This window comes from Cryptomeria japonica, chromosome 5 (genome assembly GCF_030272615.1).
Source record: "Cryptomeria japonica chromosome 5, Sugi_1.0, whole genome shotgun sequence".
Lineage (NCBI taxonomy): Eukaryota > Viridiplantae > Streptophyta > Pinopsida > Cupressales > Cupressaceae > Cryptomeria > Cryptomeria japonica.
Genome location: NC_081409.1, coordinates 554,836,749 through 554,908,837, shown reverse-complemented (window position 1 = coordinate 554,908,837; position 72,089 = coordinate 554,836,749). Strand labels below are relative to the sequence as shown.

General features: G+C 36.5%; 1 protein-coding gene across 1 annotated transcript; it reads right to left on the bottom strand.

Moving 5' to 3' along the window:
- Positions 1-18,284: 18,284 nt before the first annotated feature.
- On the bottom strand, positions 18,285-61,942 carry LOC131063570 (NADH dehydrogenase [ubiquinone] iron-sulfur protein 1, mitochondrial). The gene is made up of 5 exons (XM_057997427.1): positions 61,250-61,942; positions 40,874-41,120; positions 22,945-23,239; positions 20,586-20,960; positions 18,285-19,659 (listed from the first exon to the last, which is right to left on the bottom strand). The coding sequence occupies exons 1-5, from the start codon at positions 61,656-61,658 to the stop codon at positions 18,748-18,750; spliced, it is 2,238 nt and encodes a 745-aa protein (XP_057853410.1). The 5' UTR covers positions 61,659-61,942; the 3' UTR covers positions 18,285-18,747.
- Between the last annotated feature and the right edge of the window lie 10,147 nt (positions 61,943-72,089).

The following is a 72,089-nucleotide window of genomic DNA, read 5'->3' as shown; positions in this document are numbered from 1 at the left end:
ATAAGATGCTTCAAATTTAAAGAATTCACACTTGTTGAGTTTGGCATATACTGTATGTTTTGGTAATGTTGCTAGTACTGTCCTGGGATGTTGTTCATGTTCTTCCTCATTCTTTAAGTATACTAAAATATCATCTAAAAAATGATCACAATACATCTAGAAGTGGTCAAAAGACATCATGCATCAAGATCATAAAGGTTGCATGTGTTTTGGTTAAACCAAATGGCATTACTACAAATTCATGATGGTTATACCATGTTCGAAAAGTGGTTTTGGCAATGTCAAATTCTTTAATGTGGATTTGATAATATCTTGATCATAGATCTATTTTGGAAAAACATTTGGCATAATGTAACTAATCAAAGGGTTCATCAATTTGAAGCAAGAGGTGCTTATTTTTTATGGTTAATTTATTAAGTTGTCGGTAATCTATGCATAACTTCATGGTTCCATCTTTCTTTTTAACAAATGGTAGCAGTGCACCACAAGTAGAGACATTTGGCCTTATTTTGCACCGGGAACTAGATCAATTGTATGTTTTATAGATCATTTAGGGGGTAAACTATCTAATTCTTCAAGAAAAAAATATTTTAATTATTGCACCATAGGTTTAATAATAATGATTATTTTAAATTTATCACTAATTTAGAAAAGCATAGCATAAAATATTTTACATTTTTTCCTTGCACTACACTTGACTTGCACGGATGAAATAGTTTTAATGTGGAAAGGTCTAAATTCTTCCCCTATAAAATGTAACATGTCCCCATGTTAGAGTTTAGGATAACTTGTTTGTTTTCACAACCAAGGAAAGCATTATTTTTCTATAGCCAATTCATAGCTATAATAGCATGCATATGTACCAAGATTCAATATGTGAAAATGATCATGTGTTACAAAGTTATTTAATTCAAATTCTAGGTTTTCAATACTTGCACCAATTTGTCTAACTACCCTACCATCTACCATTTCAACAACTAAAGGTTCTATTGATTTAGATGAAATTTAGTTGTGCTACAACCCTAGAAGAAATAAAGTTATGACTACTTCTGGAATCAACAACAAACATAATGAAGTGACCATTTATTGAACCCTTAATTTCAATTAGAGAAGGGTGGTAATGTGTGATGCATATATCTATGACTGCAGAAATCTTCATGCTAGGAGTAGAAGCATTGCTATCTCTGTTTTGATGTTGTTGGAGTCTACACGAATGATCATGTTTACAATGGTTCTTGCCACGTCCCAAAGTAACAATGCTTTGGAGGACAATATTGTTTAATGTGACTCTTGCCAAAAGTATAACATTGAATTCTTGATGGTTTAGGATTGTCTTTGTTGGAATGAAACATAATGGTAGATCAACATTAAATTCTATTCTAATTAGAATAGTGTATACCTTGTTCAAAAGTTTTCTTGTATGATCCCTTTCTATTTCTTTTGTGATTTTTTTTGCAATTTAATGATAAAATTGGAATTTTTATTGTAGATTTGCGTGGCTTCATCTACTAAAACTAGCTTACCACACCATACTTAAGCTTGGTATCCATTGATAAATCTAACATGATGGCCATGTCTTTCAATGAATTGTAAACCTATTAAGTCTTTCAAAGTTTTTGTTTTAATTCAAAGAATTCATTCTTCTTTTCTTGTAAAAGGTAATCAAAAAGGTATTTCTATTGGAATAATTGTTTAAATTGCAACCATTTTGTTTTGTCAACTCATAGTTTAGATTAGGCGCCCACCCGCTCCACGGCCAAGATCGGTTGGAAGCAAGCTGCATACTCTCGTGGGCAAAGACAGTATCTTGCCATCAGGTTTAATGCACTACTTTTCAACTGATAGGTGGCGATCCTTGTTCTAGCATAGCTACGGGTGTTCTGTGGGTCGAAATATCTTTCTAGGTTGGTCAGCCATTGCTCTACGTCCTCTCCTGTACTATTATCGCCGCTGTATTCAGGTAACTTGATTTTGCAAGAAAATTTGTCTAGTTCTCATTGTGTTTGTTTGCATAACATGTTCCCTGGGGATTCTGATTCAAAAGCATCAGAATTGCTTGATTTGGAAGTCGTTCTCTCTTCAGATGATTCTTGTCATCATTTACTTTTCAATTTATGCATCTCTTCTCCTATTCTAATGTCGAGTTAACTGAAAACTTTTCTTAATTTCTGAAATTTCTCCCTTTTGGCTTATTCCGTTCTATAGATTCATGCTTAAGTTGTTGGACTTGAATTGTTAGTTCAACGACTTCATTTAACAGTGCTTGATTGGTTTTCTCTACGGCCTCGTACACTTTTTGCTTTTCTCCTGAAGTCATTGTGATGGTTCAATCTATGTTCAACCAAGGAATTTTAATCAGAATATGATTGGGTCAATTTGTCCCCTATGCACTCTTATTAAACAAATGAGCAGAATATAATAGATCCCAACAATATAAGCAAAATGAATGACAATATTGAATATAAAATTTAGCCACTTTAACGGGGCAATTTCACAGCCTGACAACAGAAAGCCTAAACACATATTCCTTAACTATGGATTTTAATTATGCGTAGCTTGGGTCAAGCCCCAAGATGTTTATATGATTGCCCAAAAGGTAAAGGATTCAAAAGACTACCAACACAGTGCTCAATTATCTCGGTCTTGGTTTAATTCAATGCAATAAAAAAATCTGTTGAGAAGGTATGAAGTCCTTATCAATGGCGATTCTCAAATATTGTAATCAGTTTAGCATTCTGTTACTTCGTAATATACACCAAATATATTATAGCCATTTCAAAACTTTGATTGGCAAAATCAAGCTCTTTATCCAAGTAAATAGCTGTAGATATTCCCAACTATTAGCACAATATTATCTACCCAGTTTTTATTACACATCTAGATACAACAAAAATCTCTTCCTTATGCAAAAGTAAGAGTATCAAATTAGTTTATCTTTAGTATTTCTTTGCAATATTAATTTTACTTACAGGTCAAACCTCATATGATTTTATTCCAACTCTCCGCCGGGAGCAGGTTGGTTTAGGCTTTAGTCAGTATTGTTGGAGACTCTCCCCAAGCACAGAGATCTTATACTTAGTTATGGGGGTATGAAGAATTTGCTTGCTCGGTTCAATCAGCATGATAAAATATCAACGTTGAGGAATGTCACATGGTCATTGTCAACTTCTGTCTTGCAAGCCGCCTCCTACTTCTGAGCAGGTAAATTATGCATACAATGTAGTTGGTCTGATAAAAATTATTTGGGTGTTTCTCAGTATTAGCATACAATCATACCGAATAGATGTACAGATGTGAAAGATGACCTTATGTATGGTGGGTAAGGCACCAAAAAGCACTAGCAACAATGTTGCACTTAAAGATAAAAGGATGACCTTATGTATGGTGGATAAGGAAACTGATGTTCTTTCGGCACTACTAATTAACGTGAATGCTTGTATAACAGCAATGATGGCGTAACAGTTTTGGAGCACTTGAATGTAAAGAATCGAATTGGTAAACTGATGGTAGAATTTAGAGGATGGGTGCCAGTTTATGCACAATGTTTAAAGAAAATATTGGGGTGGGATGCCTGAGCATTGGTTGAGAGTTGAAATTTGTTTTCAAGTGCGACGCAAGGAATGTTTCAACTGTTTGGAAGCTGCTACAAAAATATAGCCTATCGGCTAAACAGAACATTCTCTCTAATTTGCAGACGCGCTCGCTAAAGTGGCTCAAAATTCAGAACATATAATGTGCAGATTCATTTCCTATAGCTTGTATGCCTACAGTTTGAATGTCTTAATAATTTCAAAATGTGATAAATTTTACACTCCAAGCTCTCGAAAAGTAAAACAAGGGCTACAGGGCAGCTAAGTTCCTGCCAAAACTGCAAGAACAAATTCTATTTTGTCTATTTTGTGTAATTTGTTTACGGACAAAGTAGTGTATCTCAATAAATAGAGCTGTTGGAGTGAAAGGTTTATTGTAGAATTGTGAAACTATATATGCTTAGTTTTCTAACTTTTGGTTGAGTGGTAGGTCCATATTGAGATGGTTCTCATCGACTTTGGCATTGGCATTAGATTGGCCAAATAAATGAGGATATACTGGTATTGGAACAAGAATGAGTAGGGAAAACTCGAACAATAACTTATCTTGATGTTGGATAACTAAGAAAGGAAAACAGTAATTGTAAGTGATTGTAAAGGGAAAAGTTTAAGTAATCAAATTCAAAAATATTTTGATAGCTGCCTTGTGGTCTTCGATCAAATATAGAAGCAAATATTGTGGATTGTAGAATTCCAATGGACTTCTCATCTTTATTCTTTACTTGTAATTAACGAAAGTATTTGCAGTGGATATCCTCCAAAGGATGACTTTCTTCGAGTAAAGACGATGCATCTATATAGATTTCAATTAAATGAATAATTTATAGTTGGTAATTTTTTAATAGATTAATTATATTTCTGGCCAGTTATTTTAAATTTTTAAATGCATAAGTTTCAATTATATGAATAATTTACATTTTCCTAATTTTAAATTTAAATTATATACAGTTTCTCTGATATTCACTTTTTAATTCATAAAATATATGTTACTTCTTTTTAATTTGTCTAGATAAACTGTTCTTCATTGTCTCTTATAGTTAAACCTCTGATTATTTGTTCAGTTACATGTTTTCTTGGATAAGTGAAGTTGATCCCATCATTTGATATCCAGGAACTATCATATGGCCTCTGATAATGATACAAAGAGTGCTAAATAGATATCCATCTAAGTGGTGAGGGTAAAATAAATTCTTGTAAAGATAAAATAAATTGTACAGTCCGAGATGAAGAGGGGAAACCCCTGTTAATGTGCAACATTGAACCTGAAATATGGATTGATCAAGTTAAAGATGCATATAATGATCAAAACTCACAGTACAGAGAGCTAAAAATGTCTGCTTGTGTGTCCATATATTGGGTGCCTGAACCCATAAAGAAAACAAAACGAGGAGCATATGACCCTCTGGTTGTATTTCTTGGACCTTTATGACCCTCTAGTTGTATTTCTTGGACCTTATCATCACAAGAAACACCGGTAGCTGACTACAACGGACAAATATAACCTCCAAGTAGTAAACAAAATCTTGGAAAGGATCCCTCACATGACCATAGACAGTTTAGTCGCAAAAGTCAAAGAGCTAGATACGAAAATCAGAGTTTTCTATGAAGATTCAGCCATTGAACGGGATGAAGATATGCTTGCGTGAATGATGGTCATGGATGCATGCTTTATTCTTGAGTTGAATGGACTTACCCGATTCCAGCCTTATTTTCCAGCTTCAGAGACCTAAAATCAAAAGACGAGAGATTATACTGGACATTTTGAAGTTGGAAAATGAGATTCCTTTCTGTATTTTGAAAATGATCCTACAATTGGAATGGAAAGACTCTTTATTAGTACAAAATCGCTTATCCAAACCTTTGTGTGACTGGATATATTTTAAACGTTATCCGTTCTCAAGCAAATCAGGAGAAATAGACTTTGTGAAACATATTGAAAGTGGTCCATTGCATCTATTAGATTTGTCAAGACGAATGATTGTAGATTCCTTATCAAATCATGGTTCAGGTTGTGAGTCTACTATCCATGTTAAATGTTGTGCTTGCAATGTTCATTGCTACACTTCTACTTGCATTGTTGCTCCAAATAGCATTGCTTGTTTTAGAGGGGCAAGCTTTTTCTTCTTAGTCTATTTCACATCCAAGGCAAACCACCTTTCAGCTTCCTTCTGAAATGGAGAAACTGTAAATGTTTGTTTTCTTAATCTGACAACTGAAATGGAGGCACTATTTCATATCTATTTAACATGAAACAAGAATACTAACAATCTAAATAGTAGGGTAGAATAGAAGAATTGAACCTTAAGCATAACATGGTGAATAGGCCTATGCAGGAGCGGGTGATCACTGTTTCGTCCTCCAGCTATATTACTCTCAACATCACAAAGCTCTACAACACTTTCAGTTACACTGACATGTTGATTATTTTGGCCCTCTTCTTTGGCCAGATCAAAATTGCGAACATGACTGCTTTCTATAGCATGTCTGTTAATAGTGGTCCTGGCAGAATTAGAAGTCGTTCTGGTGACTGGCTTATCTCCATTATCACTTGAATCTATGCACTCTAATTAACCAGCATCCTCCACCTTTCAGCAGCATTCAAATGAATTAAATCCCTAAGAGCCAACTATTTGCCCCACTCATTTGTCACCTATAACCTGCGGTGATCTTTAGGAGTTTTGGAGAGCTGATGTTTTGCAGACCCAATCCTGTCCTCGGAAGTTGCGCCTTCTCTCATATTGATAACCACAACTGCCTCTGTATCATCCAATCTAAGCATGCCGAGATTGGTTTTTGACAGCCATTTGTTAAATGTCGATCAATTTGCCATAAGAACATTGCAAAAGGAAGAAATAATGAAATAATATTGAATGTTGATTGGCCAGGAAACATTAGTTTAACAATTGTTTAGGAGGAGCCCCTCCGCTATAGTTCCATGTTGGGGCAGGAACTAATAATGTTTGGTGTCCAATATGTATACAAAACAATTTGGAGTTCGGTGTTTTATGTTAATTGATCCACAATTAATCAGGACAATTTGTGTGAAGGTACTATAGTGCAAGTGACAGGCGCTTTAAAAATCTTATAGAGATAGGTATAACTTCCAATCTAAAGGATGGCATAGAGCTACACATATGGACTATAGGAGATTTGAAAGTTTTGGGTGATCTTTTGTGAACTTTTTTAATTATTTTCCAAATGCTTATGAAGAACCGACATTGTAATTATCGGATTTAGGGTAATAACCCTGATACTCCGTGGTATGCATCACATATTTCAGAAAGTATGATATTGTTCAAGTATAGTAACAATGCCTACACCAAATGGATTGATCATTCTCACTGTTTTGGAGAGTGTGAAAATTGCTTCTTATTTTCTTACCACAAGTTGAATTTTAATTTTTGCAAAGAAAGCACATTTATGACTCTGGTGAATCTGGTTGGATCTCTCCTAAGAAAACAAAAACTAATTGCAAAGAAATTGCAATCAGAAGATCAATTTTTGAGGATATTTAACTTGTTGATGGTTATAGGTTAAAAATTTATTTCCAAGATATTAGGTGATGTAAAATGTTTTTCACCCCAAGTATAATATTTTTTAATGAAAAATAATTGTTAGAGTTATCTTGTATTAGCTAATAATTATTTATTTAATTATTAGTCTATTATACTCTACGCTTAAGTAGGTATTTAAATACACTTTATCTCTTTAGAGTTTATTTAGGGTTGCAAATATCCTTTGATAAGGATTGTATTGTACTTTTTGATTCATTCCCTCTCTGAATGATGATCTTCTTCTTCAGAGCCATTATTGTGTTTTTGTCTCCAATCTTCTCTTGTGATAGGTATTTTTCTTACAGGTGCTCTTGGGATCTCTGAAGTTGTATTTTCTCAACTTTTTCATGCTATCAAAGTCTAAATTTGTTGCTACTTGTTCTTGAATTTTTCAGAAGATTTTTGGAGGTTAGGGTTTAAGTTTTTCCAGAGCTTTTTTATTGGATCTAGGGTAGCTATTTTGTTTCTCATCATTTTGGGCTCAGAACGTCCAAAAACCCCCCATTTCTATATAAAATTTGTCAAATTTCGACAAATTTGAGTTTTGGACTTTTTTTTTGGTTTTGCCTTTTTTTTGCACAAATTTCGAGAAATTCGTCAAAAAAATCAGTAAAAAAATTTAGAACAGTTGGGCCAAAAAAAGACCTCACCATTGGCTTCCAAAGGGCGTTTCCAGTCATTTTGATATATAATTCAACCTATTTCGGTGACAAGGGCATCTGGGCCATGATTTTTTCATTGGCACACTTTATGAGGCACAAAAATCCATACAATTGTACCTACAAATGCGTCAAAAAATTTACCCTCTTTATGCCCTAAAAGAAGAGTTTTTTTCTATTTGGCCGTAACTTGGTCATATCGAAGCGTTTTTTCAAAAAAATTCCAGTCATTTTGATATATAATTCAACCTATTTCGGTGACAAGGGCATCTGGGCCATGATTTTTTCATTGGCACACTTTATGAGGCACAAAAATCCATACAATTGTACCTGCAAATGCGTCAAAAAATTTACCCTCTTTATGCCCTAAAAGAAGAGTTTTTTTCCGTTTGGCCGTAACTTGGTCATATCGAAGCGTTTTTTCAAAAAACTATATATTGTCAGAAAGCTCTTTACAAGTTCTCTTCAGATCTAGAGGTTTGATCTTCTGATTTTTCTTTTTTGATGGTGTTTTTTGCTATCAAAGCCAGAAGTTCCTTTTTGCACTCCGGGAGACATAGCTTGTTGTATGTACTTTCCAATCATATGAATTTTCTTTTCAGATTCTGCTCTAGGTACATTTTATTCAGTTTTTTGTTTTTCAGCACTCTGGTGAATATCTTGGATGTTTTAGGTCCTGGGATCTCTTTTTTTGAGTAGGATGTCTCGTCTTTGGCTATTCTTTTTGTATTTTCAGCTTTATGTCTCTTCTGATCTTTGTATACATCATTTTTGTAAGCATTTTCTTTTTGTATTTCCAGCCTTATGTCTCTTATGATCTTTGTATACATCATTTTTGTAAACATTTTCTTTATGCAAACGCACTGAGATAAAGTGCCACTATGCATTGTATACTTGGGATCTTGCACATCTTGTGTCTTATTGTACATGCACTACATTATAAAGTGTCATGGGGGATTTGATGTTTGCCGTGTTTGCCATCTACCTTTGTCAAGTGAGTGTTCCTTCCACGACACTAACCTTTATATGTGTTTGTACTTTTTGTTGCACTTTGGATGTTCTTGGTTCTTCGTCATGCAGTTTTTCTTAGCATTCAGTTTCAGTGTACCTATCACCTCTCCCTTGTCAGCATTATGGGGGGGGCGGGGGAGGGAGGGTTTGTTGTTCTAATGCTTCCTTGGTTTGTTGGATCGGCTCTTCAGGCTTTGGTGTTTTATGTCATCTATATCTTTGAGTTCAGTTGTTTATCTTTGTTTGACATCTTATTTGAGTAGTGTTATTTGAGAGCACTCATGCAGATTACAGTCTTCTCTACCTAATCATCTTCTATTTCAGTGGAGGTTCTTCAGATCGACAGTTATTCTTCGACAATGTTTGCAGGTTCTTCATGCTTCAATGATTCTTCTGCTCTTCTTTTGTTCCTATCTTTTGGAACATTCTTGTTTGGAGGCTTCTTCAGTCCTTCTCTTTCTTTTTCCATCTCTTTTTGGAGTAGAGTTTTTTCTCGTGTGGTTTTCTCTAATTCTTTGATTCATAGAGATTTGGTTGCGATTGGGTACCTCATCAAGCCTTGTTGTCGGGAACCAAATTTGTCTTCATCATGTAGTTGTTTTTTGCTTTCATGCATTTAGTTTTTTAGCTACCCCTTAAGTTCATCTTAAGGGGGGGTGTTAGAGTTATCTTGTATTAGCTAATAATTATTTATTTAATTATTAGTCTATTATACTCTATGCTTAAGATAAACTTAGGCATTTAATAATATGGTAGGTATTTAATTATTAAATACACTTTATCCCTTTAGGGTTTATTTAGGGTTGTACACCTTTGGGTTTGCAAATATCCTTTTATAAGGATTGTATTATACTTTTTTATTAATTCCCTCTCTGAATGATAATCTTCTTCTCCAGAGCCATTATTGTTTTTTGCCTCCATTCTTCTTTTGTGACAGGTATTTTACTTGTAGGTGTTCTTGGAATAACTGGAGTTGTATTTCTCAACTTCTTCAATAATTGATTATTTATTATAAAGTCTTTATGTAATATTTAATGCACTTCTAAATTAAATTATTTAATACAAATCATAAATAAATGTTTAAAACGACAAATAATATTTATGGAGCAAAAAATATATTTGCGCAGCAAATTAATTAATTAATAAACTTTTATAAACATTAACTGCAAATAAATTTTAGCACATATATGTGAAATAATGAAGATGTTGCTATATGACACTCACTTAGGAATAATTATAAGGAAGCACTTCAGGAGGAACTAGTTCTTACGTTGGACCACACGTCTCACGACATAAATACAAAGTCTTGGTCAGGACACTCTCCGATGTATGTTGTGTGCCCCTTCTCCAATGCTAAATGCCCAACAAATAACCCCAATATTCCTCTTTTGTACCCTTTGTATCTTGTTTTCTCTCTTGGTTCTCTTCTCCCTTTTTTTATTTCATAACTAGTTCTTTCACGACTTTTATACAATATCAAAGGTCACACCCCACTTAACAATAATTTTTACATTACATCATAATCATCCCATAAAAGTATTTTTATTAACTATATAAAAATTATATCATTTTCCTTTGAAATCTTTACAATGAAAAAGTCCCCTAACACTGTAGCAAATCCCAAAACCCTTCTAGCATTAATCCTAAAATGATTAATGCAAATAAATCTCATTAGGTTTTTGGAAAGAGATTCACAAACATAATCAAGCATTTGTAGGTACTAAGTTTTCATCTGCCACACATCAACTACAAATGATTGGATCCCCCGTATTAAAACATGTACTTATTGAAACCTGCAACATCTAGCATCCAATCTTTCATTGTTGTCTCTCCTATATCCTATGTATCTTCCTCTCGTTGCATTTGTATTTACCTTCACTCCATCCCTAATTCATTCTAAGTCACTCCTAGGATCCATATTCTCTCCCTGATACACACCCTTTGATCCTTCCAAATTAGTCTTGCACTCTAGGGCATTACACAACAAATTTCTATATTTCTAAATTGATATTGCAATATACTACCTAAGGACTTACCAAGGCAAAATCTCATATAGCCACTCATTTCCCTTTTGTCCCACACTCGGGAGTGAGATTCACATTGTCAAAAATCCAAAATAATTAGAGGTATTTCACAAAAATTAAAAATTAATTACAAAGATCATTTTCCTCAAACATTGCATAATCCTACCACTTACACAAACCTAAACACCCAAACTCTAGAGATTGCATACATTGATTTTTTGCAGCTTTGTCTTAGTCTACAAGAGAACCCATCACTAGCATCAATGTCCTATTTGTGCACCTAAGAAGGATTGAAGCTCCCTTCACTAATGCCTATGTCCATAATGAGTGTACAAGAAGGGTAAAAGCGGCCAATTTAAATGCTCAAGTCTTGATTTGGTGTCCAAACCTACACAAGCAAACTCTACTAGTACTTGTGTCTTGCTAGCTCACTTCCAAATTCCATAGTCTACAACAACCTTTACTACACTCCCAACAATGCTTGTTTCTATCATCTCTACTTTATTTACAATTATCCAATTCATTGTTAAACAAAATTAAATTTGAGAAGAAAAAAATATAAACCAAGTTTCGAAAATGATTTGAACTAGACTAACACCTTAAAATGTTTGAATCGTAGGTTTTTAAGTAAAACGTAAACAAACCCAAATAATAACCTAAGGGTTCCCAAATCCAATATTTCACCAAGGTCATGAGGGATGTGACACAAATAATAAGTGGTGTGCTAGGAAAGTTGTGATTTTACACTACACAAAACTACCAAGTGGTGTGCTAGGACAGTTGTGATTTTACACTAAACAAAACTACCAAGTGGTGTATAGGGTCATATCCCAAATGAAAAACAAAAGAAACCTATATCACAAAAGTCATATGTGATGGTAGGATATTCATAGGAGACTAAACCATAAAGATAATCCATATAAGAAAATAGTTGTCATTCATCTAGATGTTTTTTTTTAAATTAAAAAAAGTCATTTGAATAATTGAAGTGCCGTCATTTTTATACTCTTAAATTGTTCTAAAAATTTCTAATATATCTAATGATAAATAGGTTCCTTGATTGGATAAGCAAGCTCCTTTATTTATGATTCATGTTATATGAGGAGGTTTAATGGAAGAGGACTCAAAATCAATAATAAATGATGATCCTATCTCAATAAAGAGAACATTTTTCCCAAGTGAGCCCATGCAATCCTTGAGGAGCCAAGGGATGAGACTATTACTCAATGGACATTGTGAAAATTGTATCAATTATATACTCATGACTAAGGTTATGATAAATTATTTGCAATACCTTAAAGAAACTAGAGGTAAAGATGAGTGGAAGAGAGTTATGGAATGTGAATTCAAGTACCTGTTTAAGATTGATACTTGGACGCTTTAACCTTCTCCAAAGGAAGTAAACATTATAAAATGCAAGTGGATTCATGAGACTTTCGTATTTATATTGAGAGGCATAACGCAAGATTTGTAGCTAAGTGTCACTTTTAGAAAGAGAGCATCAATTATTGGAGGCATGCACTTAAATCTCTATGTGAAGTGCGATAAAAGTATGGTAACTATGCACCTTCTAAGTAGATCTAGAGAATATTTAGAGGAAATGGCTACTAACTTTTGACTAGCATGGAGAAGTCGTATTTTAGGGAGAAATAGACCCTCTAGAAAAGGTATCAAACAATAGATAATTTCTATCTTATGGCTTCAAAATTTGTGGCTATGTCTTCTTGTAGATGGGAAGCACATTAATGCCCATATATTGAGTTCTATGTAGATTTTTTTTATCTACACTTGGATCAACTAAAACTAATAATGTACACTAGTTTGGTCAGTTAGTGTTATAACTAAAGCTAACACCCTATGCTCAAAAAAACTTAAAATCTCATTCTTGACAAAAGGACACAAAAACTAAGTTGTAGAATATTTATGTAATCAAAGGAAGATAAACTAAGGACCTAATCGTACAAAGTAACTAGACATGACAACAAAAAGGCAATATAGATAGATAGATTCAATCACAATCCTGCATGTCTCACTAGTTCAACTACTTGAATCTATCACTATTAAAAATTTGTGTTGAGTGGGTTTGGTTCGATCAAATTAAAACATGTGTAAGACAATAGAAATAGGATCTACAAGGTCTAAGAGCTCCAAAACATGTCACAATGATTCCTTTTAGTTACAATGATGCTCGAACTTCCTCCAATCCTAGTTGTAACTCATCCTTGTTAAAAACATCCAAGAGAGGTCATTGTAACTACCATTATTTCCCTTAATGGTTGTATAAGGCTTAATTGTAAATGATTCCTGCTAAAAGCATGAGTTTAGTGAGTTGTACAAGAGATTTGGTGTGTTTTAGCATAGAAAACTTGTATGATGTGGGGTATTATTGTAGTAGGCAAGAAGGCCTTTAAAGTCTTGTCTTAGGCAAGAATTAGTTGTAATAGCTTAAGATACAGTGGCTTTAGAGGAACAACACAACATCTTCAAGGGGTTTCCCCATTTTTGGTTTCACTAGGTCATATTGTTGTTATCTTTCATTATAGTGTTCTTTGTGCTCTTTGTTTGTGGCTACTTGCTTCATTACTTTCTTATGTGCTTCCCACAACACTAGAATGCATTTATCAAGGTTGTTTTCCCACATTTTCACACATAGAACAATGAATACAATACTTTTTACAATGAGTATATGATCTATTTGGTTGACATGCTAGTCATAATTTACAAGAATGTCAACTTATTTCAGTTACACTCTAGCTAGGTTCCATGACAAAGTATATCAAGTTTCATCAGCATCATGTTCAGCATTACATACAAAAGGGGCCAATAGACCTTCAATTTACCGTATATTCATACAGCCACTTATTCACAATGCTCATTAGGGGCTTAATAAGTGTCTCCTCATGACACACTTTCGTGATCAAGTGATACCTTCCTCTAGGCCCTCAAAGCAATGAGGATGCCAAAAAGAGCTAATAAAACTCATCATATCATACTCATTTGTAATGTACCTTAGTAATGTGAATGTTAGTATACCCTACAATGTGCTACAATTACTAATATAAAATAATGGGCTTAGCTATCCATCTTACATTTTTTCTTTTCCGATTTTATTATTACAGTGTATCTGATTTACTCTAATGATTGGGATTGTGGCAATGCTTATTCAAAACCCCAAAATCGCCACCATTTTTATGGAAGATGTGTGATAAGAAAGAATACCTGATTCGTATGAAAGGGAATGGGTCCATTTATTTAATGACCTATATGCATGTCGACAGACCATGACATTTCCCCATAATTTGGGGAGTGAAGTGTTTTGCCAAATGGCTAATTTCATAATGCATAAATCGAAATAACTAGACTCCCATAGCAAGAAAACAAAGCCTACCATGTGATTCAAAACTAAACACAGCATGTTGTTCCCTTCATTACAATGTAACAAAAGTTTCCTGAAACCTGAATTCAGAATTACGGGCATTGCAAGCTGCTACTCACAGTATCAGATCATTCTAGGTCATGACAGTGTGTATAAAATAAATCTAGGTTATCGAGTTCGCCCTTGCGCCCCCCTTGTACGGGTCCTGGTTCGAACAGGTGCGTGGTTCGGGTCCGGTTTGAACTAGGTTCGACCAGGGTTCGAAAAACCCAGAGGTAGTTAGTCCCTGGTTGAACCCAGTCAAACCCAAGTCGAACCCAATCGAACCCAGGTGGCTGGGCGGCTCAAAAAGGCAAAAAATATGCAAAGTTTTTTTTTTTTTTAATTCCGCCTTCTGAAAAGTCAAACTTATACCCTAAAAGTGACTTCTAAAACATTATATTCACTCATTTCACCTCATTTGTGTTGCAAACAAAATTTTTATGAGAGTAAGTTGAAGAAAGGGTGAACAAAATTTGGCTTCCAAGATCAAAGAGGAGGAGTTGAAGACTGATTTTTGAAGCTTCAACAAGTGTTGCAGCATCATTTCCATACATTTTCAAGCTTCCATTGGCTGCAAGAGGTAGGTTTTTTTACATTTTTTCCAACTATTTTTGTTTCACAAATTGTCAAACATGAAACTTGAATTTTTTTTCATTATTTAGTTTTTGTTTTTGGATATGTTTATATTATTTCTTGCCATATGTACTAGAATGGCATCTACATCTTCCTCCATTGGCAATGAACAAATAATTGCAAAACAAAGAAATGATCCAAATTCTCCCTTATGGAAATATGTTGACATTATAAAACAACTTCCAAGATGTGGGGGATTCTGTTGGAGATGCCAAGGATGTGGTATTGAACGTAATAGTTCATATTATCGGGTGGTAGGCCATTTGTGTGAAATAAAAGGAAGAGGCATCAAAAAATGCCCTGAGAAAAATGGTAAACCTATACCAGATGAGACAATGATGAAATATATTAGGGAGCATGAGGCGACAGAAGAGAGAAAAGCTCGTAGATTGAACCAAACCGCATCAAAGAAAACAAAGGGAATGCAAGGCCCTTCTAATCCCAGTATTGTAGTAGAAGACCACCCCTTCTTTGCCACAAATGAACCAAAGTGAACCACCCTTGACACGTAAAAGAACAAAGGGGCCTTTAAAAACTGCATTCCAAAATGAGAGTAGAGACAATGATGACGAAGATATTATAAGGTGCATTTATGCAAATGGGTTGTCTTTCAATGTTGTTCGCTCCTCATATTGGAAGCAAATGATAAAAAGTGTTAATAAGGCTGTCAAGAGGGTATAAGGCCCCGGTTATGAGAAGGTACGTGGGACATTATTGGGGAAAGAGGTGAAGAGGGTTGAAGATGCATTGAAACCCATAAGGGATTCATGGGTTGAGACAGGTGTAACAATTGTTTCAGATGGGTGGAAAGATGTTAAAAAACCATCCCTTGATCAATGTCATAGCGGTGTCCCCTAAAGGGGCAATGTTTATGAAAGTTGTGGATTGTGAAGGTCAAATAAAAGAGGGCCAATTTATTGCAGAAATTCTCATCTCCGCCATTGAGTCAATGGGACCCCGCAATGTTGTCCAAGTCATAACAGACAATGCAAAAAATTGTAGAGCTACTAGTTTGTTGGTTGAGCAACACTATGATCACATCTTTTGGACACCTTGTGCAATATATTCACTCAATCTTATGCTACAAAGGATTGGGCAAAAAATAAAATGGATCAGAGATGTGTATGCAAAGGCTCGGGACATCTAGATGTTCATCACAAACCACCACATGTCTCAAGGGATTTTTAGATCCTTTTCGAACTTGGAGCTATTGAAGGTAAGTGAAATAGTAATTTAATTTTACATTTTCTGATTTTTTTTAATTTTCAATGTTCATAATATCATTGTGTAAGCTATATTGTGTATTCTTCTTTAAAGTTTGGCTTTATTTTTTAATCATTTGGCATTAATTTGTGTTATAGGTTGTTGAAACCCGTTTTGCATCAAACACAATCATCTTAAGACGACTTGTGAAAGTTAGAGTGGCACTATGCAATATGGTGATCAACACCAATTGGACTGTATGGAAGCAGAGTAGCACTGAGAGGGCAGAAAAAATTAGGGAGAGAATATTGAATGAGAAATGGTGGGATCTTGTTACATATCTCCTAAGCCCATCATGAGCATGATTCGCTATGCAGACATGGATAGGCCTTGCATAGGTGAGATTTATGATGGCATTAACTCAATGCTTGAAAAAATAAATGTCACTATAAATGAAAAAGAGAATGACCCCCAAGAGAAATTCTTCAAAGAACTGGAAGTAATTATTGTAGAAAGGTGGAATAAGATGACCACTCCTTTGCATCTTCTTGCCTATGCCTTGACACCTAAGTATTATAGAAATCAGTTTCTTGATAAACCGAGAAGAACTCCACCATGGAGAGATCTAAAAGTATCTGATGGGTACAAGGCAAGATTTCTTAGACTATATCTTGATGATGATTTGCAAGATGTTGCTACAAATGAGTTCATAGAATTCGCAAATGGGAATGGTCTAAGCGTTGATGCACTTCATCATAGATCTAAGAAGGATGCTCATTGTTGGTGGTACTCCCATGGCACATGCTTCCAACACCTACAACCCCTCGCTATAAAAATTTTATCACAAGTTTAATTAATTAAAATTTAAAATTTACAAGTTTTAATTTATTTATAGTTTACTTTGTCTTCATAGGTTGCTAGTAATTTTATTTTTATTAATGTATAACTTTAATTGTTTGCTTTGTCTTCATAGGTTGCTAATTCATCTACTTCAGAAAGAAATTAGAGCACATACTCTTTCATCCACTCAGTAAAGCGCAATAGGCTGCTATCAAAAAGAGCGAAGAATTTAGTATATGTGCATTCCAACCTACGTCTTCTTTCACACAAACAACATGACTACACACGAGGAAACGAAGATGTGGGATATAGAGCCAGAGCATACTGATTTGGATGCTCTTGCTTCTCAACTTCTTGCATTGACACTTGATGACTCGGAAATTGAGCCAACTTATAGTGCAAGTGCAAGTGGCATTGGCTCATCTAATGTCAATGTCAATGAGGAGGAGGAGGAGGATGAATTAGATGATCCATTTGATGATTAAACTTTATATTGTTGAAAGTTGAAACAATGATACTTGAATATTTTGTCATTTTGATATTAAACTTGGTGTATATGATGCTATTATGGTATCATCATGATGCTATGATTACAAACTTATGATTGTTTTGTTGTTTATATGATGCTATGTGACATGCAAATTTTAATTCATGCTTATAGGCTTCACAAATATCAAATATATATATATATATATATATATATATATATACAATGATACTTGAATATTTTGTCATTTTGATATTAAACTTGGTGTATATGATGCTATTATGGTATCATCATGATGCTGTGATTACAAACTTATGATTGTTTTGTTGTTTATATGATGCTATGTGACATGCAAATTTTAATTCATGCTTATAGGCTTCACAAATATCAAATATATATATAATTTACATGTTTTTGTACTAACGAACCCAAACGAAACCCTTTTTCAAAATTTTACCGTACCGGTGTACCGGGTTCTTCGAACCCAAACCGGTGCCTAAACCCGAACCAGCAAGCTAGAAATAAATTCATATTTACAAATGTTACAAATCTTCCAACATTATCTCTACCCTGTCTGCCTCCCACTACTTTGATTCCAAAATATAGCAACTACAAGCGGGAAATATTCAGTTCAAATACAGTTCTAAGAGTTGCTCACGTAAGGGGCAGCGAAAGATTATATATTATCATGTTTACCTACATATATTTTCATTACATTGAACTTACGAAAATATACAGGAAGTTCAAACATGGCATTATTTAGTACAACACAAGATTGCTAAAATTCCGAGAAAAATTGACCAAAAATGGCATTTCAAATTGATGTACACAACTTTCTAATTTAAATATATTTAGGGAGAATAAATAGAAAACTAAAACAGTGACACTACTCTTATTTCAAAATATTTCTTCACAATCCAGAATAACAATGCTCCATCCAGCAAATATCATGAGCATATGTTCTAGACACATTCATTACATTTGACAGGTTGAAGTCTTCTGTACTGCACAAACAAACTCATCCTTACCAGTTACATATGAGAAAGTTGCAAGGAAATGAATACTCATGCTTTAAGGAAAGTTTTACTAGTGTCATTTGATAATTTCCACAGGCTAGAAGAAATGCGACCTCCATAAACATGCGTAAAGATGAATTTGACTAAATGAGAGTTAAGTGAAAAATCAAATGAGCAGAATACATATTCTGTCACCATTGCAGCCAAGGATACAATAGATATTGGACACAAACAGCCCAGAAATGAAAATGGTTAAGATCATGTCTTGTGAAATTTTACTTACTGCACAAAACAAACTTTGAAGAATACTTACTATTCTCGACCCAATAATGATGCAGTGCACTGAGCCATTATTTTTGATGCCCGGGTTATGGAATCAGTCATGTAGAAGTTATCAATAACATTGGCGAAGGGCTTTGAACTCATTTTAGGATTGAATTCAGGCTTCAACTCTCGAATCCATGTTGATGTGGGTTCCCTTTCATCAAGTCTAAACAAATTTGGAGAGACAGCCCTAATGCGTACACGAAGTGCACTAACTGTATCATATGGGAGAGCATCACCACATACTTCAGATAGGGCTCTAAGAATTTTCCAATCATCCCTGGAATCACCAACTGTGGGTACTGCAGGACTGGTCTGCTGGGTACAACCTTCCGTATTTTCATATGTTCCTTCCTTCTCACTAAAAGCTACAGATGGTAAAATTATATTAGCACGGTAAACACTTCGGTCACCATGATGTCCCTGATAAACAACAAATGCATCCTTTGGAATTTTATCGAGTTGAATCTCATCTGCCCCTAGCAAGTAAATGAACTTTGCAGATTCCTTAGGAGTCTTTGAACCAGCACCAGGAACAAGGCCAAGATCTAGCCCACCAGCTTGAGAAGCATTCAGCAGAAGAAAGTTAAGTCCATTCCAGTCATTCCTGATAACTTTGGCATGTTTTGCAATAATATCAACTGCAGCCAAGACAGCATCTTTGTCCTTACGATCAAAAATCCCAGCCCCAACAACAATGACGGGGTTCTTTGCATTAACTAGGGTTGAGCAGAATGGATGCCTGCCTTCTGCTATCTGAATAAGAGATTCTGGTCCGACACCCAAGTGCTCATGATCATAAGCTAAGTCCATGGGAGGGCCAACAGAGGCTACTATTGCATGTCCTTCTCTCACAGCTTTTCTAATCCGTGCATTTACCATTGGAGCTTCAACTCTTGGCTTCACAAATGAAAACAAATCTATTAGAATCTATGTTTCCAAGTTCCATCCTCAGCACATAAAGAAACAATTTAATAAACATAAAAGAATACACCAAAAAACATCTCCTAAATATCAAATGACTTTAAGATCCACAATGAAAAAAGAAAATCCTCTCAGTTCCTGATCAACAATCATAACACACTCTGGAATGCAAAACTTTTCAATCAAAATAAACATCCTCCAAACATTTCTCATCTAGATCAAAACACTTAAAATGACTTCATAAAATCTGATGCCACACTTCCTCTGTGTTTTCTTACAGTCAATACATCTCTAACCAGGTAAGTATTAGCTGTCATATTCCATGGAGGTTAATTCAAGTGTGTCATAAAGCCTCTCAACTTTTATGGAGTTAGAACTTAAGTAGGTCAGTATTTCCTTTACAGACATTGTTTACTGACATGCATTCATATTGCATGCAACGAGAGTCGTCTTAATTCTCAAAATTTCATGTTTGACTACAAATAAAACTATTTAAGGAATATTTGGATGTTTCAAATACTCTTAATGATGAAGAAGTATTTAATTCTGGAAAGATTCACACCAAAAGGTTGCACGTGGAAGTGATGATTACCATTATAAGAATTTGCTATAAATATTTAGTTTTACTACTATTACATGTTTTCATTGCTTCCATCAAAGATCACAGATTTCACTAAGAATTTTTATAAATAATTCTCTGCATGTTATATCTTGAGTTTGTAAGGGATGTGTGCAAAAAGATTCAAACTCAATTTACCAGATACCATAGAATCATTCTATAAAAACTAAATAACAACCATTCCCCAAATACAAAAAAACATAGTCAAATATAATGGAAAAAGACAGATCAGAAACAAGGTACATATAAAACATATTTGGAACAAAGAAGAAGTGTATCTCACATTTGTGCCAACAAATAAGAAAGCGTCTCCCTTCTCAAGGCCAGCAATGCTTGTGTTCAAGAGGAAATCAGAGCGCAAATCTGCCTGAGGATCCATGCCATCTCCTTCACACCATATGTTATCAGATCCCATTTTGTTCATGTAGTCCTTCAAAGCCATCATGGATTCAACATCAGAGAGCTTCCCAGCAATACCAACCTTTTCCTCCGGTGATACTTCACGGGCAACCTGTGCAATAACCTCAAGAGCATCACGCCAGCTCACAGGCTCAAGGCGACCATCCGATCTACGAATCATAGGTTCATTTAACCTTTGTCGCTTGAGGCCATCATAACAAAACCGTGTCTTATCTGATATCCACTCTTCATTTATGTCCTGGACAAAGCAACAAGCAACTATATGAATACAAACTATACAGAATTGATGATTTAATTGCAGTAAATGTACCTCTTAATAACCATCATTTTTTCCATCATGTAAACAAGTTTTCAAATTGAGAATTCTGCCAATTCCACTTGTTAGAAACCAATATTTTATTGTTCTAATTATGCTTCAATTCACAACTATAGTAGCATAAGTAAAATATTAACAAATAGTACAAGCACGGCAATCCAAATTTCAAATAAACCTTCTGGAAATGTGTAATGTCCCCGTTTGGGATTCACCTTTGATTTAGTCATAAAACAATAATTCTTACTTAAAGTGAGAATTGTAAAGCATTTATAAATATAATTTCATTAATTCTGAAGACATTTTCCTACAGTATTTAATTCATATGGCTAAGAATAATTTTGGAAGATAGACTTATCTCAATAACTTCCTCTTGATTTGTCCATGAGAGTTAAACTATGACTGAAACAATTATGTCTGCAGATCTCAAAGTGTTTCTCTTGAATTTGGTTATGGTTCCTTACACAAGATGATAGACTTTGATGACTTCGTTCTTTAATTAATATCTTACACAATTTTATTTATTTGCTTCATTGATTCGTATTTATTCTCCTTGAATGGTCTGCCTTTCTATATTTATATATGCTCTAATGTGCTTAATAAGTATGCTAAACTATGCTTCATAAATCTGCTATAATCCTCATCTTATATTTCCTTCACGAATTCTTCTTTTGACAAAAACCTTCTATTATATTTTCATCATATTCTCTGCCCATGTATATCCCATCTATTTTCTTTTCTTATACCTTTGCACAATGGGAAGAGATGCATTTCAGGGAGAGACGTCTCTTCTCTCCATAATCGCATCAATCTGCATACTAATGATTACCTTATTACCTCTTTAATTGCTGCTTGCTCATTAGATAACTAACCTTCTGATTAGGATAATCGTTGGTTTATGTCATTGTGACTTTTTCAACTCCCTTAAATAACTCTTCTCCAAACGATAACCTCTTAAACCGTAGCTCTTATTGTATTAATTGTTGCTTAATCGGCGGTTCCAAAACATACACTTCTATTACAGAAATTACTGCTCTTGTACATCGCTGTCACTCTAAGATTGATGTCTATAACCTCTGAGGAATTCCTTTTATAAAGTCAGCCACCATGTTTCTTTAATATATCACGTTTGAATCATTTAATCATGAAAGAAGTTAAAATACAGGCAAGGGCAAATGGATATAGCACTCTTTGGCATGATATTTATTAAAAACAAATCACACTTGTTTACAATTAAGAATATGTAAGTTATGTGTATAAATTATAATATATTAATTATGTTTATAATAATATTAATTTATTATTTTTTTATTTGAATATTTCAAATATTATTATTAATAAATATTAATTAAAATTAGTATTTAATTGTTTCAAATAATCATTCGTTAATTGATATTATATTAATTGATAATAATAATTACTTCGTTTAGATTATATATAACGATCAAGGAGGGGACATGACAAAATGAAAGGATCAGAGATCAAGATGAAGACAAGCATTTTGTGAATGGCAACTTCTAAAGTAGTGAATGCATTAAAGCTGATAATATCTATATATAATATGTCTAAATCAATGAATTCACTAAAGCTTTTGTAACTGTTTCACAATTCTTAAAGAACATCATAAATAGCGTGTGTATGCAAATAATGCTAGAAAATAAAAACTAAAGTGCTAAGGAAAACAAAACAAATTTTGGCAAAAATTCAAACCTTCTGTTCTGTCCATTTCCTCGTTATTTTGTTTCACTTTTTTAGTTTTTCCTTTGTTTATCATTATATAACTCCAAACTATTTCATAAATCTTGAAGGACACTATATATATTACTTTTAGATATGTTGTTTAAAAATTTTCTCCATGCAGTTAAACAAAATAAGATAAGCAAAGAATTCAGTATGTGTTTAATGAAACCTCATTCAGACGAGGCAGTATCCTCATCACTTCTGGACCTCGACTGTCAATTCTTATGTTGGATCCAACTGCATCAGTAACATCAATGCTCTCTGTGCCCTTTAGTTCCCAGTTTCTTGCTTTGAAGGCAAATGGTTTTGAGGTAAGGGCTCCAACAGGACAGATATCTATCACATTCCCTGAAAGTTCACTTGTCATCAATCTTTCTACATAGGTACCAATCTCCTCACCACTTCCACGTCCCAAAACACCAAGGTCCTGCACTCCAGCAACCTCAGAAGCAAACCTGACACACCTGTTGCATTTGGCAGATTGGCAACAGTTAAGAAAGGAAAGACAAAGCAATTGATCAGATAGATAAAGATTACAGAAGAATAGAATCCTTTTGGCAAATGAGCTTAAATATTTTCTATTTACACATCATTGAGAAAAAAATTATGAAAAAAAAATTGTACATTCAAATGAAAAGTTCAGAAGAAAGCAAGAAAAAGCTTAGTGTCCTGTATTTGTCCATTTACAATCTAGACAAAGAATAAGTTGAAAATAATTTTGATTTAGGGTAATATAATAACACAATTGAAGTCCATTGAAGTTAAACAGAGAGTGGGTCAACATCTTCTAAAAAGTGTGAGGCTTTTTCATTCCTATGGTTAAAAGATAAAAAGATGACATTTTTTCTTCTATCACAATGATATATAGATTAATAAATCTAAGTATTACAATGGTAAACTATTGCAGTTTTCTATATGATGACTCAATGTACAATAAAAAATTTAGTATGGCCCCTATTCACGGGGTCCAACAGGTTCATCCATAGGTAGATTTTAGAGCCAAGGTAGAATGGGCCCCTCCAAAGGAAGATTGGGTGAAAGTGAACTATGACGAGGCTGCTTGAGGGAACCTGGTCCTTCTAGAGCAGGTTACGTAGTAAGAGATTGGAAAGGAATTATATTGGCAATTGAAACCAAAAAATTAATGTAAGGAACCAATAATGAGGCAGAGTTTCATGCGGCATGGCTCAAACTAAGAATATGTAGAAGGCTGGGCTACAGACAAGTTCATTTAGATGGTGACTCCCAGATTATATTAAATGTGATCAAACGGACATGAACACCCAACTGGAAACTAAATAAGTTCCTAAAGCCTATCTCGCAAATGTTCAAGGAACGTGAAGAATATCACATTTCTCACATATATTGGGAGGGGGATATAGCCGCCAGTTGCTTGGTAAATTAGGCGATTGATAGAACAGAGAAACACAGCAGAGTTGATCTGCATGATGTTTGGTACAAGACTACTAAGTTTTTTAATGAAGAGGGAACGATTTCATTAAGAGCATTTAATGACATTGGTTGATTCGTCAGACAGGCAAGCGAGATGAGAGGAGGCAGTGTCTGAAGCGTGTGAAGTGTTAGAGAGGGTTCTTAATATGCATGTTGAGAGTTCCAGAAAATCACAATGATGGAGGCCACTTTTGGTTAAAGGCATGGGAGAGGCAAATTGCTTTCAGAAGCAAGATTACAGATGGGAGACTTTAGAATGTATTCAAGTGTCACTCTACGATGATGCTACACACCATAAAAATGATACTGGGTAAGGAATATCAGAGTCTGGAGTGCAAATACAAAACTAATTTGGATATCGCCTCAATTTTTTTGGCTTGGCTTCTGGAAGTCAAAGACAAATAAGGGGCCCGACAGATTATAAAGGCCTGTGTGGTCAAAATGGAGGGGAGACATTAAGTAATTCATTGACCTAGAGGAGCAAGGTGGGGGGCTTCAGGTCCCAGGGTGGATGATGGCCAAGGATATACTATCATTTCAACAATGCTCTGCAGCCATTCTTGATTTGGGACACAACAATGAATGAAGATGTCCGAAGGGAGCAGGTAGTGTCAGGTGTTGGGTTCCTCCTAAGCTTTGCTCAATCACCGATTCATACAACAATGCATATGATGAAAGCGAGGTTATAGGAAGTCAAAAGCATCTAATACTACATCAATCACAGCTGTGATCATGAGTCATAATAGCTAGCATTCAACAGCCACAATTGGTGATCATATTTATTCCCCTTCCTTGCTGCATCAGGTGGAAGCAACTGCTATCTTGCTTTTAGATTTGTGAGTCGTATAGATGCTGCTTGTCAAATTTATGTCCCCTATCAAATTTCCAACATAAAAATCCAAAGGTAGGAGCTCTCTCAAATTTTCCACCACTTGACTCTTGACTGCAATCTCCATCTATGATTTATAGCTAGCATTCACTTGCTTGGCAGTTGAGCCATTTAAATCCCAGCATTCACATTTGATCCATGATTCCAAATTTTTACATATAGTTTGGAAGCCCCTTGCCTGTTTCAATTATAGCAGCTTCATTGGAAAATTGGAAATCAATAACCTTGTCCCTATGTTCAATTCTTACCTATTTTGTGGGAGTTTTGCTTTATTCTCATGTTGGGAAAGTAGTGCGAGATCACTTACTCTCTTCAATTTAAATTGAGTTTAAACCTTTATCATTTTCCCACTACCGTTTTTGAATAAAACTCTTATAGCTTCCAACTGCAAATTATGCAGGTGTTTTTATGAAACCAAGGAGGTGTCATCGGATCTCCTGTATTCCATCCAAGGCAATGATTGAATGAAGAACAAGTGCCTTCCTTGCTGAATCAATCTATTTCTTGTGTTTCAAATTTATGAAGGTTGTATTCTACGTATATAATAGCAAGTCCCAGATTCCACCCAATGATAAGGACAGTGTGGGTGTCTTTTGTTTGAATTCCTATGCTCAATGGTTGTGGATTTGATTCCTGTTGTCATACACAGAATGTGAAGTTTCTTTGCATGTCTTAAATGGTTGCCTTGTTGGTAAGCCTTTTTTTCCTTAAAACATTATTCTTGTTGGATAGCATGAAGGAGAGTTTATTAGACAATTGGTACAGATATGGAGTTAAAATCAAATTATATTAGAGGTATATGGTTTGCATATCAATTTCAGTATTCTCTTCATGCAATGGATCTTGTGACCACTCAAGATCGACCAGATAGTGGAGTATTCACAACTTGGTAGTTGGCTTGAGCTTAAGAAGCATGGAAGACTCTAAATTTCCATTTGATTGGAGCGCCCATCTCTAAACAATTCTTTACCTTATTTCTCAATGAAGATTAATGCTTCCTTTAAAGACACTGCATTGCTTTCTTCCTTCTACTTGTCATTTAAAAAAGAAAAGAATGGTGCAGTTGCACCCATGGTAATGTATGGAGCTTGAGCATTAATTGGTAAGTTGGAGTGGGTTTACATCCAGAGGCATGCTTTAGTCAGAACACATCTTAAATTGATATGGAAATTTATGTGCATTGTTTAAAAATAAAGACACTTTCTCAAATATGTTTATATTTAAATTTTTAATGAGTAGCATATGTTATGTTGTCGGGTCAGCAGGAAATGTAACAGCAGTGCACACACACACACACACACATACATACATACATATATATGTTTAAGCTTTTAATGACATGTATACCAATATTGCCGTGCTTGGAACACTTATTAAATATTGAGTTTGATGTTATTATTATGCTAATAAAAGTTTAAATGGATGTTCATTAGCTTTCTTCATCCAATTATGATGATGAATGCGAGTTGTGTTCGCTTGCTAGAGTTATGGACTGGTGTTTCAACTAATACATGAACTAAAGAACTTAACACCAGCAATGAAGCTAGATGGCTCTCACACAATTATTGTTTACAACAACTATAATAATCTATAGTGTTAATTCTTAAAGAACCAGGAACTTCATTAAAACTGATCTAATGCTTGAAGTGTTAATTCGCCAATAGTTACCAGAACATTGCAACTGCTTCACACATATTACAGCCAATTCAGTCATTAACACACACTCAGTAATGAGTTGGTGACAGAAAACCCACTTGTTGATGCTGGCAGTCTGGCTAGCAATTCTTAGACCCCTATAAAGTTGCTATTGCACTTTAGTATTGCAATCACTAAATACTAAGCCTCTGTACAAATCAGTTTGGGTTATTCAAACTGTGTAAACTTGCGTGATTGTAATGTTACATGTCAAAATATTAGTCAGTTTGATTTCACTAGTCAGTATTTAGTCAGATTGTTGGTACTGGATTCTTATTACAAAGGTAAAAAGTCAGCTGCAGAATTAGCAAACTAAAAGAATCAATTTTGAATTTACTGAACTAATCAAGGATGAGGGAGCACGTGCAGAAGGGAAGTAGGTTAGAAGGTAGCAAAATCACAAAGAAAAAGGAAATGCAGCAACAATAGAGCACACAAAACAAGATTAAAAAGGAGTCATGCATATTCGCAGGAGTCAAATGACAACTGCTTTAAAAATTCAGGATAACTGTCGATAACAAGAGGATAAATATTTACAGGGTTTGCAACAGGTAGACAACAGAAGGAGATAAAAATAGTATCACTATCAATATCTCAAATACATCTATTTATTTACTCAGAAGTTATTTTATTTTGATTTAATATCATTCTATTTACTACATATAAGGAAACATAAATCTTATGTTCTGCTTATTTTGGAAATATTATATTTATTATTGAGTACTAATATTTTAACGTGTAAATGGGTGTCAAATTAATGGTAGAAGGTAAGAGTTTTGATTAAGTAAAAACAGGTTTTTGAAAGGAACCCGAACCTTTTACATATCAGAAAGCAAAAGATCTAGAAAGAACCGTGCCTGATCACTTCAAAAACAAAAACTGATCCCATCCGAACAAAAGGGATCTCAACACACATAACATGAAGAACCAGAAAAAGAAAAAGAAAGGAAAGCAAAAAGACAACACAAAGACTGAGACCAAGACCGAGACCGAGACAGCTAGATATTTTTCATGATATCTTCAGCGTGGACCATCATCTGCTTCTTGTTATCCGCATAGGTCTTTAAATCATCGAGCTCACGACCTTTGATGTCGCCCTTATTCTTGGTATTGGCTCTAGTCCTCTTCTCGTGACCTTTTTTGTCTAGCTAATCCTTGTCGCCTTCTTTCTCTTTGATGTTATCAAATCTGTTAATCAAAATGTTCATGTTGTCCACTAAGGCTTTGAGAATCTGGAAGTTATGTTCAGCTATCTTCTTTACAGTGAGTTCCATCCTGTCAATTCTGCTGCCCAGATTGTTCATAGCAATTTCCATCCCTTTCACCTCCTTATTTTCTTCCATCTCCTTAACCTTATTTTCAGTAGCAATAATTTTACTCACCATGCTTTCAATGGCTTCAACATTATTAATTGCCACCGCCAACTCTGACATTTTTAGACAGGGGTTTGTCGCCTATCGTGGCTCTTTTCACAACATTCATATCTTTCTTCAGGCTGCCTATGTCTTTCACCATTGTGCTGACGGTATCACAAAAACGCTTAATACTCTCATTTTCTCCAACACAATCACTAGATTTACCCCTTTTGTCCTCTTGATCCTCTTTCTGCAGACCATGAGTATTCAAATCCTCCTTGTTGCCCACAACCGAAATCTCATCCCCCTCCTTATCCTGCCCATCATCATTTTTATTCTCCTCTGCCTCCTCATCAGAATCAATCAAAATTTGATTAATATCTTTGTTACTGTAGCGTCCTAAAATTGCGACACTTGCAATTTCGACTGCATTTCGGTCTTCACGATGGCAACGCAACACGCAACCTGAATGGAGACCCCGAAACTTGCTCACGACACTGAAAACTGCATTTTTCAAGCACCCTGGCCTGAACCTCCTTGCACCCTGCTGTCCCGGGAGGTGGGACCAGAGCGCCCAGCGCCCTGGTCCCTCAGGACCAGGGCGCCCAGCGCCCTGGCCCCTGGGTCCTATTTTGGGCCCGGTCTCCTAAGGGGCTCGGGTCTTTTTGTTTGCAATTTGGAAATTACATTTCCTGGTCGGCCTAAGGTCGGGAAAATCAGTCTATCAGCCCTAAATGACAAGTATATAAACTACATTTTCCTCTTTCATTCGATATGATGGAAAAGGCGTGGAAACTATACTCAAACATTCAAGCATTCAAGCATTCAAGCAATTGGTCATTTCAAGTCTCCATTCAAGGCTAAGTGTTGCATTCAAGTCAAGGATTCAACCATTGAAGAGGAGATCATATACTACATGCTACAACATACAACATACAACATCTAAACCTTCGCACATAAGGATACCAACATCCTTAGAACAAGGTATTAGTACTTGTTTTACAGTCATTTACATTTACAGCTCTTGCTCATTTCTTGGTTAATTCCAAAACCGGGGTTTGACCTAAAGGCAAACCCCCAATCCCTAACCCCCCAATCGTCTTCGCTTTTCTGTGTGTAGGTTGCAGGTACGCGGCTGAAATTGAAGATCTGGAATCCTTGTGCAGAGACGAACAGATCCCCCTTCGTTTCGCGGATTTTTCGGAGGACCGTGGCGCCGAGCGCCATCGTCCCGACAACTTTTGCTCAAATTTGCAGGACAGCGCCGTATCGACATTTTATTGCTAATTCCAGGTCCGCAGCTTCATCCTATAACCCGAACTCAGTTTATAAGCGAATCTTTATGACTTTCTATGCATGCTTAGCTTAATTTCCTTAACAACATTCTTTACAAAAGAGGGTAGCCTTGCTTTCCTAACCCTTGAAATTCATTTAGCATCCAATCTTGCATTGCGTGGGATTGGATCTTATGAGTTTCAACCCCTCTTTTGAATGTAAAGTCTCTCCCCTAAGTGAAAACCATCGAATCCTAGCGAACCTCCCTTCTCTCTCCTCGGAGTCGGAAGAGGGGAGAGCAACTAGGGTTCGATCGCGATTTTTCCGCTTTACATTTTGGTGAACCCGACGTGAACATCCTTTCTGATTTTTCATGCTTAGATCTGAAAAAAAAAAATTGATTACATTTCCATGTTTGATCTTTTGCAAAATTTTAGAGGTGATTGCATAAAAACCCTAAAATTTCTTTTTAGTAATTAAACTTGTGAAATGCTTAGTTGTTGATGTTTGTTTCAGATCTGCCCTTCTATTACAAATTTTCAATTCATATCTGTGCTTTAATTTTGAAAATTAAGTGGTTAAATGTCAAAACCCTAATTTTTGAAACCCTCTTAATTCAACCTTTGTCCGACAATTTGACCGATCAAAACATCTCCAAATCAGCTATAACTTTGGATTCCGCAATAAAATCACAATATCTTTCATCCCTGAAAATTTGGAAAAAAGTTGCGAGGACCGTGTTGCACTCCGAGCGCCATCGTCCCCGAAATTTTTTCCAAAATTTCGGGAGCGAGATCTTGCTGTATTTTCCTGCTAAAATCCAGAATTTTGGCTGATTTTGTCAATTATAACACTTTCAAAATTACAGTCAAAGTTGGTCTTGCGATTGCTTGGTCTAAGGCTTCTAATCATTCAAAAATCATTGAAATTAAAATTTTGTGTCAAAATTGCGTTTTTATTATCATAAATCTGAAAATTGTGTTTGCATTCATTCGAAATTTCAGTGCTTTATTCAAATTCTTGCATTTTGTGACTTTTGAAATTAAGTGTTTAATTACAACAACTTCGATTTCCGCTTTCAAAATTGAATCTTGCGTGAAATTGAGTCAATTTTCAAATTTCAAAATTTGCATTGCTCTTGACATTCCCTCTAAAATCATAAAATTCAAAATTTCAGTTTCCCTCTCTTTTTCAAAATTCAAAATTTTGCATTTTTTGACAATCTTGATAGGGTTCAATTTTGAGATTGCAACTTTAATTTGGCCTATCTACAGATCGTAAAATCACTCAATTTTTTCAGATTAGCTCTAAAATCATCATACCTTTCATCCCTGCAAATTTCGAAAAAAGTTGCAAAGACCGTGTTGCACTCCGGGCGCCACGGTCCCGGACATTTTTTCCAAAATTTCGGGAGACTGTTGTGATTGCATTTAACAGCTTAAATCCAGAAAATTGGTTGATCTTACTGAAAATTGCTACCTCTAAATTCAAAATTTTCTCTCCTTCTCTAGTGCATGAGTTTTACAACAATAAGCCCTACTTACACTATTCCCGTTAGACGAAGCCGTAGAATTAAGTCTTTCCGAGGTTTAACTACCGAGGAGATGGAACCTAATTTGAATGGCCTTTTTAACGAGGACATGGGTAATTCCTCTAATCCTCCTAATGATGAAGAAGCTCTCCATGAGGTTTCTGTAGAACAACTTTCAAAATTGGATAACCAATTTGACGATTTTCGACAATGGATGTCTCAAGAATACCCTGATAGTCAAGCTCTTCCTTTAATTGAGGGTCTAAAACGTATGCTTCAAAGTGATAAGAATGGAATTGATATTTTGCGTGGTATTACACACATTGTGGATTCAAATGTGATGCCTATGAAGAGTTGTGCCGAAACCTTAGGTTATACACAACCTCCTACACAAGACAATCATTCTATTCCTTTGACGACTTCTATTGCTAGCATACCTACTTTTACATCAAACATAATGGCTACTTCTACACAAGACATTCCTCCTGTGATCACCAGTCATGGGGGCAATCCCTCTTCTTCAATTAACCCTATTCCTTCATTCAATCCGATTTCTTCATTCGTCCCTTCAATGAGTGTGCCTATTATATCATCACAAATGAACATGACGCAAGGGGGCAATTCATTTAATCATTCTATTCCTCCTTGTAGTGTTCCTCCTGTCCAATCATCTCCTATGACTAATTATCATAGGGTCCCACCACCTTACTCTCTACCTTCTTTCAATAACATAACACCTCCATCTCAATCTAACACATCCAATATGAATTCTTCGACTGAAGCGACCATTAACAATCTAGCACAAACTGTCTCTTCTTTACAGCAACAAATTGCCTCTATGAATCAATCTAAGTTTAGTGTGCCCACATTCGATGTTGCGAGCCCACTTTCTCTTGACATTGTCCGAGCTATTCCTCCTAAACATGTTGAAATCCCGCATTTGGAACTTTATAATGGTAAAGGAGATCCTCTAACACATGTTAAGACTTTTCAAACAATTTGTACCGATTTTGCTTATGACCAAAGGTTGCTTGCAAAACTATTTACTAGAACATTAAGAGACAAAGCCCTACAATGGTATTGCTCGTTGCCTTCCTATTCTATTACTTCTTTCGAACAACTTGCAAATGCTTTCATTCAACAATTTCAAAACAATATAAGTCCTAAGGTTACTTTGATTGATTTAATGCATTGTAAACAAGGTGTTAAAGAAAAAGTGACTGATTTCATTGGTAGATATAAGCATTTGTATGCTCAAATTTCTTTTCCAGTGCCTGACAATGACATTCAAAGAATCTTTATTTCTAATTTACAAAAAGATATTCGAGACAAACTTCTGTTTTCTGAGTTTACTTCTTTCCAACAGTTGTGCGCCACTCTTCACAATTATCAACTGACTGTGAGTCAAATGGAACAATCACATCCTATGGCTCCGAGTGATAAGGGTGATAGCAGTCAACAACCATTTGGGAAGTTTAAACCGAACAGAGATTCCATCAAATTCAATGAAAACATCATCAGCAACAATGTGAATGCAACATCAGGTGTGCCTCCTATTTCTAAATTTTTCAAGAAAGAAAGAAAGTATACTCCTTTGAATGAATCATTGCATAGTATTATGAATAAGTTATTGGAACAAAATGTGCTTACTCTTCCTCCTATAAGACAAATTGATCCTGCAAAGATTACTTCACCTTATTTTGATAACAAAGCCTTTTGTCAATTTCATCGTCAGCCTGGTCATGATACTGAAAAATGTTTTTCTTTAAAGGGTAAAATTCAAGATTTGATTGATAATAATACTATCTCTGTTTCTGGAGTGAATGATAAAGGCAACACATCTGTAGCTCCTCCTAACCAAAATCTTCAGATTTTCACTGATCCATTGCCTTCTCATACCTCTAATGCGATTGAGACTAATGATTCCTCTCTCTCATCTGATGGTCTTGTGTCTATGACTCCGAATGTGATTAACTTTGTAGAGCAGCAAGAAATCCCTGAAGAACCTTCCATCACATTTGATTCTAGCGAAACCATTAGGGCACCTGATGGTCCTTTATACATAGTTGCAAAAGTTAAGAATACACCTTGCCGTGGAGTGCTTATTGATCCTTCGTGCATGGTTAATGTTATTACTGAAGAATTTCTTTTTACTTTGCAATTGAATCAAGTGATCTATGACAAAACAGATGTGATTGTGAAATTATTTGATGCATTTTCTTCTCCTGCAATTGGTTCTATTACATTGCCTATTGAGGTCCATAAAAAATCTCTTGATGTGAACTTTGCTATTATTCCATCTTCCGAACAATTTCGTGTGAAGCTTGGCTATCCTTGGCTATCTTCCATGAAAGCTATTGCTTCTCCTATTCATAAGTGTTTGAAATTTCCCCACAATGGTGAAGTTGTTACTGTCAATCATAGTCTCTTTAAACCAGCTGAAAGAACCTCTAGTGTTCCTCTTGATTACTTTTGGCCTAAACAATTCCAATCTCTTCCTCCGCGAAGTGATCATCTTTTCAAATCTTATCAAAAGTGGAAAACAGATATGATCCTATCTCTAAGTGAACCTAGAACACCTAAACTTGACATTCCTATCATTCTTGAGAAGGAAGTTCTTCCTTTGAAAGATAAAACTAATGTCTTTCCTCAAGAAGATTCCCAACCCATCCCTATGGATGTGACTATGTCTATACCTAATAAACTTCCTAAGAGTAGACCTATACCTCCTCGTCATGATGGACTTGGTCTTCTCCCTAAACCAAAAATTCCTCCTTTGTATGGAGCAGTTCCTCCTCCTCCTTTTTATAGAGAGAAGAGACCTTCTTCTTCTCCTATTATCCAGCCTAAGAGACCACAACCTAAACTCCCAAGTGCTAAGGATGAGAACATTCCTCCTCCTCAGTCTTCGCAACTTCCTACTAAGACTAGACGAAATCGTTCTGCACGTGAACGCCAGCGAAAGCGTCGTCTTAGAGCTCAAACTTTGCAATCTCCAAAAACACCTTCAACAAGCATTATTCCATTTTCTCCTCAGCCGGACATTGAGCCTAAATCTCCTAAACATAAGATGCATGATGGTCTTGATCCTGTGCGAGTTAAAGATCCTATTTTTATAAATCTTGATGATGATATAGATGAAAATGTTACTCCTCTTGCTTCTGATAGTGAATATGAACTTGTTGATGTTGATAACCATTTATCTAACGAATTTTCTAAAGCACTTATCCTAGCTCCTAGACAAGAACAATGTGGCTCGGAACATGAACATAGCCCTTGTTTGGATCTTGTGATAGCTCCATCTGCTGTGTTGGATGTTCCTCCTCTAGCGTGTTCCCTGCCTTCCCGAAACATTGATCAGCAAGATCGGGGGGTAGATGACGTGCTAGACTAGTTACATTAGCATAGTAGACTCTCTCCCCCTCTCTTTTGTTACTTCTTCTATATGTTATTCTCATTCTTCTATTTGTTGTCCTTGGTGTTGTCTACTTGAGGACGATGCAAAGCATTGAGATCTCTCGATCTCTCTCATGTTGACTCAAAAGACACATGTGTTCCCTTCTTCTAGGTGACCTTCCTTGATTGGGGAATGAAGAACAATTATGCATACATACATATGATATATATACATGAATTATCATACAGCATACTGACCCCAAGGAAAGCGAAGTCACCTCGTGCTTTGTGTTTTGTGTCTATTATCCTTGGGTTTATCTCACACTTGGGGGCTAAATCCTTGCGATAACGTGCTCCTTTCTCATTTCTTATATGTATCACTACGTTAAAACAATCACCCCCGGTGAGGCATGTGCGATCGCTTTAACGTAGGGGGGCATACATCCCGTTCATATCTTTTCAAGATACTTGAAAATTTCTTGGTAAATTTAACCTTGCCTTGAAAATTTTTGATATCTTTCTTGCATGACTCATAGTGAGGGAACCTTACTACTGACAGTCATGGTTCTTCCTCGTGATCTTCCCTTTTACTTTGTCAATCGAAGTCGTAAGATCCTTAGTCCACTGGGGGCTCGGTGTACTTGCCTCCTTGACGTGGTGAAAGTCTTTCAATGTTGTTTCCTTGTACTTTACCGGAAGCATGAGCATACATACTCCCGCTAAAGTGGGGGCTAAATGTAGCGTCCTAAAATTGCGACACTTGCAATTTCGACTGCATTTCGGTCTTCACGATGGCGACGCAACACGCAACCTGAATGGAGACCCCAAAACTTGCTCACGACACTGAAAACTGCATTTTTCAAGCACCCTGGCCTGAACCTCCTTGCACCCTGCTGTCCCGGGAGGTGGGACCAGAGCGCCCAGCGCCCTGGTCCCTGGGTCCTATTTTGGGCCCGGTCTCCTAAGGGGCTCGGGTCTTTTTGTTTGCAATTTGGAAATTACATTTCCTGGTCGGCCTAAGGTCGGGAAAATCAGTCTATCAGCCCTAAATGACAAGTATATAAACTACATTTTCCTCTTTCATTCGATATGATGGAAAAGGCGTGGAAACTATACTCAAACATTCAAGCATTCAAGCATTCAAGCAATTGGTCATTTCAAGTCTCCATTCAAGGCTAAGTGTTGCATTCAAATCAAGGATTCAACCATTGAAGAGGAGATCATATACTACATGCTACAACATACAACATACAACATCTAAACCTTCGCACATAAGGATACCAACATCCTTAGAACAAGGTATTAGTACTTGTTTTACAGTCATTTACATTTACAGCTCTTGCTCATTTCTTGATTAATTCCAAAACCGGGGTTTGACCTAAAGGCAAACCCCCAATCCCTAACCCCCCAATCGTCTTCGCTTTTCTGTGTGTAGGTTGCAGGTACGCGGCTGAAATTGAAGATCTGGAATCCTTGTGCAGAGACGAACAGATCCCCCTTCGTTTCGCGGATTTTTCGGAGGACCGTGGCGCCGGGCGCCATCGTCCCGACAACTTTTGCTCAAATTTGCAGGACAGCGCCGTATCGACATTTTATTGCTAATTCCAGGTCCGCAGCTTCATCCTATAACCCGAACTCAGTTTATAAGCGAATCTTTATGACTTTCTATGCATGCTTAGCTTAATTTCCTTAACAACATTCTTTACAAAAGAGGGTAGCCTTGTTTTCCTAACCCTTGAAATTCATTTAGCATCCAATCTTGCATTGCGTGGGATTGGATCTTATGAGTTTCAACCCCTCTTTTGAATGTAAAGTCTCTCCCCTAAGTGAAAACCATCGAATCCTAGCGAACCTCCCTTCTCTCTCCTCGGAGTCGGAAGAGGGGAGAGCAACTAGGGTTCGATCGCGATTTTCCGCTTTACAGTTACCTCGCTTGCTAATGTTCTTCTTCCTCTGGGTTTGCTTTTCGGTGCCTTTCCCTTTCTTATTTTTGATGGATTTACCTTCGAAGGACTCGGCCTCAGACTCCGAAATATCTGAATCCACCACTATCCTTTTCCTCTTAGCCTTGTTCCTCCCCTTTTTACTTGGCTCCTCCGAGTCCCCTTCAGTCTCTGAGTCGAAGTTAAAACCACTAACCTCACTCTTCGTGTCCTCATCTCTTGCATTTTTACCTTTAATAGGTTTTTCAATGCATTTCCCTTTTAGCACTTTATATACAAGAGCCATAAGACCCTAGTGAAGAGCACGGTCGCCCTTGGGATCTTTCTGTATCTCTTTGATAGTGTGGTCCATGGAACATGCAAGATAATATGGCAAGCTCACCTTTTCCCCATGGCGAAAATGGTTGAGCAAAACAAAGTGGTGTCCGTAAGCTCTCGTAAACCTGCCATCCAAAGTTATATAGGTAATTGTAGCAAATAAAACAAACCTCCATGGCCTACATATACGTTATGGGGAGCGGTAGGAGTTGTCGGCCTTCACCATTTTCTTCTTCTCACCTTCCGTGACAGGAAATTTGTCCGCTGCCTTATCAGAGATGCTACGATCTCTATAAAATTTCATACCCTTTGTCATCATCCCCGTGGCTTCAACAATAATCTCCTCATCCACAGTCATCATCTAGGTCCCCACCAAAATTTTGCCATTCTTCCAATTATTGATAAAGTGTTTAGTGACCGTAGGATCTTTCCCACTAAGCCTCTCCATAAACACACTCAGACCCCCTCCTGAAGAATTTTCCAAACTTCCCTGTTCTTCCTCCATTCCGAGCAAGAGGTAGGTTCGAACCTTTTTCTATTCCCTCCCATTTTTCCTTCGCAATCCCTGAATCTCCTTCTCTCGGCTCTGATTCTTCTTCTCTGGTTTCTGTAGTTGCCCTGAATCCGTGACAAGCAATTATGAAAAGACACTTAAATAAATGCACATCACCTCCGTTGTAAACTTGCTTCGAAATAAGTGGAAGAGGCATTTAGAAATTATGGTTGATGGTGCCACGTTGCCTCATCTGGATACGGTCCAGATCGAGCAAGGATTTCGCTTCACAGGCTAGTTCGCTCTCACCATTAATAGTAATGATTTCCTCCGTTTGACAGGCCAGGTTGGCGGCCCAGTCAGCACACGAATTTGCTTCCCTGTACACGTGTGTGAAAACACACATTTCAAATGTCTCACTTATTTTCTTTGCTGCTTTAATAGCATTGTTTATTGACCAAGATGGCGGGAACTTCTTGTTCAAACAGTTGATCATATTCAATGAGTCTCCTTCACACCAGACTCTGGTGCAGTTGGCTTCCTTTGCTAGGACCATCCCGTGACAAGCTGCCATGGCCTCAGCAACATGATTTGTCTGATTTCCTATAGGTATGCTTTTAATAATTTTGCATTTTCCCCGTTCGTCCCTCAGGACCACACCACATCCCACAATACCAGGATTACCCTTTAAAGCTCCATCAAAGTTGATTTTCATCCAACCATTGGGAGGACATTCCCATATCACACCCTCTCTAGGATTGGTCTGAAAGTAATCACGACCTTTAATCTCCACTTCTTGAAGATTATTTGATCATCCTTGTCTTGAGGATTAGCAATACCACCTATGATATTCATATTTTCCAATATATTTCTTTTTATTTTCTCAAACACAAATTGAGCCTTAGACACCTTCTCTCTGAATACTCTTTCGTTTCTCTCTTTCCATATAACCCAACACATATGGGGTAAAGCCAATTTCCACAACAAAATAGTGGATTTATTCCTTGATGGGTGCTGCCAAGAATTAAAAACCTCTTGAACTGATTCCGGGAAACTCCAACTGATATTGAAGTGATCCAGACATCTTCCCCAGACAGCAGCAGAGAAGGGACAATGAAAGAGCAGGTGGTTAATGGTCTCCTCGTTCTGCATACAAAGAAAACAAACACCAGGCATACACATACCTCTTTTTCTGAGGTTATCAATAGTGAGAATTTTATCTTGAAGGGTTGTCCAGAAGAAAATATTAATTTTAGGGGTTAGGCCTTTCACCCAAGCCTTAGCCCAACAAGGACTCTCCATTTTAGAAAACTGCTGATAATAAAGAGAGGCCACAGTGAATTTACCATTTGCTATGAGTTTCCAGATTAATTGATCTTCATCTTCCACCACCACCATGGAATTCATTATTTTGTTCAGACTTCCCAAGGAAGGATCAACTTGAGATAAATCCTTCCACTGTCCATCTTGCCAGTAGTCACCCACCATAGATCCATATTTTTCCTTGCACTGGTTCTGATACTCCACTCAGGACTTTCACTCAAAGGGGACTCGAGCAACCAGGAATCTTCCCAGAATTTGATAAGGTTCCCTTTCCCCATCTTCCATTTCACACCTTTGGCAATTAGATCTCTTGTTCTAGACACATTTTTCCAGATATTGGATCCAATTGGGATATCTTCCGCATTGAGGAAGCTTAGAAGTGTAGGATATTGCCTTATATGCTTGTTGTCCCATATCAGTTTCCATTCTCCCTGGTTATTATACCCTCTCCAAATCTGCTTGGCCATAAGGAATTCATTCATGTCTCTTATTCTTCTTAGACCCAGACCTCCCTTTCTTATTGGCTTATAAACCTTGTCCCACGCAATCAGATTTATTCTCTTCTTCTCCTCAACCCCTGTCCACAAAAAAGTTCTTTGGATCTTTTCAATAGCCACCGCATACTTGGCAGGAATTCTGAAAAGGCTGATGGCATAAAGAGGAATACTTTGAAGAGTTGATTTCAACAGCTGAACCTTACCAGCTCGGCTAAGAAGAGATCCCTTCCAACCAGCTAACTTCTTGTGGAATTTGTCCACCAAAGCCCCCCAAAAAGTATCAGAAGGATCTTGGCATAAGGGGAGCCCCAAATAGGAAGCAGGAAGACTCCCCAATTGACACCCCAAAATATTGCTTATTTTTGTCTTTCTTCTCTCCAGAGTATTGATGAAATAAACTAAACTTTTAGACCAATTAATAAGTTGCCCAGTAGCCGATCCATAACTGTTCAATGTTTTCTTTAAACTCCTAGAATCCTGCACTGAAGCCTTCCCCATAATTATAGAATCATCCACGAACTGCTGATGGGAGCAAACTTGATCCACTAAAGATGGAATAGAAGGTAAGAGTTATTGTTGACAAACTCATGTCATTACACTCCACCCCTTGCTGCCATTGTAGAACACCTCTCAGTATTATAAAATAAAAAAAAGAAAAATAAAAGCAAATTTTATAGATGAAAAGATGTGGGAGAGTAACAGACACACTCAAAGAGTGGCAAACAAATCCAAAAAAATCATGAACATTGACACAAAATACAAGAAAAATGCTGGATGGCAAAGGGCACTCATTTTAACTCAAGAAATATATATGAACTTGGATGTGAAAGTCTTGTCCTGAAACCAAAGGAAAATAATTTTCTAGGGAAAATGTCTAAAATGTTCTTCACTATGACAGGAATATTGCCACTCACATAGAGAGGTGCATATTTTCAAGACAAGAAATTATATAGTAAAAAACTCAAAATGTATAAATGTTTCGTACATAGATTGAAAATTATATGCCTTACATGTTACAAAAAGGGTTTTGAATTATTTCTGTCCCTTGCACCTCAACTGTGCACCTTTATGCCAAATCATAAACACCTTTCTGATTATGCATAACTACTAATTTCATATAATTACTCTGTTTACCATGGAAGCAATAATCTGGAAAAAATTGTGACTGATCGCGATTAATCGGGAATCGTTGTTGGCTCCGATTTTTCCCCAAAAAATCAATAAAAATCAGTCAAAGTTTTTCAATGATTTTTATGGCATTTAAATCAGTAATTGTTAAACAGAAATTTAACAAAAATATTTTTTGCAATATTTGTAATTGTTAAACAAAAATTTGTAAATGGCCATGATCCTAATTCAGTCCACCAAATATTTGACATATAGGACTTAGTAATCTTTATAAATGTCAAACACAGTAATTGGAGCTGAGACAGAGGAAAACTCTTCAGCAAGAGACTTGGAACACATGAAACATTAGATTAAAATAACTATCCATTAAGCTGTGCTACATGAACATCTATGGTGAGTTTCATTCCTAGAAGTACAGAGATAATCTGCCCTATTGAAGCAGTGAAGTTAGATAGAGAATTATCATAATCAGATTTAACCAAAAAAAAACTCCAAATTATGTGGGAACGAAAACTTTTGGAACAGATTATTTTTCAAAGGGTATTTCTAGTCACTTATCAATTTTAAAAAATTGGCCAAATTTACAATTATCAATGTTCATTTTTACATTTTGCCTAATCTATAATACACATTTTTATTATTTTCTACATAACAATTAGCTAGGCATTCTATATTTCTTTGAAAAACATTTTTTCCCCTCAAATTTTTTCAAAATATAGTGTGAGCCCGAGAATTAATCTGAGAAGTGGATAAGCAAAATTCAGAGAGATTTGCCCAAAAGTGGAGAAAAATAGAGAGCTAACCTTGTACACTGGATACACCGGGTCATGACAGTTTTAACAAGAGGACCAAGGTTCTTATCCACAACAGACCTCTTGGTCTCCGTGAAACGCCCACGGTCTGACCCAAATGCCATTGACTGATCTTGGAGATCACACTCCCCTCCTTGATCACAAATTGGGCAATCAAGGGGATGATTTATCAGCAAGAACTCCATCACTCCTTCCCTCGCCTTCTTTGCCAATGGAGTATTTGTCTTTATCTTCATACCTAAAACAATTCACAAATAAACCCAACCTGATTCAGACAATCGTAAAGCATCAAAATTCCTTTAGAAAAAAATAATTAATTGACAATTAAATCCAACCCCAACATAATTCAGGCAATTGCATTGGTCAAAACCCCATAAGGGTTTTCAAAATTTGAAAAAAATGACTGAACAATAAATTAATAATTATGCTACACCCTTTTCAGATAAATATGACTTAATTCTGATCCTCTGAGAACTTTGAAAAATCTGGGAACAAATTTTAACAAATAAAAAGTAAAACTAACAAAAAAACCCAGCCAGGTACACATGATTTTAGCACCATTCAAATCATGTTTACTTTCAAAATTTGAGACCAAAAAATAACTAAGCATTAATTAAGCCTAATTCAATACACACAATTATTACACATTCAAAGTTTAAAACTCTGAGACTTATAGAAATTTTGGAAGAAGAAAAAGGCACCAATAATTGACACCAAACTCAAAGCAGATGCAGCATCTAAATCCCCCTAAAGTCTTTTTTGAAAATTAAATCAGAAATCTGAAAAAAAAAATGCCCATTTGATGCCAACCCAATTCAGACAATCATAACATCATTCAAACCACACTATATGGCTGGCCAATTCAATTGCATCATTCAAACCCCTACACAGAGTATAAAAATTTGGAAAACATAACTGAGAAATAATTAAGCTCAACCCTTATTAAAGAAATATAACATTGTTTAAATTCTTCCATGAAAAAGCTGAGAACAAATTATTAAAAAAGAACTAACCAACAACCCCACCAGCAAGGTACAGTTTATTCTAGCTGCATTCAGATCATGTTTATAGCTTCCAAAATTTGAGACAAAGATTGTGTTCAGAAAAAAGCAAGAAAAAAGCGCCATATCTAAAACAATCAATAGTGAAACAGATCTCAATTCAGACAATTTTAACAGCACTCAAAACTATACAAAAGAAAAGAACATCGATGACAACCCCTATAAGAGCTTTGGTAAAGGTAAAAGGAAAGAGAATGGCTAAGCAATAATTAATCCCAACCCAGTTCAGACAATTATAACATCGTGCATGACCCCTATAGCAGTTTTGGTAAAGGTAGAAGGAAAGAGAATGGCTAAGCAATAATTTAATCCCAACCCAATTCAGACAATTATAACATCATGCATACCTCGAGGATTTTGAATTTGAAGGCAAATAATGAACAGGCCTAAAATGAACAAGTAATCAAACCCAGCCCAACTCACAATTATAACAATAACATAAAAAAAAATTGAGAGGTGACAAAATTTCTCAAACCTAGAATAATCAAATAATTAACCCCAAGCAGCAGCAAACTAATCCCACAATCATAACAGCATTTGTTCACCACCACAAATGTTGGAAATTTTTAGCAATAAAACTAACAGTTTTTTAACAACAACCCGATTCAAACAGCTCTAACATCATTGAAAACTCTCCAAGTGTTTTGGAAGGTTTGGGCAATAACTCCATATCTAAAATAACAAAAAAGTTAATATAAGTTGGAGGAGACATTTGATCAAAATGAATTCCAAAGTGACTAATAAACCTGTACAATCATGAACAAATCAGAGAAATTTGAACAGAAAAGTGAATTTAGATACAAGGATAGTTGCAGAATAAACATATGAAGAAACGCAGCAGGAAAGGTACATTTGACTTTACACAGGTGTGCAACCATCTTGGACTTCCAAGTGAATGCATAAGTGTCCTAAACTCCTACGTGGGTGCAGTAGTGCCCATGACAAGTACACGGCTTGAAATTTGAAATATGAAATAAATAGATGCCATTTCAGCTTCCTGTGACTATATAACTTCCTTTCTGGTTCCAAAAGACACTTGTACATCAGTTTCAATATGTATTTGTATTGGAGGAGTTTTGGAAGGGGTAGAGGAAAGGAGAATCATGTGTTCTACCATTCTTCTCCATTATTAGAGACGAATTTATGTTGTCCCAACCGTTCCAGATTGAGGGAAGAAGGAACAATTTTGCATTGTATATTCTTCTTCTGCAGCAAGAACAATTGTGTATTGTATCAACCATTTTATGAGTAAAATTCTCAGGTAGAAGAGAAGTTGCCTCTAACAACTGGGTTTTTAACCCCACATTGGGGTTTTCCTGGATCAAATATTGTGTCCTATTGCAGTACTTCTATGCTGAAAATTCAAAAAGGGAACATTATAAATCCTCCCTTCGCAAATTTGTCTACTCACGCAACACAAAGCTTGGGGTGATCTAAAATGTCAATCAACTCTCTCCAGCAATGGAAGACCTATCGGTAATACAGAATACCTCATCGCCCTTCCTGCTCTGTGCCCCTTTAAAAAGCTCATGCTCTCCCTTGTCACCAGAGTACACATCAATCAACTGAATTCATCCCCCTTTATATCTTCAACGGTGGAGGTAAAGTTTACAATTTTTCCTAAAGTTCATGACCCTTGCAAGAGATGCACCTCTTCCAAACTAAGAGTTGCACTAATTACTGCCCTTAGTGCTTTTAAATGATTACTAGTCCGCCCTTTTAAATAATTGGAAATCCCTAATAATTAACTCTTTTATTCTTTGCATCTGGGTCAGCCTCACAGCTATAATCATATTCTCTTGGTTGGCCCCCTTTTTCAGTTGCTGAGAATTTTTCTTCTATCCTTGGCCGACCTCTCACATGGAAAACTATTATATTTATATTTCAATGCCTAGACTTTACATATTAATGCTGCGATTTATGCAATGTTCTCAGTAATTAATGCTGCGATCTGTTTTGTAATGCAATGTTCTCAGTGGGGACATGACATAATGGATAATAACTGAGGCATATCCATGATGATCCAACACCCAGTCAATTACAGGCAGCCAGAAGATCAATTGTATTGTCATGTGTTTACAAGTGTCACTGCCACCTTGAGATTATTATCATTATGCTTGTCCTACATGGTGACATTTGTGTTTATGTGATCTTCAGTTAGAACTTAATCTAGGCTTTTCTAAGTCCTAATCTCTAACAAATAATTGATGCCTACGGGCTTAACATCTTATGATTAATGCGCAATACAACTATTATAAATTGAAGAGTTCCAAACTGTAATCATCATGCATGAAGGCACTAAAATCAGATATGGAGCATAAATTCTTCAGTAAGATGTACAGTGCATTAAAGGTAAATAACAATGTGGAGTTGTGTGACCCTAACCATACAATAATTCAAGGTTTACATGGAATTTGGATTAGAGCAAGTTGTTGAACCTGTTGGACCTAGTCAAGAACACAATCATTTTGCATTTTTGTTCACTTATGGCTGGCTACTTTCCATGGCAAGACCTTGCTGAATTTGAAGCAGGAAAAGCAACAGTAATCACTACAGAACCGTAAGTGATCTTAACGATAGGAGTCCGTGAGGTGAGCTGACAAGATTTACATGGATAATATGGCTTTTCAAAGAGAAGCGAAGGAGAAAATATGGGGAAGGGTTTTTTTTCTTTTGGGTTTTGAATAGAAAAATTCTTCAGTACAGAACATTGCTGTCTGGGTTTTTATTTTGGAGAATTTTCAATTGGGGACCTATCTTCTATTGTGGATTTCAATGGAATGCTTAGAGGACCCAGCACTTGAAGGTGAGGACTTGGGTTTTCTGGTTTTGGGTCTCAAGATCTCAAAGTAAGTACTAGTCAAGCCACGAAAGTTAAGCAGTTGCATGCTCTAATACCATGTTGAGAATGCCAAGACTTGAAACCACAATATAACCTTCCACTCAGTGAAACACAAGAAGCACAAATAAGATATTTATCATATAATGAGAGTGTGTAAAATGTACATAGAGACCTTGCAAATATAGGCAAAGACAAGAAGGTGACAAAGTAAGAATGGAACTCTGACTACCCCTCCAAAGGTGCAACACTTGTGAGCTCACATGACAAGTGTGCTAGCAAGTGGCAAGTATGCATATACTAGGAGTCTCAAACAGTGAGGACACATGCCTCAACCACATGACGTGAGACAAAAGCATAAAAAAACTTTAAAGTAAACTTAAGCTAAGTGTGAATAAGTCAATCCTAGAAAGGTGATATCCTAGCTAGATATGTAAAGACACTATTTAAGCTAACAATATTTCCACCATCCATACTAGTGATTATGAATGCTTCTGGCTGTAAACTGTGTATTACTTTCTTGCTTCAAGACATTAATTTTCTTATTTTTGCTGCGAGTCAAAATTTGAAGTGTTGTATAGGGTGTATATTGCAGTTGCAATGTATTGACTTCAAAATGAGGATTTCTTAAGATTTATGTGCTCTCAGAAGACAGGGTTATTGTAAATTTCTGAGATAGATTTATACTTGAGGGCTGCTCTTAAGAAATCTAGGGTAATTTCTGTTGATTCAGAAGTTTTGAAAGGGATTTAAGCTCCAATTATGCATGCAGGATTTTTCTCTCCTAGCTGTTGGTTGTTACCTGTTGAGGCAATTTTGTTGGTAGAGATATTGTTTATGCTTTATGCAAAAGGGTTCTGTGTCATGTTGACTTCTGGTACCTGTTAAGGGAATTTTGTTGTTAGAGATATTGCTTATGCATGTGTCATGTTGATTTCTGGATAAAGAGATGGGGTTTCATGGTGAATAGATTGCTGTTGAATCCAACTCTAACCTAAACATCTTGTTGGTGTAAATAATTATTAATCTTGGATATTATTACACTTACTTAAGTTTACTTAGGATAATGTATTTCATAGTAGTTTGGATATGAGACACTTGGGTGTTTGTGCCACATTGGGATAGTGTGTGTAGGAGAAATTCCACCTTTTATGGTGTTGATCTTGTTATTACACTATCATATCCACTTATAGTGGAGTGATAATTCCACCTTCGGTGGGTGATCCACCTCATGTGGAATATTATATTATTTCTCCTACCTACCCACACCTATTTCCTACCTACCCTTGTTTCTTATTGAGCCACATGTCATATTTGTGTGCTCATACATCCATATGGTCTTGCCTATATAAGCAGGCCTCTATTCATTGTATGTAACTATTGAATCATTATTGTTGATCATTTCTATTGATGAGAATACAATTTATTCTTGTCCTATATTGTGTCTCTATTTTGTACATTTCATTGAGCTCTTGATCTTGGCAAAATCCAACATGATATCAGAGCCATTGGGGCTTCATTGATTCGTCTTGAAGAGACATTATTGCGACGTCAAGAGGCAGATCTGAGGAGCAGCATCTTTTGGAGGCATCCTAGACCAGATCCGACCTTGCCATTGCGTCCAGAAGGCCGTTTCCAAGAATTTTGGTTATAAAGTTGGCCTATTTTGGTGAGAAAAAAATTTTCTACAATTTTGCTTGTATCGTACGGATTTTCAATTTTTTTAATATATTTTTTCGAAAAAAAAATATATATATTTTCGGAAAATTCTCAGAAAAATCAAAAATCAAAAAAAATCTGAAAAAATAAATAAATTGAAAAAAAATCAAATCAAAAAAAAATTAGGTTTCCTCTCCTGCCGGCAGCTCTGTCCCGCGCCAGCAATCCCATCCTCGCCGGACTCCGCGCCCGGATTTTCGGAATATTATTATATTTTTCGAAAAAAAAAATTTCCTTTTTCTGAAAAAAATTTTCAAAAATCAAAAAATCAAAAAAAAAAAAAAAAAAATTGGTTTTTGGAGGGTCCGCAGACCCCCCCCCGTGCCGAACGTACCTGTGCTCCGCAGGTTGCAGGTCTGACCGCTCCGTACCTGCGCCGCGTCTCTGTCGCCACACGTACTCTCTGTCGCCGCTGTCCACACCGCCGCCAAGCCTCACGTCGACCGTACTCTGCCCACAGCTCCGCCCACGCCCGCGCCACTCCAGTGTCACCCGCGTCCTCCCGGCACCACCACCGGCACGGCTCCCGCAGACTGAGACCCGCGCCACAGTCCAGTCAACGAGACCGGAGGACCGCGCCCGCCACGTGGCAAGCGGCCACTAGCCCGCGGTACAAACCCTGCCACGCAGCATTCTGTACACTGCCACGCAGCATTCCGTACACTACCCAATCGGATTTTTCGTACACACAATCAGCTGACCGTACGACGAGTCGTCCACCACGTCATTTGTGCCCAGTCATCTTTCCGTACGGTACGGCCTACTACAGTCAGCTGCACAGTCATCTGGCCACGTCGTCCGTCCGTACAGTACGGACGCCCAGTCCGCAGAGGGCGAAGTTTTTGCGACGGTCATACGGCCGTCAAATTTAACACAGTGACTTGCTGACGTCAGCGCCACATCAGCAAGGTTTGAAAATTTTTGGACCCCCCTCTCATTGAGCTTTTTGATTTTGCAGTTCAACTTCCAATGGCCATAACTTGCTCATTTTTGCTCCTTTTTGGGCAATTTTTTTTGAAATGAGCTATAATTTCGTGCTCTCCGCAGTGGTGAAGAAATTTTTTGATTTTGATGCATGGATTTTTCAGAAAATGCAGTTTTTGGTGACTGTCCCTGAGTAATCCCAGTTTTTGCAACTTCAGAGGCTTCGTGTGGTGCCGTTTTTTTTGAAAGTGCGTATTTTTTCGTCTACTTTCACATGATGCTATCAGATTGATGCCATTGTAAGTAGAAATTGTACTTTCAGATCTTGGCCATTTTTGGCTCTCTTGGTACTTGTATATTTGCTTGAATCTCAGTTAGATTCATTGCACTATTGATTGAAATCTCTTGTATCTCATTTGAGAAGTTGTAAAATTTGCATCATAAGTCCACTTTGCCTTGTTTTGCAAGTGGCTCATTGTAATCGCACTAAGTATAAAGTGCCAAAATCATCACTTTAGGGGGGGTACTTTGATTGAGTGAATTTGGGGGGGTGTCTCTTGTGCTTTTGTGCTCGTGTTCCTTCCTTTTTGCTGCTATGGGTTCTTCTAAGTTTCCTCTCTTAACTCCACATAACTATGCTACTTGGAAAATTGATGCAAGGAGTAAACTTATGGAAAAAGGACTCACTCATTACATTGATGGAACTATTGTTGCTCCAGCTGATCCTAAGGCTGATCCAGTTGGTCACTTAGATTGGCTCACTAAAAATATCATGGCAATTGGTACCTTAAGAAAGTATGTATCAAAGGATCTCATTTTTCATATTGAGAAGTGTACTCTAATCAAGGATGCTTGGCAAAAGTTTCAAGACTTGTATGGTCAAGTTGATGAGATTAAGGGATATCAAATTGATAGTGATCTCACCATGTTAGATCCCAAGAACTTTGATACTATACAAGATTATGTCACTAAGGCAAATGAGTTGAGGGCACAACTCAAAGATTGTGGCATTGATAAGAAGGATACTCAATTGATATTCAACTTGATAGGCAAGCTTCCACAAGAATATGCAGCATTTGTTTCTAGTTTCCAAACTCATAGGATGACAATGGGTTCAAGCTACACAATGCCTACATTTGATGCTTTCAATGAAATGTTGATGATGGAACAAACTAAGTTGATAAGCATGGGCATTCTTAAGGCTTCTAAGTCTCAAGCATTAGTGGCAAATCAAGGAAACAAAGGAAATCAAGGAAAGGACAACTCAAACAAGAAGAAATGGCAATCAAAGCCTAAGGAAAAAGCACCATCTTCTCCACAACAAGGAGATTCATCCTCTTCCAAGAGAGATAATTCACCAAAGAGGGAGAGACCTACTTGTGCTTATTGTAAAAAGATTGGTCATGAGGAACATCGTTGCTATTCTAAGAAGATTGATGAGCTTACACATATCATCAAAAAGCATAACATTGATTTGCCTAAAGTCTACAAGAAGGATGATTCATCAACTTCCACTTCCTCACATTCAAAAGGAAAAGGGCAAGCATTCATGGCTTCTACAAGTGGAAAGACTCACTCTTTTGGAACAAGAAAAGGAAAAGCTCTATGTGCTACTATCAGTCATGATTCAGAGAGATGGCTTCTAGATTCAGGGGCTTCTCATCATATGGCATCTTCGCAGTCTATGTTCTCTACATTTGAGCCTTGCACCATGCCACAGATTTTGATGGGCAATCATACATACATGGATGTGATTGGGAAAGGATCTATTGACATTGGGGATAACTCCTTCAATGATGTCTGATGGGCAATCATACATACATGGATGTGATTGGGAAAGGATCTATTGACATTGGGGATAACTCCTTCAATGATGTGTTGTGTGTACCCCACTTGACAAACAATCTCCTTTCTATCTATCAAATCACACATGGCGCAACTAAGAGAGTTGTGGAGTTCACACCTGACTCAGTTTTCATTAGAGACATGGAGACTAGAGCTATCATTGCGACTGGGGTGGTTGATCATTCATCTCAGTTATACTCCTTTTCAAATTTTGTTGATGATGATGATTTCACATTTGATGATTCTACACATGATGATCACACTTATTGTGATGGTTCAGATTTTGAGGAGAACTTTGGACACTTGAACATGGGGATTCTCACATGTAACCCAGTTCTTGAGTCTTGTATTTCATCTCCTCCTATTGATATCACATCACCTATTGCACCTGATGATGCAGATAGTGCGACAGTTTTGCCTTCATGTGATTCATTGCAGCAGGATATTCATTGTCTTCCAGCTTCAGATTCATGGGATGATTACTTGACAGACATTGCAGGTTTGTTTGTGGAATCCTACATTGCAGATTTGGGAGACATCATTGATGACATTCATCTTCTCTTTGATGAAGATGATCCTTCTTCGATTGTTGCGAGGGCACACTATGACCCTCTTGTTCATTCTCTACATGATCATTCTTTCGAGGTTGACATGATTGTGGATACTTATGTACAGCAGTTGGAGGAGGTCTCTTTATTTTTTGAGGAGACATGTGAGTCTTTGGGACATGTTCTACATCCATCTCCACTAGATCTTGGAGTGCCTTTTTCAGCAGTGTGGCACAGTTTACCACCTTTGGAAGGGGTATCTTTCAGCATCGACATGGGGACACTTGAGCAGTTTTCAGAGATTCCTTTCATCATGAGTTTTCTTCATACATCTTCCATTCATGATTGGGGAGACTTCATGAATACACCTTTGGTTTTGTTTCTTCCTAAGGGGAGGAATGTTGTTCGATGTTCGTGGAGCAGTTTCTTCATACATCGAGCTTCTATCATTGGTGCAGATTCTCCATTGAGGGGGGGTCACAGTTTGACTTCTCTTCTTCTCTCATATGGGGGGGACTTTTTCCTCACATGGGGTTTTGTCCTTCCCATTCTTCTATGAGAGTTCTTTGTATGTTTTCATCTCTCTTTTGGGGGAGGGTTTTTTTCCCATTGGGTTTTTCTCTCTTTCCCCACTTTGTGAGAGATTTCATTGCATTGGTTTGCATGCATTTGCATTTGTTCATGGGTACCTAACATGGCCTAGTAGCCGGGACCCATCTTGCATTGCTTCGTTGCATTGTAGACTTAAGTGCATTCCCCTAAGTTGCACTTAAGGGGGGGTGTTGGTGTAAATAATTATTCATCTTGGATATTATTACACTTACTTAAGTTTACTTAGGATAATGCATTTCATAGTAGTTTGGATATGAGACACTTGGGTGTTTGTGCCACATTGGGATAGTGTGTGTAGGAGAAATTCCACCTTTTATGGTGTTGATCTTGTTATTACACTATCATATCCACTTATAGTGGAGTGATAATTCCACCTTCGGTGGGTGATCCACCTCATGTGGAATATTATATTATTTCTCCTAGCTACCCACACCTATTTCCTACCTACCCTTGTTTCTTATTGAGCCACATGTCATATTTGTGTGCTCATACATCTATATGGTCTTGCCTATATAAGCAGGCCTCTATTCATTGTATGTAACTATTGAATCATTATTGTTGATCATTTCTATTGATGAGAATACAGTTTATTCTTGTCCTATATTGTGTCTCTATTTTGTACATTTCATTGAGCTCTTGATCTTGGCAAAATCCAACACATCTAAGTTGAAAATAACTTCAATGGATGAATGAGTTACCTGTAGAGGAAATGTAAGTAAATCTTTATTTAGGGACTGGGTTTTACTTTTTAGTATACTTAGGTGTTGGAATCGTTTGTCGTTGCGCCAAAAGCTTGAACTATCAATAACCGATACAAACGCCAGATTTAACCCGACCCACAGGAGGCAGTTAAGCCATGTCACAAGTCTCCAAGGCTTAACTGTGACATGGCTTAACCAACTCCCGTGGGTCAAGTAAAATTTGGCGTTTGTATGAGGTTGATGTAGGAGCATCCTCGGTCTATGAGCAATCTTGCATCAACCAAAAATATATTTGCTTTTCAATTTGTTCTTGTTTTGTGTTTCAGTTTTTGTGTTACTTCCGGAATTCTCCAGTAGTTGTTCCTATTCCGTTGCAGATCAGATTCATGACTTCCAAGCTTGTTTTTGTTCATCATTCCAGATTTCCAATTCATTTGGATTATTTTCTGGCAAGTTATCACTTCCAAAGTGTCTGTTTCTTGGTTCCGGAGCAGTTTTGGGCTTATCGTCTAAGTTGGGGATTTCTTCTCGTGTGGGGCAATTTCTTGACTCGCGGAACTATTTGGCACCACACACGATGTTCTTGGGCCCTTGGCAGACCTTCCTATGTGGTCCACACTTCTTGCTTGTTCTTGGCGTATGAGATATTCACGTTTTGGGGCCGACCTATTATACACGTTTCATTTTCCTTGGTAAATGTAATCTTTTGTGGCCGACCCGGATGTGTTCCAGATGGTATATATATTGTTGTATGTGATTATTTGGGAGATAGAGAAGATATCTAATAATGATGATGTATGATTTGTGATTTGGATACCCTTGGAGATCCAGATGAATTGTATTCTGGGATATAATCTGTAACTGGACATGTTAGCCTGCATGTAACCCGGATGTTACCGGATGTTCTACATTGAATATATAATGATGCGGATGTCTGATTTTGCATTTTCTATTAACTGTGATGTTGCTTCCGTTGTAATACTCTTACTGCATGATCTAGATTGTTCTCTTTGAGGACCCTCCGGATTATGACTGCATCACAGGCTTTGATAGTTCAAGTTTTTGGCACAACGATAAACAATTCCAACATTAGGTACATGGGAAAGTTTAGGCATATCTTGAGGCTATGCAGGTTGTGTTACTCTTACTGCATGATCTAGATTGTTCTCTTTGAGGACCCTCCGGATTGTTGTTTGTAACTAGGTAAGATGGGTTCGGATTTTGAGGACCCTCCGGATTGTTGTTTGTAACTAGGTAAGATGGGTTCGGATTGCCTTAAGGCAACATCCGAACCCATAAAGGACTGGGTCCTATCCTAAAGGGGTAACGTGCCCCCAAGTTAAGTTCGGCCCCATACCTCCACGCCACCCTAAAAAGCACCACGCCTCAATAAATAAATTGGTGCCAAAAAGGATGAAGGCCGACTTGGATATATGGGTTAAAGACTCATAAAAATAAAGTCAAATTGCAAATACAATTATTCACTTCATCTTACATGCAATCAGCGAACTATCTCTACAACTAAAGGTGCGAAAAATAGAAGAAGATTGTGCGAACTTGTCCAAGAGGGTATAAGGCATTTTGGTGCAGACCTGGTGTATTTAGAAGGGCAGATCTGATATATAAAAGAGGATCAAATATGGAGAATCAAGCTAAGTATTGTCTTTGTACAATTAAGAGTGAATACATAATCTGACCTGTGGGTCTTTAGTGCTAGGTTTTTCCTCCTTGGAGGTTTTCCCAGGGTATTTTGTGTTTGTCTCCTGCTCTCTTGTTTCATTCTTGGATTTACTTGATTATGATTTATTAAATGCTAACAAATAATTAAATGTTACAAATCTGATTACTAAACTAGGGCACAAATTTAACACGGTATCAGAGCTAAGGTGTAACTAATTTCAGATTTTTGTAAATCATTTGTTGCATATAGTTGCTCTTTGTTTTCAGATTAAAATGTCAGGTTTGAGGGCTGAAGATAGACTTCATGGAGCCCTTGATTTTGCTGCTTGGAAAGTTCGTATTCTTTTGATCCTTGAAGAGAATGATCTGCTGAAATTCGTAGAAGAAGAAAGGCTGTCCCCTCCAGAAGATGTTGAAAAGCTGAAGCAGTTCAAGAAAGACTCCCTCAAGGCTAGGAAGATAATAATTGAATCCGTCAAGAATCATCTTATCACTGTCATATCAAAATTTGTGTCTGCCAGAGAAATGATCAAACACTTGGAAGGGATGTATGAAGTCAACAACCTCAGCAAGGCTCTTGCTCTAAGGCAGCAGCTTCTTCACATGAAAATGAAAGAAGAAGACTCAATCATAGCCTACTTCATGAAGATCAATGAACTAAAGGACAAGCTAAGTACTCTTGATTGGCAAATTTCAGATAAAGATCTTGTTATGATTGCATTAAATGGTCTACCTGATGAATGGGAACCATTCATTCGTAGCATTGGTGGAAGAGCTGATCATCCCAACTTTGAGCGTCTTCAATCTGGTTGCATTGAAGAGGAATCTCGAATTGAGATAAGAGGAAAACTCAAGAACTCTCTCAAAAATGATAATCATGTTCTCTTAGCTAAATCTAGGAAAGGTGGACATTGGAAGAAAGAAAAGAGAAGCAAAGATTTTAGATCCTCCTATGATCCAAGGAAGAAGTCAAGAGATTCCTCTCACATTCGTTGCTTCAGATGTGATAAGTATGGTCACTATGCCCGAGATTGTCAGAATGATCCCAAGGAAAGGGAAGTCAATTTAAATGAAGTTGTTGAACAAAGTGAGGATTATCTTCTTATCTCTGCTCTATCAAGCAATGTCCCTACGGACAATAATACTTGGATAATTGACAGTGGTGCATCCAGACACATCTCAGGTTTTCGTGAGCATCTTTCAGATCTGATCGAAAAAGATACCAACCTTCATGTGGTAATCGGTGAGATGCTAGATACTCGGTAAAAGGTTCCGGTACTACCTCTTTAAAACTAGATTCTGGTATTTCCTTACAACTCTATGATATCCTTTTTGTACCTAGTATTAAAAGAAATCTTATTTCCATTTCTGCCTTAAAAGATAAGGGTTTGCAAATAGCATTTTCTGAAGGGAAGGTACTTGCTTGGTCTAAGAAATCTAATTTCAAAACTGCTCGTGTTATTGGAAATAGATGTGATAGTTTATATAAGCTTGCAGCTAATCCAATTCAAGCTCTCATCCATGAGGCCCCTGAATCATGCGAGCTATGGCATAGAAGACTTGGACATCTACACTTTCAAGCTCTTCCCACTCTCAGTAAAATGGTTAAAGGTATGCCTAAACTTAGTTTATCTCATGATGATGCTTGCAAAGGTTGTGCAATGGGTAAGAATGTAAAGAGCCCTTTTCTTAAAAGTGATAGTAGGGCTAAAGACAAGTTAGAACTTATTCATTCAGATTTATGTGGCCCTATGTCTGTAGCATCTCCTAGCGGCTTCCTTTATTATGTTATCTTCATAGATGATTTCTCTAGGAAAACATAGATTTACTTTCTTAAATCTAAAGAGTCTGAAGAAGTCCTAAACAGATTTAAAGAATTCAAAGCCTTAGTTGAAAACACTACAGGAAATCGAATTAAATGTTTAAGATCTGCCAATGGAGATGAGTACACCTCAGGTAGTTTCTATGATTTTTGTGTTAAGGCAGGAATTAAGAGGGAGTTTTGTGTTCCCTACAATCCTCAGCAAAATGGAGTTGTTGAAAGAAAGAACAGGACCATTGTTGAAGTTGCAAGAGCCATGATTCATGATCAAGACCTGCAACCTTTTCTATGGGCGGAAGCATCCAAAACAGTAGTTTACATTCAGAATAGATGTCCTCGTCGTGCTCTAAGGGATGTAACTCCTGAAGAAGCCTTTACAGGAATCAACCCTGACATCAGCCACCTAAGGATATTTGGGAGCCTGGTGTATGTTCGTGTGCCTAAAGAAAAACGAACCAAGTTGGATCCCTCTGGAAAGAAAGGCATCTTAGTGGGATACAGTGAATCTTCCAAAGCCTTCAAGATCTACATTTCAGGTCAAAGGTATGTTGAGGTAAGTAGAGATATAACTTTTGAAGAAGATGTTGCTTTCAAAAGATCTAAAGGTTCATTATCTGATAATAATGATATGGTGATTGAAAATCAAGATTCAAAAGTTGATGCTAACCCTGAGATACAGAAGGAGTCCACTAAACTTCCGGATCAGGAAATTCAGGATGACCCAGTAGAACCCATGGACTCTACAGATATACCTCAGGATATTGTGGTCTGCAAGAAGAGACCACTTTAGGTGAGAAACACAATTCAAGATGCTGAAGGATTTGCTGCTCCAAGAGGAACCTTTAGAGATAGCAAGAGACTCCAAAATCACGCCAACTACATTTCCGTGATGTGTAATATCATTGAATCTGAACCTCACAATGTCGAAGAAGCTATATCCCATCATGCTTGGAAATCAGCCATGGATGAAGAGTATGGGTCTATCATCAAGAATGATGTCTGGGACATTGTACCCAGACCGAAAGGTAAGTCTGTTGTTTCTTCTAAATGGTTGTTTAAAATTAAACATAATGTTGATGGTAGTATTGAAAAATATAAAACTAGGTTCGTAGCTCGTGGTTTTTCTCAAAAGGAAGGAATAGATTATGAAGAAACTTTTGCTCCTATTGCCAGATATACTTCTATTAGATCTATAATAGCTATTACTGCAGCCAAAGGTTGGGAGCTGCATCAAATGGACATTAAGACAACCTTCCTCAATGGTGTCATTGAGGAGGAAGTCTATATTGAGCAACCAGAAGGTTATGTAATCCATAAAAGAGATTCTCATGTTTGCAGGTTGAAGAAAGCCTTATATGGGCTCAAACAGGCTCCTCGTGCTTGGTATGAAAGAATTGATAAGTACTTACTAAGCTTAGGATTTTGCAAGAATGATGTTGATGCTAACATTTACTTGAAGATTTATAATGATGATATGCTTATTTTGGTTTTGTATGTGGATGATTTATTTCTCTCTGGTGAAAATAAATTAATCATAAGATGTAAGAAGGAATTAGCCTCAGAATTTGAAATGAAGGATTTAGGTCTAATGCATTACTTCCTAGGGTTAGAAGTATGGCAAAAAAAATCCAATGAAATCTTTCTAAGTCAAGGAAAATATACTATTGATATTCTGAAAAGATTTAGAATGATGGATTGTAAACCCATGTATACTCCTATGGAATCTAACTTAAAGAAGTTAAGTGTTTCTGCAGCTAACTTTGATTTTGCAGATCCATCTGAGTACAGACAGTTGATTGGATCCTTGATGTACCTAGTCAATACTAGGTCAGATATCTGTTATGCTGTGAATGCCCTCAGTTCATGAGCTTACCTAAACTTGTCCACCTGGTTGCTGCCAAGCACATTCTAAGATACTTGCGTGGCACTATTGGTTATGGGCTGAAGTATTCACTTAATACCTCAATCTTCTTGGAAGGCTACTCAAATTCAGATTGGGCAGGAAGGGTCAAGGACAGGAAAAGTACTTCAGGTATCTGCTTCAACTTGGGCTCTGCAGTGATCTCTTGGGCATGTAGAAAGCAATCTTCGATAGCATTAAGCACTGCAGAAGCTGAGTGCATTGCAGCATCTGTTGCATCCAGAGAAGCAGTGTGGCTTCGCAAGCTCCTTGTTGGATTATTTGGTCAAGAAGTAGTGTGGCTTCGCAAGCTCCTTGTTCGATAGCATTAAGCACTGTAGAAGCTGAGTACATTGCAGCATCTGTTGCATCCAGAGAAGCAGTGTGGCTTCGCAAGCTCCTTGTTGGATTATTTGGTCAAGCTAGTGGTCCTACTACCATTCATTGTGATAATCAAAGTTGTATAAAGATGTCAGTAAATCATGTGTTCCATGACCGGTCCAAACATGTGGAAACACACTATCACTTCATTCAGGATATGGTGCAAAGAGGCCCCATTCAACTAAAGTACATTAGCACAGATGAACAGGTTGCAGATATCCTTACCAAACCCTTATCCAGAGTGAAGTTCAAATACTTCAGAAACAGACTTGGTATTGTGGAAAATGGAACCCTGATTGAGAGGGAGCTCCAATCTCAGTGACTCTATCTGCAGCACTTTGATCATTCTTTGCTTGTGTGCAAGAATGAAATGTGTCCAATCTATGCTTGTGTGCTAGATGGAAAATTGTAATTATGTAAAGACCCACTTGTGTATTACACTTTCTATGCTTGTGTGCTAGAACCATCCTATGCTTGTGTGCTAGGTGGAAGATGTAATTCTATGCTTGTGTGCTAGATCCATTCTATGCTTGTGTACTAGATGGAACTCTAAAGGTTCAGATTATGTATTCTCTTCTTCCCTAGTTAAGAGGGAGTGTTGTTTGTAACTAGGTAAGATGGGTTTGGATTGCCTTAAGGCAACATCCGAACCCATATAGGACTGGGTCCTATCCTAAAGGGGTAACGTGCCCCCAAGTTAAGTTCGGCCCCATACCTCCACGCCACCCTAAAAAGCACCACGCCTCAATAAATAAATTGGCACCAAAAAGGATGAAGGCCGACTTGGATATATGGGTTAAAGACTCATATAAATAAAGTCAAATTGCAAATACAATTATTCACTTCATCTTACATGCAATCAGCGAACTATCTCTGCAACTAAAGGTGCGAAAAATAGAAGAGGATTGTGCGAAAAATAGAAGAGGATATAAGGCATTTTGGTGCAGACTTGGTGTATTTAGAAGGGCAGATCTGATATACAAAAGAGGATCAGATCCGGAGAATCAAGCTAAGTATTGTATTTGTACAATTAAGAGTGAATACATAATCTGACCTGTGGGTCTTTAGCGCTGGGTTTTTCCTCCTTGGAGGTTTTCCCAAGGTATTTTGTGTTTGTCTCCTGCTCTCTTGTTTCATTCTTGGATTTACTTGATTATGATTTACTAAATGCTAACAAATAATTAAATGTTACAAATCTGATTACTGAACTAGGGCACAAATTTAACACGGATTATGACTGCATCGCAGGCGTTGATAGTTCAAGTTTTTGGCACAACGATAAACGATTCCAACATTAGGTACATGGGAAAGTTTAGGCATATGTTGAGGCTATGCAGGTATTGAAAACAAATTGTTTAGCAAATAATATGTTTGTGATCTACTTGTGTTGAGTTGTTTGCTATATTACTAGTCAGCGAAAAAAAAACCACACCCAGGTACAATATGTTTTGGAACTGGAAGTGGGTTCAATTCACTTGTGGAATCATCCGGGGCATGTTTTTTTATAAATGGATTTGTCAAAATCATTCATGAGCATACCCAGACAGTTCCAGCTTGGTCAAGGTAATTCTAGGGCAATTCCATGGTAATTCCATTAGTGGGTGACAATTTCCATGCATTTTGATTAACTTTTGACCATGAAAAACACACCCTAAAAGATGGTCATTTTCACTTGTGTTTTGTTTGATGAGTCAGGAAACAGCAAACAAGAAGCATTCTTTGTCAACACTGGCATTCTTTGTTTTGTGTAACTAGGGAAAAATAATAATTACTGCAGCCACAGCCAAGCAAATATTGGTTAAAATGTTACAAGCAAATGCAAGAAAGGAAAATTATCAGTATCCGCATGGAATGACAAAGGGCATTGGGTCCTCCCATTCCAACACAACATTTCCGTATGGAATAACTTAATCTACCTACTCCATTGTGTTGCACCACCAAATATTAGCTCTGCTCTCAATTTCCGCAACACAACATTTCAGTGCAGTGTACATATAATTTCTGCTTATAATTATATGTCAATTGCATTCTATAAAAATTCAAAACCAATATATGCAGTTCCATGTTGGTGGCCACTGCATAGCCAAGTGAGGTATCTTGGCAAAACTGGCTGTCTACTAGTTGTTATAATGCACTTTCCTACCATACACTTATACTTGTTGAGTTTGAGAATGCAAGCATTTTTAGTAATCAATAATATTGCAGAGGTGAAAGAAATAAAGCACCAAGAAAAAAGATTAATGATTGTCTCATTTTAATATTGCAAAATGAATATCTATCATGACATTTGAGTTTGACAATTGATATCAAATGAGCATACTGTATTTCAAATTTGTCATAATTTGATACTTTTGTTTAGCATGTGCAAGATATGTTGCATTCTGAATTTATTCCTGTTTTTGAGGCTGCAAATATGTATATATTTGTGATTTTTATATAGAAAATCATACAGAAGTTCCCAGAACATACCTAGCCCAAAATCACCGCATCAGCATGCCATACACACATACCTGTACCCATCCCTGCTTTAGATTCAGCCACTTAGATTGTTTGTAATCACTTGGTGTTGGATCCTGTTGATGATGTCTTGGTCCTTTTGGCCTTGGGCAGCCACAGGACTGGGGCAGGGGCTAAGTAGCACAGTTGGGCTTCACTTGCCCATTGCAACCCCTATTTCTTTCAGATTGTAATCTTACATTGGAGTCATCATACTGCCAAGCTTTGAAGAAATAGAACTTGTTAAAGATCTGATTAATGTCAATTGTTTTCTAGTTAGAACTTTTCAATATGTGGAAGTTTGAACTATGTAATTGGATGAGGATTTCTAAGACAACTGTAGTAAGATTAGAGTATTGGAAATAGCTTAATAAGGTGATCTATCTTGAATATGGAATGAATCCAATTGATTGTATATGTAGTGAATTAAAATGTTTCATGTAGGTGTAAATAACAATATAAATTGGATTATTAAGTCTAGATGCATTGGAATTGTGACAATGAGCATCTATCTTTGCAAGTAAGAAAAATATAAATGGAATCTTAATATGTGTGTATAGCATTGATGACTTAACTATTAGACCTTTGGATCTCAATTCAGATTAAAAGCATACCAAATAATTAAGAGTAGGATTGGACTCTTAATTTAGTCACTACCAACGCATGAAGTAAAACTTAAACCAAATGTGCATCTTGAAGCTGAAGGGTAATATGTCATGCAAAACAAGGAACCTAATAGGCTATCCGATTGGAAGTATGATGCGTAGCCCACTTGGTAACAAGATGAGAAAATACTAAGACGATCTTGTGTAGTGGTTGAGAAATGACACATGCATCCCTGATTCATTGCTATTCTGCTGGCATCAAACAACAAGGGCAAAGAAATTATGATAGCAAGTTAAGTTTTTGCTTGATATTCTAAGTTTATAATTATTAATGATAATTTGATGAAGGCTTTTATGGCTGTTTTCAAGTCGGATGTAGTCGAACCATAATTAGTTGGTTTTGCAGTTTAAGGTTGATGTAATGGTATAGTGATTGTAGAATGGGGGTTGATTTTAATGATAGCAGGTTTGGTGGTGATTTTAAAAGGCAGGGCGAGGATGTTGATCACATGCAGACCTTGTTATATCAGATGAAAATGTACTGTTTTTGACATCTTTAATAAAAAGACTCATTTACCGATCAAAAATAATAATTAACCCCAACCCAATTTAAATGCTTTCATATTTTAGACGGATTCAAGCATCTTTCAACTTGACCAACATTACAGAGGGGAAAAAACATAAAAAAGGAAATGTATATGTGAAACAATCAATAAATAAAGGGAAACGACGAATTCTTATGTTTCACAATCAATAAATCAATCCTAACCCAGTACAGACTCCTATGATAGCATTCAAACTTCATTGAAGATGTTGAATAATCAAAGGGAAAAGATGAATTCATCCTTTTCAGATAAACAATTAACCCCGATCCAATTCAGACGATTATGACAGTTTTTAAACACTCAAAAAGTATCTTAAAAAAATTGAAGCCAAAAAAAGGGTATTTCATACATTAAACAAACTATAATTCGCCCCAATCCAGTTCAGGAAACCTATTATACCATTCAACGACCTCTCAAGTTTAAGTTATTTGAGTTCTACCAAAAAAAAAGAGCCTAATTTCAAACCAAATTCACACGCTTATATCGGAATTCAAACCTTTCCGATTGTTTTGACAATTTCAAGTTATAAAAAAAAATTACCACGTGGCTTACATAAAATGAATATTTAATCCCAATCCAATTCAGACAACCGTAACAACATTGAACCCACAAAATTTAAAAAGACTAACCTGGAAGCGCAGGCATTGCGCAAGATGCAACAGGCTTGGGGGTTTTCTCCACCTCGACGAGACACATTCTGCAATTTCCTGCGATGGAGAGACGGGGATGATAACAGAAACGTGGGATATCGACCCCAGCTAGCTCGCAAGCCTGAAGAACGGTAAAACCCTTTGGAATTTTAACTGAGTGTCCATCCACACTCACTTCAATCGCCTCCGCCGGCTTAAACAACTCCACCCTCGCTCCTCCAACAGGCTTGGCTGCTGCCGCTGCAGTCTCCGGCTCCTCCGCTGCCCTTGTTGTTGAGATTGAGCGCTGGATCGAAGGCAACAACGAACCCTGCTGCGCTGATCGTAAGCGTCCAAAAATTGTTTTCGATCTGCGTAGAGCGTGGTAAGCTTGGGTCCCCATCCCCATTTCTATTGTCGCTGCACTGCTCTTGTATTCTATGGGGAAATTTCTCTGCGTTTTTTTGGGTTGATCTCGGGTATTTATTAGTTTTTGGGCATGTTACTTGGGGTCTCAATATTCAGTTTCTGTCAGATGATAGAAAAAATCTCAATCGTAGAAGATTGAACTCGCATCTTTTGTGAGGATCGGATGCCTCCTAATTTCGCATAATTCAATCCCTCGTAATAACTCATTATTTGCGAGTAGGGCATAGGGGTGAGGGACAAGGGACTCGTATATTCTGGGCAACGTCTATGCAGCGTCTAAAATTTATCATTGACTGTATTTAATAATTAGAAATTTCAATTGAAGAAGATTGAACTCGCATCTTTTGCGAGGATTGGATGCTTCCTAATTTCGCATAATTCGTTCCTTCATAATAACTCATTATTTGCAAGTAGGGCATAGGGGGTGAGGGACAAGGGACGCGTCTATTATGGGGCAAAGTCTATGCAGCATCCAAAATTTACCATTGACTGTATTTAATAATTAGTTAAAATAAAAAGGTTCATTGTATTTTAATTTTTAATTATTTAAAAAACTCAATCAAATGATAAATTTGGGTGTTGGATGGACAAATCCCTATTCTGGCTCCAAAACGACAATACGGATTGACTAACACGCGTGTTAGTTGCGCATTTTACACCATCGATTTTGCAATAAATGGCTATGATTGACTAGCATGTCACTAACACACTGTACGAAAGGTTTGTTTTGGAGCCAGAATAGTCGCGGCTAGGGACAAGTTGTCCAAGGGCTAATTTGGTCAACATGTAGTCATTACATGGAATATGGTAAGATCTTTGTTTTTTACAAATATAAATTGGGCACTTAATTATCTACCACTAAGGTTTGAAGGTGTGACTCAACTTTCAAGTCATTAAAATAACGTGTCTAGTGCAAAGTGTCCAAAAATTGAATTTCTAAATATTCGACTAAAACTTAATCTGAAAATCTCTAATGCCCTCATGGTTGGTAGAGTTGGTTTGAGTCATGGGTTTGCTTCCCATTGGTCTCAGGTTCGACTCTCTACCCGAGTTAACCCGATGCACGAGGCTTGCGGGGACTTCATGCATCCTCAGGGGACTAGTCTCGCCTCTGCTCGCCTCACGAATCAAGGACGTTGGACAAGGTCGTGGGGACATCCTTGAGTTAACAAAAAACAAAATCTAAAAATCCCTAATAGTTGAATAAAAAAATATCATTTGTACTTAGTATAATATCGTATTGTTATGTAAAATATAGCTTATATGCAACTTAAATAGACCAATTACCTATTAATAATCATAAATGTATGTTATCTCTAACTTTTATATTCAATACCAAATGATCAATAGTTGAACACAAAAAAAATATTTGTTGCTATAAAAACAACATATTAATATACAAAATATAACTTATATTGAATGCAAAGGGATCAACTATTGAACGCTAAAACCTTTGATCAATCCCTCACATTCTCATGGAAAAAATGGTATTTATTGTGTTTGCCTTTTATATTTGTGATAAGATAAATTATATGAAACACTCCAATGCATATAGTCATAAACATAATACTAATGGCATCTTGTTGTGCAATGAGTAGGGGAGAGGGCCTATACGTGTGCACCCTATGTTGGCAAGTCCACATGGACTGTCATGTGAACCTCACATACAAACTCTCTTGCCCCCCTTGTAGGACAAGGGTTTTTTTATCATAAAAAATCATTTTTGGGTGATTTCTACATCACCTAATACATGTACGATGGAGTATGGTCCAAGGTGTCCATGTTTTGCCAAATTGGTGTGATGACTAGAATGTGGTCAAGCCCACCTCCACTAGGTGCAAGACGTAGCTTGTGAAGTGGACAGTGTGGTCCCGCATGGCAGACCTCCACCTTGTCACACTACATGTTCAACATGCTCGCATTTAACTCCCATAGTCGCCATACACTTTGCCACCTCCCCGCATTTACTGTGTGTCCCTTCCCCTTACGTCCCACCTTACATCACAGAAACCTCGAGTTGTTTAGCATTCAATTCACCTGCCTTTTCTCAAAAAAAATCTTACATTCTTTCCTTTCATTGCCACCTTTTCTGGAGTCTTTGATACATTAGGGTCTCAAACGTGTTCGGCTTTAGTCTTTGCAACTTCATTCATCTTCCACAACATGCTCACACCCAACACTAGTCTCCATTTGAATTTGGCGACGACTACACCTTCATTTGTGGTGACCATTGTTCCCTTTCGTCGTCTACAAGTAAATATCGATGGTTCAAATCAATCCCATTGCATTTACTTTCCTTCTCGAAGATTATATTTTGGAATTTCAATAGTAGCATTTGCTTCCCTTCTCCATGGTTATTGTTTTGAATTTTAGTAGTTGCATTTACTTCCCTTCTAATTGCTTTTTGTTTCAAATTCCACTTTGGATATTTGAAATGCATTAAGGGGTGGTTTATGCCTAGTTTTTTCAAAGTTGTTTTTACTTCCCAACTCGCCCCCTTGCAAGTTTGGAGTCGAATGTCATTTTCGCTATGGCCACATGTAGGAGAATGCCTCGACCACTTCCCGTTCAACCTAGGTGAGTTTAAACACTCATTAAGGCCATCCATTCGCCTTTTTTGTTTGCTCATTCTTTTTTTATGGAATTTTTTTGATTGGTTAAAGTTTGGATTGCTTGGTGTTTGATTGTCAAGGTTTCTATTGTGGCTTTACATGTTTATTCTAAAGTTTGTAAGTGTGGGTGTTTATGAACACTGCAAAATTTGTGTTCATGAACACTTTACATTATGGGGGGGGAAATATTCTCTCTCTTGTTGAGGCATCATTGTCAATATATTTCGATATCATGTGGCTAAATTTGTTGAAATGAGCTAATTGTTTAAAAAATGTATGTTTCGGTCTTTTTTTATGAGGACTTGCATAATTACCAAAAGCAACAATATTGTAATTTTACATACACAATGTTATTACAATATTGTTGCTTTTGGTAATTATATATGTTACACTTTGTAATTATGTAATTTGTATGGGTTAACTATTCTCAAAGGAATGGAAAATTGTAAATTTGTTGCTTTGTTCTGCTTTATTACATTATATGTATTTTATGTATTAAGTCACAATATTGAGCTAACAAATTTGTTGAAATGAATTAAATGTTTCAATTATTCGTATTAATTTAACTTGCTTTGCTTATATCTCACACAAATTAGCAAACCTCGAGGTTAAATTCGAATACTAATAAGTTTTGTCATGTGAAGCCAAATAAAACAATGATGAAGGACATTAGAATAAAAAGAAGCTACATGTAACTAAATAGATTCTTACACAGAAGATAGTTATTTAGTTCGAATCAAACTTAGTACATCCAGTAGCCTAAGGTGATCATCCCTTTGGCCAAAGTACTAATTCTCTCAATCTGAGATGCAGAGAAAAGGCCCCCATAGAGACTTACATAACTACCAAATCAACAGTATTGTAATTTTTCATTCCTTCCTTGAATGGGTTTGCAGCTTCTTTCATGATTTTCTCCTTTGCCACTACATGTGCATCAAAGACACTTGCAATGTACCCACTTTTTGGATTGGGGTTTATTTTGACAATCTTAGTAATGACCGCATGTCTATATTTTATCTTCAGCAATTTGTTAGCGAATATGATTGCTTTGTAGTCAAACCCTATGGCATGGACTACTATGTGGAAGAACCTCTCTAGTAGGACAACATTGTACATGTGTCCCCCAGAAGCAGAATCCTCTCCCAACACTTTCTTAATTGTGAGTAGGATATAATCCTCCTCAACAATGAACAACTTATGTATCTGAGTCCCTCGATATTCCTCTTCACACTTGCATTTGATCCCAAAGAACTTCCTCTTTGCCATAGCTCTCTATTTTTAGAAACTTATCCACATCCCCGCTCTTTACACACAGTATGGTTATATAGCCAAATTGGTTGGACTACCCTTTTTCTCAGTGATAGTCTCAAATCTTGAAGGACCAAGGAAATCTTGCTTGCCATCTTGGACCGAGATTTCCTATCTACTTCAGACTACCCAAATCTTGTGGTTTGAAAACCCTATGATTGTTTTGGTAATGTGTCCATTTTGATTGATATCAAAAAGCTTTCAAACAATTTTTTACCTTTCTAAATAGCTACTTCCTCCAAGGTCACAAGTACTCTACTTTCCTCGTTCCACCCCTGTTCAATTACATTTTTTAGGGATTAGAGAGGTTTGATTTTAAGATACACTGAAGATCCTCCCACAGATCCACTCTACCTGTTACATTACCTATTTCTATTGAGGTGAATCCCATGCATGCCTAAAAGTCTACAACTTTGCAGGCTACTGGATGTATATGAGCAACCATATAAATCAAAATCCACCTTAGATTTTGAAGAATATTTCTAATTTGTTGAGTTAGTCACCTTCAAAATCAATAGACCTTATTCCCCTATCTGAGCAAAATGGTATACCTCTCTCGAAATCGGTGACTTTACCCTTATTGTTTGTTGCATTTCCCATTGCACCATAAATGTCGAATATTTTTTTTCATCATCTCTTATAAAAATATTTGTTTATTGTGTATGCCAATGCAATTTGCAAATGTTTTCAACCTTTACCTTTATTGTTTTCCTTCATATACATTTATGTCTCTATATGTACATATATGTAGCTATATATGTAGCTATCTATGTAGCTAGCTATGTAGCTAGCTATGTATGTATGTAGCTAGCTATGTATGTATGTAGCTAGCTATATTTGTGTGTATGTACGTATATAAGTAAGTAAGTATGTATGTATGTATGTATGTGTGTGTGTGTGTGTGTTTTGTCACAACCCTCTCACTTAAAATATTCGAAAAATATTATTTGATTAATTTTGGATAAGGTTGAAATTGATTAATTATTTATTTATAATAAATTAAAAATTAACTAGTAAACTCACAATCAATAAATGCATTGAATTAATAATAAACTTGATATATATTTAAAACTAATTTTACTAAGAAACCAAACACACGCACATATATATTTACTCAGTCTCTCTCAATTACTCAATCTCCTGCACAAATCCAAAACTATATTTCAAAGAAGCTGAGAGGCAAGAAATCAAACAAAGCAACAACTAAGGAATAAATTGAGGCAGGTATCCAAACAACTCTTGATGGTAAATTTTCTGCAACTAAAAGACTGAGGAGCGCATGTTGCTCTCCTCGACAATCATGAAAATCATCTTTTGGAATGTCAGAGGCATTAATGCCTCTGACAAAAGAAATAGGATCAAGAAGCAACTTGATTCTTTAAGGGCAAATATAATTATGTTACAAAAAACCAAAACTGCTCAAGATACTTTTCAGGCAATAGCTCACAAGTGGTCTAATTGGAAGTTTGCTCATGTTCCAGCATTAGGTGCATCAGGAGGCTTAATTACTCTTTGGAATCCAAAGTCTTTATTTGCAGTGATTGTCAATGAAGGTAACAATTGGCAACTTCTCAATGTTTAATGTTTTTATCTCTCATTTATGATCTTAAATGTTATAATGCAATTGCATCTAATGCAATTACAATGCAATTACATCTAATCATGAAAAAATGGTGCTATATGCCCTCCCTCTAAAACTGTTGAGGATTTTATTTTCATCGTTTCCGATAATGATTTGAAAGATGTAATTCCCAAGAAGGGGTAGTTTACTTTGACAAACAAATGAAAGAATTTCACCCAAATTGAAGAAAGGCTAGATAGATTTCTCATCTCTCAAAATTGGTCTTTGCAAAATTATAATCTAGAATCTGACATTTTACCCCTCATTTGCTTAGACCACTTTGTTATTTCACTGAACATTACTAGTGCCAATAAATGCTCAGTACACCAATCCTCCTTCAAACTTGAAAAAATGTGGTTTAGGCATCCACATTTCTTGCTCCTCTTGCGCCAATGGTGGGTTAGTGCTCCTTTTCATCACGACACAAAGATGTTCCAATTTGATAGGAAAATGCAACATATCAAGACCCAGATCAAAGAATGGAATGTTAAAGTCTTTAAAAACATATTTGTAGAGAAAGACACGGTAGCTAAGCAACTAGCAGACATTCAGGATCACATAATTCTTCATGGTTTGGATCCAAGTACACATGAACAACAACAACAGTTGCAAGAGACATGGGAAGAGTTGTGCAAAAGAGAAGAAGTTTATTGGCGTTACAAGTCTAAGGAGTTATGGTTAAAAGAAGGAGATAAAAATACAAAAAAGAATTCATGCTACTACCAAAGCTAAGTGAGCAGCATACATCTATCTTCTCCATTATTGAAGCAAATACAGGAAATAAGCTCACAAATGCCATTCAGATTTAAGAAGAAGGGGTTAGGTATTTCAAAAATCTGCTAGCTCTTGATATTGCTTTGAATCAAATTCCAATTCAAGATGAGCAAGATGTTCTGAATAATATTCCACATCTCATTACTCAGCAAGATAATGAGGCCTTAATGAAACTGTTTACCATTGATGAAATTAAAAGAGTGGTATTTTCACTTGCAGTAGACAAAGCACCAAGACCTGATGGTTTTACACCCCTATTCTTTCAAAAATGTTGGGATGTTGTAAGTTTTGACTTATTGGCAACACTTAAGGAGTCCAGAAAGAGTTCTTCAGTTCTCAAAAACTTTAATACCACCAACATTGCAATCCTGCCAAAAATTAAAGATCCAAAAACCTTTGCAAAATTTTGACCCATATCATTATGTAATACTTTTTATAAGATTCTTACTAAGGCTATTTACCTGAGACTACAATACTTGATAACACAAATTATCTCTCCAGAGCAAGGGAGTTTTGTTTCAGGTAGAGAGACTGGGGAAGGTTCTTTAATTGCTCATGAGGTACTTCCTTCAGTACATACCTCCCTCTTTCCTTCCTTCATTGTAAAACTTGATATGATGAAGGCTTATGATAAAGTAAACTGGAGTTTCTTACTCAAAGTTCTTCATAGATTTGGCTTTTTAGATAAATGGTGTAAATGGATCAAGTCATGTATATTAGGAGCTCATTTTTCAACAATTATAAATGGGTCTCCAATCAGGTTTTTTGCTGCTACTCAAGGAGTCCGACAAGGAGATCCTTTATCTCCTTTTCTCTTTATTATCATGGTAGAAGCTTTCAGCATGTTGATCAACCTTAATCATGACAGAGGTGTTTGGCAAGGCATTCACATCCCTAACACTCTTATTTCTGTTACATACTCTCTTTTTGCAGATGACACATTGTTATATGGCAAATCATCATATCAAGAGGCCATTCAAAATAAGAAAGTGTTGGCATTACACACTTCATTCTCAGGCCAATATATCAACCCACTCAAATCCAAAATTTTCATTTTCAACACTAAGGTTGTCATCAGGAAAAGAATCATTAAAACTTTGGGTTTTCAAGTAGATGACTGGCCAAGTGCACACTTGGGTATTCCACATTTCATGGGTCCAAATAAGATTTCTTTTTGGAAAAATGTTATTAACAGAATCAAGAATAGGATATCAACATGGAAAGTTAGATGGTTGTCTCTTTTTGGTCGTATTCTCCTCATCAAATCTATCCTAGTTGCTATCCCCAATTACTATATTTTAGTGCTCAAAGCTCCCAAGTTTGTTCTACTTCAAATAGATATAACTATTAGGAATTTATTGTGGAAAGGAAACTTATCAAAAGAGAACAAGATCCCTTTAGTCTCCTTGAATTCGATTTCAAGTGGGAAGAGAACATGAGGAGCAAACTTTCCTGGTCTGACCAAGCGCAATATAGCTTTAGGAGGAAAACTTGTTTGGAAAATGTACTCAAAATCATATTCAAAATGGTGTCAAATAATGCAGGCCAAGTACCTTGATTCAAGTGACCATACGAGGATTTTCACTATTTCTAATCCATCAGAAGGCTCCGTTATGTGGAACTACATGATGTCCTCCAGAAATGTGGTAACTCAATACATTTCTTGTCAAGCGCATAATGGGGAGTCTATCAACTTTTGGCTTGATTCATGGAATGGTTTTCCACCATTAGCCCAAACTCCTAAATTACAGTTAGCAATACCAATTTTCACACTTAAATGGGCTTCAAAGCTAGTAGACTATGTAAGTGAAATCAACTTATACTCAGGATCAGTCATATGGAAGGATTTTGTTATTGATGGGATTGAAGATGCAGCCTCTAGACTTATTCAACAACTCCTTTCACAAAGAACAGTTTTTCTGACAAATAAAGAGGACAAAATCATATGGGCTCCCTCCAAAGATGGAAATTTCTTAGTCAAAAATGGTTACACAACTTTACAACACATGGAAAATCAACAACAAGAGCAACGAGCCTTCCTTTTCTGTTGGAACAATGCAGGCATGCCAAAAGAAGGTACCTTCTCTTGGTTAGCTTTGAGAAATAGAATCTTAACCGGTGATAAATTAGTAAAACTCCAAATATCCCAACAATTCAATTGTGTCTTATGTGATCAAGATTATGAAAGTGTTGATCACTTACTCATTCAATGCCCCTTTGTACAACAATGTTGGAAGTTTGTTATGAATAAATTGCATTTACAAATGCCTTTATCAAACACAATATGGGATTTATTTCAAGCTTGGCCTATTCTCTTTAAGTCCTCCCTTTTTCATGCATTTGGAAAATCATCCCAACCTCAGTGTTGTGGTCTATCTAGTGGGAACACAACAAGAATTTTTTTAGAAAAGTCTCTTCCTTTGTAGAGAATGTGTTGGAACCCTAAAATTTGCAATTTTTAGAATTCCAAATTCCAAGACAAGGAGCAAGAAAAATTCTAAATATATATATATATATATATATATATATATATATAGATATATATATAGATATATAGATATAGATATAGATATAGATATATATATATATATATATATATATATATATATATATATATATATATATATATATATATATATATCTATATCTATATCTATATATCTATATATATATATATATATATATATATATATATATATATTGAATAGGTACAAGTAATATATTTTATATTTGTTGCACGATATGAAACCATAACATAAACACAATAATGGGCATAAAAAATGGAGTGTGAAGCACCAAAGGGGGTATTTACATCATTTAAAGACCATTTATCCATTATATACCCATAAAATAGCCTTAAAATACCTCTAATATGCCTAAACAACTTGTAAAGTGACAATTAATTACATAAACTAAGGCAATTTCGGGATTTGGAATTATTTTTATTTAAAAGGGGGGTGTCTTTTCACCCAAAGGGGTATGAAAACCATTCAAACACATATATATGTGTGATGTAAAATGTAAAGAGAAAAAAAGAAAAAAGAGAGAGGAGAGATACAAGAGGTGGAGGCAATTTTGTACTTTAAAACTTTTTATCAAAAATAACTAGTTGCATTTTCTTTCTCATATGTGTTGAGAGTTAACATATTTTTAGAAGGTAGTTGCTTATGATATTATCTAAAAGTGGATAAGGTTATTCGTGTTCTTCCAGTAAAATTCTGTGTTTCATATTGTAGATTTGGATCAAAAAGATTTACTCGTGAATTGTAATTGTTCCCTGTATTTCTTCCTTGGATGGTCTCTTAAAAGTTAGGGTTAAATCCATTCAAGCAGTTTACAATATAGACATTGAAGTAGAGCTCATAAGAAACAGTAACTAACAGACTCACCGAGATGTGGTGGGTTTAAAAACTGTCTCATAAGTTTACACAATAAGTCCTGAAGAAATATAAGACTCTGTAGCCCAAATAAGAGGAAAGGCACTGATCATTTGTAAACAAACCCTTTAACCATACCAGTTACCCTTTACTTTTAAGCATTAGGATTAGTAGAGTAGGTATAGTAGGTAATTTAGCCAAAGTGTAACATATATACTTTTGTAAGATACATAGATCAATACACACATCTGAAGTCAGTTTGTTTAAGAAACTTATGCCATTCTGAGACTAGGAGACATCAGATTAAGACACTAAATCTGCTATAAAAAGCATTAGTTGAAGGAACAACTAGTGAGTAGGTATACCCGCCTAGGTCCTGCAGAGCCTAAAGTGAGAGAGTTAGTAACCAAATAGGTTCACTCTATAAGTTGGCCAAGTCAATTGGAGGGTTTGATCATAGGAGTTGGCATTTCCTTAGAACCTATCCAATATGTTGATTTAAGACCCAACAAAATGTTTGTATGGAAATTGAAAAATCACTCTCTGAATTGGTTAATGTCTTTGTGCAAAGTCATCATAAATGAAACTCGCCCTTCACCTCTTGGGATGGGTCTTTTCTAAAAGAGTGGAAATCTATTTGTATTCCTCCCATTGGTAACATGCCCCCTCACCCTTGCAATCCTAAAAGTGACAGATCACTCACTATTTGGCTTCCCCCG

Bases quoted from the DNA above. Each gene is read 5' to 3' on its own strand.
- LOC131063570 (XM_057997427.1), bottom strand. From the start codon at position 61,658: ATGGGGATGGGGACCCAAGCTTACCACGCTCTACGCAGATCGAAAACA. The intron at 41,121-61,249 runs GTTAGTCTTTTT...GAATTGTTTTAG, and splicing joins CGCAATGCCTGCGCTTCCAG to GTATGAAGATAAAGACAAAT. The intron at 20,961-22,944 runs GTTTCATTAAAC...TGCTTTGTCCAG, and splicing joins TACTGCCTCGTCTGAATGAG to GACATAAATGAAGAGTGGAT.